The sequence below is a fragment of the Haemorhous mexicanus genome, chromosome 10 (assembly GCF_027477595.1).
Source record: "Haemorhous mexicanus isolate bHaeMex1 chromosome 10, bHaeMex1.pri, whole genome shotgun sequence".
NCBI lineage: Eukaryota > Metazoa > Chordata > Aves > Passeriformes > Fringillidae > Haemorhous > Haemorhous mexicanus.
Genome location: NC_082350.1, coordinates 20,657,728 through 20,729,816, shown reverse-complemented (window position 1 = coordinate 20,729,816; position 72,089 = coordinate 20,657,728). Strand labels below are relative to the sequence as shown.

General features: G+C 39.9%; 1 long non-coding RNA gene across 1 annotated transcript; it reads left to right on the top strand.

Moving 5' to 3' along the window:
- The first annotated feature begins 64,320 nt into the window (after nucleotides 1–64,320).
- LOC132331869 (uncharacterized) lies at nucleotides 64,321–71,485 on the top strand. Its single transcript, XR_009487694.1, has 3 exons — nucleotides 64,321–65,165; nucleotides 67,101–67,154; nucleotides 67,740–71,485. It is a non-coding gene; the product is annotated as an uncharacterized LOC132331869 (long non-coding RNA).
- The last annotated feature ends 604 nt before the right edge of the window (nucleotides 71,486–72,089 follow it).

Here is a 72,089-nt window from a genome sequence, read left to right as displayed (position 1 = left end):
CACATATCTACTGGATATCTACTGGAATTACCAGGATGAAAGATTTATTCATACCTCTTTTTCTTTGCTGTTTTCTATATTTTCTACTGTCAGGCTTGTGAGTGTGCTCCTGCTGAGGGGGACAGGTGATTGCTTTCAAACATTTCCAGTGCAGTTGGTTGGTGGCTGCATCTAGCACAAGCCTCTCTTGTCAACTACATTATTTTATTGGCAATGAGGATCTCTTTTTGGTTTGTGCTGTGTGCTGTCTTATGGTTTGTTGGTTTGGGGTGTTTTTTGAGGAAAAGAACTTACAAAGACTGCAAAGGTTCTGGTTTGCTTTAAGGTCCAGCTCTGCCTGCATCTTTATGTTCTTCTGGGGAATGGTGGACTCCCATGCCATATCATCAAACAAATATCCCTTTCCCCTGGGCTTTCTGAAGTACCTGGTGCCTTGGAGCATCCAGATACATTTAAGATACTTCACTATCTGATGCCTGAGGTCAATAAGTTTGGATGTTGTCAAAGTAGAATCATTAAAATAGGACTTCTATTAGCATGGAAGTATAAGTAGGATTAGCAACAAGATGTGATTCAAATGTTATGGACACTACAGTTTTGAATTGCAAGAAGCAAAGCACATTCTTTTTTTTTTCTTATTTTTTTTTTCAGATTATGTGCTGCAGGATATAAAAGGACAAGCAGTTTATCTCACAGGGCCATGAGCTGCCTTCAGTTTGCACTTGCAGCTTACATTGGTGGGAGTCCCAGTGTATTCTGAGGACTCAGGCCAAACAAATATCTTAAGGGGAAGTGTTCAAATATGAGCCATCCAATTTGTTTGCTGTTCTAAACTGAAAACTATCAGACTTAAAATGGCTAAATTCAGCATGCACATGGATCTCTCAGCCCTCACCACCATCACAGGGAAGAATTTCTACAAAATATCTAATCTATACCTGCCCTCTGTCACTTTGAAGCCATTTCCCTTTGTCCTGTCACTAATGTCCCTTGCAAAACTCCTCTCTGGCTCTCTTGTATCCCCCTTTGGGTATTGGAAGGTGCTAAAAGCTTCTCCCAGAGCCTTCTCCTCTCCAGGTGAACAAATCCTGCTCTCCCAGCCTGTCTCCACAGCAGAGGTGTCCCAGCCCTCAGAGCAGCTGATGTTTCTGTGTTCATTTACATTTTACCACTGTAGAATGTTTTCAGATTTTTATTCCTGCCTGAGAAGGATGATGTTGCCTTAGCTCCTCGTCAGGCACTGATTAACACTGTGCACTGGTATTTTTTTTCAGTCTGACTGGGCTTTCCAAAGGTGGTAAGAGAGACAAAATTTCCAAGAAAACATCACTCCTTTCTTCTTTCAAGAAAACAAGGTGAGTCCTTTCTCACTGATCCCACGAGATGAAAATTTATCTGTTACAAATTTGGAGAAGCGTAGAAATATCAGAAACATCATTGTTACTCCATAATTGTTTGTTTCAGTGCTCTGTGTTGGTGGGGGTCACCAGTTCACAGCCAGGGAAGTCCAGCTGTGATTCAGAGCAGTTTCCTCAGCTCAGCACTGGGGCTGTTTCACCTTCAGGCTGCTGTGCTGTATCAGTGGTGATGCCTCATGTGCAAATTTGCTGCTTTGTAATGCAGAGCCTGCACCTCCTGTGTCCTGCCTTGAAGGCTGCACTCAGTTTTCTGGAAGGTGAAGCATTATTTTCCCCATCTCTCCTGGGATGTACGGAGAGCCTACTGAATTCTGTAAAGACCTGGTATTTAGTTTGCTTACCAGTCTCCAGCTATTATCAGATACCAAAGGAAATACATAATGTAGCACACAGAAAAGAAATGATGGTTCAGCATTATGTAAAAATCGCTGCTGTTCCACTTATTTGAGGTGTTCTTTGAATGCCAGAAAAGTCTTTTGGCATCTTCAGTAAGTCTTATGTTTCCTGGTGCTGTCAGGAATCACAGGTGCCAGATTCTAGGGTCACAGGTCTGACTTGAGAATGGGCAATTTCAGACCCAGAGGAGGCTAGAAATGTTTGGGTTATATAGGAGCAGAAAATACTCTTTTTTTTTTTGTTGTTTTTCCTTTTCACATCTCACCAAAGAAATAGTGACCAAATTCTCATGGAAATTCATATCTCAGGCTCAGGCAGTGGCCAGGTTTTATCACTTCACAGCTCACAGTGCTCCAGCTGATGACAATGAGCCACAGCAGTTTTAATGTTCTTGTAGTGACTTCTATCTGAAAAGCAAGAAGCAGCTCTTGTTAATCTGGCTGGAAATTTTCTGAAGGCCTTTGCCACTATTCAAAGAGGAGGTTCATTGAAACTGAAGCATGTGGAAAAAACCCACTGACCCTCTGACAAATTTCTCGTGTTAGCTAGGTTTTAGGGTCCTTGAAGCTATTACATTCCCTACCATGTACTCCCCAGCTCTCTGGTTTCCTAGTGCCACTGGTGCTTGCTGGGGGAACAGTTGTTGCACTGGTGGGGAAAGAGGGACTGAACTCTTTAAAAAATCTTTTCTGCAGTTCATGAAAGTAAAAAGTAGTTCATAACCTGCCTTCACCTTGACACCCCCAAAATTTTGCAACACATTTATTCTAAATATGAAATTTTCCATATGGGGGGTTATTCTGGCTCAACTTTAACTTTCTGCACTAATTACAAAGCCACTCTGTCGACTTCCTATAGACTTTTTACTTTATAAGCATTTTTCAGGGCAATTAAACTGTGTAAGTATTTCAGCTGGTCCTGTACATAGTCTTATTTACAATGTAATTAGGACCACTGCAAGAAGAGTGCAAGCAATTAATGATTTAATCCTAGTGAAGAATGCTTTGAGTTTCAGGTTTGGCTTTTTGTGCTTTTAATCCTTCTACACCTCCCTCTCTAAGAATGATGGTAAAGAAATACACAACATGTTTAAGATTATCTCAAGGAGAGAATTCCAGTGTGGGGAGCATAATTGCTTTTTATTTGCATGGGCTGCAGGTGAAATATATTTTTTTCTCGACACTGAACAGTGTCACCTTGTCTTTCAACAGGTACTTGGGATTCCTGGGCTCCTCTTCTGACTTAGACATTGATTCACTGTCTGGCCTTAGGTAATCTATTATCACACTTTCAAATTTATGTGCAGGTAGTTACATTCAGATACTAAAATAAGGGACTTAAGGACTGTGAAAAGCAAGGAATTTATGGAGTTATGTAACAACAGAACACAACCCCTGTTCTGCAAAAGTTAAGGATATTTAATTTTATACTAATTAGTGCTGTTCACTTAAACATTTGCATAACAGTTCATAGGTTGGGGGATTTGGTATCTGATTTAAAGCATCAGATTTTGAATGTTATGTCACTTTGCCTTCATGTGAAATATTTCCTTTTAAGCCATGTCTCTGATTCCACAATTATCTTTTTTTTTCCATATTAGCCCAATAACCAGCAATTACAATGTCAGTTGAGTGTGTGTGAGTAGAGAAAAGCTGATTACTTAATGAAATGATGCTATGACAGCTGTTTGTAAGAAAAAGGAAACAAGGGCTTATGAAAGGTTCTTCAATGAAAAATGCACAAACATTTAGGTTGCACTTACTTCTCTTTAATGAAGAACCTTTTGGGAAAAAAGGATGCCTGTAGTAATTACCTTTTTCCACAGCTCCCTTGCTTGGACACTAACAAAAAACAATAAGTGAGATGTCAAAAATTCTCCTGCTAAGAAAAAACCCAGTGCATGCATTTCTGACACTTCCGTAGCAGGGAAGGAGAATTAGAATATGCATACATTTATATCCATATAGGTGGCTTGCAAGTGATTTTAGTTTTATCCTGAAGGTAAATAAGTGCTGGAGACCAAAGGTGCTGGTGTAGACAGGCAGGATAAGTTTGTGAAGCAAGTCCTTCTGGGATGGAAATAATGATCATTCCTGTGTGAACAACTTCCAGCCATTCCACCTGTGATGTACCCATTAGAGTACAAGCACCTCAGACTGCAAATTACATACATGCCCTCCTGTACTTGACATCCCCTTTGCTCCCTTGGTTCATTTTCAAGAATAGCTCAGACTTTTCCCAGCCTCAGTAAAAAATTAATTTATACCTTAAAATGATTAGAAATTTTTTTTCTTAAAAAATACATGACTAGATTTAATACTGTGTTTTGTGAGATAGGTTAAATGCAGTTTCCTGGTTTCCTGCATATTTAAAATTATGATCCTTTCTTTTAAATTGCTTATGATGTTAAATAAGCAAATCAAGACCTACTTCAACTCTAATTAAAGCTCAGTGGAAATGCAGAAGGGTAATGGACACAGAACAGGCAATGAGCTGGAAGTTAAAAAAGCGGTGTTTTGCAGAAAATGTTTATGACAGATTTTTATTTCCAGAAGGCAGGCACAATTCTTTCTACTGCGTCAGTTATCAAGAATTTTAATAATTAGATGCAGAATAATTAACCATTAAATGAAGAAAGTTGTATTTTTGTTCCTTGGTAAGGGGTTTCAATATTTTTTTACTGCAAGAAAGAGTTGTATCTATTTTTAAAATTACTCTAGTAGACCTTATTTACATTCATGAGCATGAGTAAATTTTACATCCCTCAATATTACATTTTTGCTGTTTTGTATGATCTTAATTCCAGCTCCTGTCATAGAAATCCTTTTCTGTTGGATTCAAACTTATGTCTTTGTGCATTTGGCCAGGCCAGCCTGGCTGGAATCCACCTGGCTTCATTTGGCTTGTGCCATTCCCAACAGCTGGGTGTCAGGCCCCTCTAGCTTTTCCTAATGTGCTTTTCTGGCAGTTCTGGATGGTTCTGAATCCTGGGCTTGATGCTTCTTGTGCCCTTGGATTATTACCCATGCATCTTTCTCTCTATTTCCTTCTTTTCTTTTTTTTCCTCTTTTTTACCCCTTTTGTCCTAACTTTTTCACTGGCTGTATGATTACAGTAAAAACATGGTGAAACACAGCAGGATGGATTTGCTGCTGGTGTGGATTCAAAAAGTTCTGTTATTTGTGAATTTGGCTTATGCAGAAACAAAGGAAACAAACAAAAACCTGGCTTATTGTCTGTATGTAACATGCAGAGTGTTTTTTGGTGAATTTAAATAATAGGAAGAAGCAGGTAAGATTTCAGATGCAGTTTGGTTTCTAAGGATTCTTTCCAGATAGGTTTTCCAACAAATTAGGCCAAATTGTCTCTATGCTGCTGGAAATTGTAGGTGTTGGTGGTGGGGTAGTTTTTTTGTTTGTTTGTTTGTTTGTTTGTTTTTGCTTTTGTGTCATTTTTTGTTGGGTTTTTTGGTTGTTTTGGGGGTGGTGGTTTTTTTTTTAAATCAGATATGCTTTTCTCATTTCAGGATACATGAAGTATATAGTGCAGTGAATGACAGGAATATTTCTGCAAGGCATTTGTATGACTACACATAAAGCAAGAATCTTTTAGCACTCCCTTCTCATCAGTATGGATTCAAAGAAAATGGTTATATTTTATTGGAGAGTGGGACAAATAATGACAAAATCTACCCATTTGTTAAGGACATAAAGCAGGATATTCTTGGGGAAAAAAAACATCCACAGCTCTTAAACATTACATGATTAACAAGTAAAAGAAAGATTTGTTAATAAATAAAATTTATAGGTTCAAGTTAATGCAAAGCTCATTCTTTAAATAATTTGATGAGTCTTATTTAACCCAGTTTTAGTAACTGCATTCCTTGTCAAACCAGTCAAGGAGGATCTGACAGTTATTAATATTGTGAAAGTTGTGTTCAGACAAACAGGAGGAATTAATGTGAAGTTGATATGCAATTCTGATTGACTTCCTTTTGCTGAAGTTTGTTCACCAGGAATTTTGCTGTAATTCAGGCCCAATGCTTTCAGTTTGTCTTGTGTTGCAGCAAAGTTGTATTCAGCAGATGGAAGGGCTCTGATGAATGCAGCACTTAGTTTTTCTGCTACCCAATAAAACTGCAAGGACAGTGTGAATCTGGGAGCTCTCATAATCTGTGAGAAGTCAGGAGAAATTGTATTACAGTAATTGACTTCAGTAGGATGGAGACTTCCTCTAACAATTCCACGGGGCTTTCAGTAGTTTTGCAGTCTATTTTAAGGCATGTGCACACTGGTGGAAGTAGTGCTTCTAATCAAAATGAGCTATATTTTATTCAGACCTTGGAGACCAAGTAGGTAGAGCTAATTGGCTTATAACTGACCTGCTTAAAGGATGTCAAAATTGGCTGTTGGCTGTTCCTTTATAACATTAGTTTGATTGACTAAGAGTCTGGCAGCAAGATATGAAATATTATGAACCCAATTCATTAAAATTGTCCCCATTTTAGATCATTACATATTTTCAGAACAAATGGAACATACTTGCAGTATAAAAGAAATATGGATCTGTAAATTACTAACCTGTCAGCCACCTCCTTCTCCTTCTGTTCCCCTCCCCAGAATAAAAAACTCCAGCTGATCACAGGAAAATAAGGAGAGAGCAGAGGGGCATACATTTTTGTCGTGATACTATGCAAAATAAGTGTCTTTAAAAGAATAAAGATGAACATTCTGGGCTTGACTTGTTTCCAAATTATTTGGTTGCCTGTCATGCAAGGACTCAGTTCCAGAGCAGTGTGCATGCAGAGCTGTCATTAGAATTCTGCCTCCCTCTCATTGAGGAAGTTTTTGTTCCTTTGGATAATAGTTTTATTTCACCTTTTTTAAACCACTGACTTTTACTCTGCTAGGCTCCCAGCTGCTGTTCCTCAGGTGACTGATCTCACCCCAGTAGGACTCAGTTCTGAATGTGGCATGAGCAGGGGAGGGTGAGATGAAAGGTGCATGTGCTGTTTGCAGGCTGAAGAAGCTGCACTCCAGCCTGTGGGAGGATGGGGAATTGGGAAGTTAGTGTCTTATATGGACATTTTTGTTCATTTGTATTTCATACCAGCTCTTAAACCCCTCTATCAGCATAAAGGGAGGACCTAGAGGGTTATTTTAGTTGTGAAGATTAGTGCTGAAACTTGGTGCTGGGGTGTTACCCCACCTGCTGACCCCTGGGGGTTGCACTCTTGCCAAGTGTTGTTCCTCTGAATGTGGGAGGAGGTGGGGTTCTGCTCATCACTCATTTTCAGGTGGTGATTATGCTGGAAATCATCTCATGGAAGTTTGCTTTGGGCCACATTCCAGCTGCTGCATTTTCCAATGTCCTTGGCTTTCCCCTCTCCTCAGGCCCTTGGCTCCATCCTTTCCCAGCAGGCTTGCTCAGCTCTGTTGAAAAGCAGCCACAGCCCCTGTGTGCTCCTGCTTTGTTTGGGCACTGCTGTGTTACACCCTGCTCCATAGGGGTGTGCTTTGGTGTGTACACAGGTGATATCATGCCCTTTACATTCACCAGTTCCCATGAAGGGTAATTTAGAGCACATCTAGCTCTAAATTGGGGTTGTCTAGCAAGTGGTGCAGAGCAGGCTGTGCCCTCTGCCAGGTGTTCCACATGTGACTTCTGCCACAGAGCTCTGGCTGCAGGACCTGCAACCCCCCAGCTGTGACAGAGACACTGCAGCAGAAGGGATGATCTGCTTTCCACTGGGAGAAACCTTCCATGGCACGGCCTGGGTGCCTTTCCAGAGGCAGGGCACTGCCTGTGCTGAGGTTTCCAAAGGCAATCTGTGCTCTCCCTGCATCATGCCCCCTGCATCATCAGGGAAGCTGCAGCCATGCTGGACATGAGCAGGGTGTGTGCTACGGTGCCTTCAGGAGGGGAAGGTGCAGCAATCTGTCCTTCAGCCAAAGGCTTCTGGATTTTTCCTGCAGAATTATGGTGCAGCCAGAGCTAAAATTGCATTAGGCCATGTCTGTTTGCTGCCTACATCTCTTACACACAACACGTACGAATGATGGTGCTGCTATTCCATGGGAATGTGAGTTCTGCATCTTATCCAAGCTTTGGAGGTGTTCATTAATATAGATTGTTGTTTGTTCATTTTGGCAAAGCTCAGAAAATCCTACAGGGGCCAAAAGCAACTGAAATCCTCATTACCTCTAACAGCAAATGATGCATTCATCATCTTTAAGCCAAAAAACACTGTTCCTTTTTCTTTCTTTATACACAAAATAGCCTTTTCAGGTTCTGAACTTGAGAACAGGAGGCTCAACACAACGAGAACCAGTCTTCTGAAAGAGGCAACATGCTAGGGAGGATTTGCCTTTTATGCTTTTGCTTTACTGTCTTTTGCTAATGTTACATTGCAATTCCAAACATCACAAGTTTCAGGGATCTTGCTTGATGTTCATCTCTGTGTTCCTTAGCAAACACTTTGAAGGTTGGTAGATTGAGATATCATTCTTTCCTTGCAACATGCCTCTTCTACAGCAGTTACCCTGGCATGAAGTAAAATCTCAGTCATGCTCCACTCCCATCCTCCACATTTCAAATCTCTCTTGGTGCCTAGGTGGCACAGGTAGAAGTCTGGCACCCACTGCCAGAGCTTTTTAAATATAGTGAGGAAAAAATGACACAACTGAAATAATGATGTCTCTTGACATTACCTGTGGTAATGTCCAAAGTCTTGTTGCTTGTGCTCCATTTTCTGAGTTGAAAGGTTTTCCTAATTGTTTTCTATGGTGATTGGGTAAATTTTAAAACAAAGCCATGGCAGCCAGCATGAAGCAGGGAGAAATGATCTCCTGTTCTTTAAAGGAGAAATGATCTCCTGTTCTTTAAAGGAGAAATGATCTCCTGTTCTTCTTCACAGTACAGCTGGGACTTGCTTTTTCTTTGGCTTTGGCTTGGAGGTAAACTTTGCCCTGAGCATTGCAGCCAGGCTCTGGGGGACAAGGGGAGAGGCTTTGATAGAAGGTGCTGAGCAGACATTTCAGACTGCACATCCTGGTGCCTAAATTAGCTGTAATTATGAAAGCAACATGGTTCACTAGAGCAACATATGATTCGGAGGAATATTCCCAGCTCTGTCTAGTACATTCTTTAACAAAGCTGAACCATACTGTCTCCCTGTATTTCATCCAGCCCTTCCAGTGCTTTGTTCTCCTGCTGAAAATTTAGAATTTTTTTGCCATCTAGTCCAGTAAATGCTCCCTTTTTTCCATTGTTAACAGGGGGACACTACTGGATAGGTGATAGAAAGGGCAGTGACTTGTCTGCAGTGCTCCTTCTGTCCATCTAAAGTACTGGTGTACAACTGCTTCCCTCCATGTCAAATTTATGTTGTTTTCCATGATTCACACAGACTGAGGACCAAAAATCAGATAAATTCATCTGTTTGAATTTTATCATTCCTTGAACCATTCTTACTGGTTTGAGACCTTGATATTAATAATTATTTCACAATATTTCTCTTGTCTAATCCCTGTCTACCTCTTTCCCTTTCAAATTTTGCTGAAAGCTAATTTAGTTTTTTTTCTTACCACCTTTTCTCCAGCACTCTGTACCTTAACTGGATTGTCTTCTTTTCATCTGTCTTATGTATTTATGGTTGGAATATGTCCTTTGCTGCACATTAAATCCTTTGGTGCTCCCAAGCCAGCCTTGGCTGTGTGAATTTGATGGGAGTTGTGTGGTGGTTGGTGTCGTAAGTTATCTTAGCCTGATTTTTCAAGTGTCTGCTGTTGGACTGGTTTATAATTTTCCTGATGTGGTGGAGGAGAAGGGTGCCCCAAAGGCTGCCCCTAAGAGCAGGGATTTCCTTCTCTGGAGGCTGTGGCTCACCTGGTGAGGGCTGCACTGCCTCCCTCCAGGTCTGCATTTCGGTGGCAGGGTGGGGCAGTTGTAGTGGGAGCCACTGTCAGGGAAAGGTTTATGTCCCCTGAGCATCTCCAGGGTGCAGGGAAGGACAGGAATGAAACTAGAAGCATATTTTAGAGCTGTGAGTAGTCTAACCCTTCTACAGACTAAGGAGAGGTTATGATCAGTGAGGACTGTGATCCTGACAGTGCCTGTACAGCTGCTCTCGGTGCAGGCTGTGAGCAGCATTGCTTTCCTGCTCCTGTGGAGTGACTGCCCCTCCTCAGGAGGAGCTGAGGTTCCTCTGCACTCATGGAAATTGTTCCTACTTGCAAACTATGGAGGAAGATAAGAACTGAAATTTGAAATTTTATTAATCATCAGGTAATCAAACCTAAATTGGAAAATCCAGAAGTGTAGTCAGGCGTGGCAAGAATCTAATTACACATCTTCTCACAGCTTAGAATAAAATCCCCACAGGATAATTGAACCTTTTTTCTTTACCTGTATGTGTTCTTAAATTCAACTAAACTGGCAACACATCAAAACAAGTCCTTTCAGGTGTTCTGCTGGAGTCCTTGACTGTCCCTTGTAAAACACACCACACTGCTGGGGCACCAGTAATTACCAATGTGCTCTGTGACTCCTCGTGCACATCTTGAAGGTAATCCAGGAGACTTCTGTGTGATAATGAGGAACAGTATCTCAGCTTCAGCCAGCCCATTGTCAGAATGACATCTGTCTCTAGTAACTGGTGGTGAGATGATGTGAGGCACTGTACAGCTTTCTTCTCACTGTTTTCAGGTGTAACGAATACCTACAGCTCCCAGATTTATGGGGCAGCAGTGATCAGATAATTTACGACAAAAAGTGCTTTCCTTTCACCTATGTTTTCCTTCAGTGTCCTCTAACAGTACCATGAGAGACTGTGGTTACAGTAATACAGTATTTTTAAGCTTTTAAAATGCTTTATCCTTAGTTGAGATATGGGACACAGTACTGGTTTATCACATTACATTATTACTGGGCAGTTTAGGTCTGAATATGGAGCTGATAAAATATTGGACCAAAACACATTTGCAATTTGGGGGATTCCAATGCAGATACAGAGCTAATGTGAAAACTGGTTGGCTACTGTGTGCCTTTTTCTGGGGTGCAAATGATGGAATGAGACCTCAGGTTTTTGGGGAAGAAAGCATTTTTTATCTGAGATACCTTTCATGGATGTGCTATGATTGCATAAAGCAATTGTTGTTCAGTGGGAACTCCTGGTTGCCATCAGTTTTAGTGAAAAGTGTGCAGGGTGTCCCTGAAAAGTGCTCTGGAGTGGGAGCCCAGGGTCTGCCCCTCACCCTGCCATGGACCTGCACTGTGAGCACACACAAAATGCTTCTGCTCCCGGTGATCCAGGGTCACCCCTGCTCAATGAAGAGCACCCACCATCCCAGGGGAGTGTTTTGGGACCTCTCATGGTATCACAGGTTGTCAAATGGTCACCAGAGATCTGATCTTTCAGACAATGTTGAATTTTTCCTTACTCTCTATTTCAGTGGCGTTTTAAAACCTGTTTTCATTGTTTTTCCAACCATACTTTACACTGCTGTTCCTTTTTCATGTGCTTTCTTTTATCCTCTTACCTGACAGGAGGGATGTGTGGGAGACAGTTTTATCTAGCACCCAGTACTCTTGTCTATTGAACTAAGCAACCAAGAGAGGAAATAAATAGGCATTAAAGAGATTCTTAGAATTTTCTAAAGACAATATATTGGTGAGAGGTTAGTTTTGTGATTTCTGGTTTTGTACAGCATATACTTTGGTCCTTCTGTGCCCATTCTCCCTTTTCCCTCAGCCTTCTGCATGCCTCCCCTAAAAGCAAAATTATTTTCAGAGCTGTTAGGGCAGCACAAGCTGTCCTTTGTGAATACATGGTGCTAGTTACTCAGTCCCTACATGAAGAATTTGGGGTTTTCCCCTTTGCTCTCAGTGCCCTCATTTGGGTGAGGTTTGGGTACTTAGGTCCTGCTGCAGCCTATGGGATATTTTGTTTGCTCAGGATTTTGTTGTTTGGTTGTGTTTTCTCTTCCTTCTTGCTCTACTGGAAGTTGTCCTCACTTTAGTGAGCAATCCTGGCACCTGGAAGAGGCACTGCCTCTGCCCTCTCTGCTGATCCCAGACCCACTGGGGCAATGCCAGTACTGAGTGGTTCATCTTTGTCAGGCTGAAAGGCTGCTTGGTTTAAGTGCAAATTTCTTCCTGAGCAACCTGACCTCAGCTTTCCTGGAGCCATAATATCAACTTTGGCAAGTAAATGTGTATAACTTTGAATAAATCAAAGCACTTGTAAGCCAAAAAATCCCCAGGGATTCACGATTTTTTTTCTTTTTTCTCTTTTTTTAAGTCAGCTTGTTCTTTTTACTCTCCACTGAAATTATCTGGAAATTCTCAAGGTAATTACATTCAGCAGAAGTGGGGACACGAAGAGGACACCTGCACTGCTTTTTCTGCTTTTCCTTTCAGGATGGGGACTTGTCTCTTCTCATGTCAATGAGCCAAACTCTACTTTAGACAAAGTGAAACCCCAAGGTCAACTGAATGTGAATTTTTGGTGTCAGACATCAGGCACAGCACTGCAAAGGCTGATTTCTAAAATTCATATGGCATTATGAGAATATTTCACTGAAGTGTTCAGTCTGTGTGTTGTGGACACAGAGGTTTTGATACCCTCAAAAGACAGATGCCCTTCTAAAATAATCTGGTGTGGCAACCTGCTCAGCGTGAGCCACTAGAATTTGATAAATGTTCCTTTTATCAACCAACATAATTTTTAATTGAGCTAGAAAAGAGGATTTTTCAAGGCATCAAATGATGAAGCCCAATTGTATGCTCAATTTAATAGTCAATTATCCACACAAAATATGTGTTCTTTACATTTAAACATAAAAGATGGATGTTTATAAAATCTGAGTATTGTTGTGCCTTTGCCTGAAGAACTCTTTAGGATCAGGAACCCACCCACTTCTCACTTTTATTTTATATATGAAACTGCAGAAGAAATTTTCTTAATATTCCAATTTGTCAGAAAAATTTGTGCAGCCCAGGTATGGTGCTACAGGAATTGCATCTGTATCTTGAAGTATGGAATCTTTCTTTGTGTTTCCATTACTACAGCATGCTTATATTTCCATTTTCATCTCTCAAGGACAATCCATTTTACAGGCACTCCAGCAGCTTGAAGTATTTTGAAGAAAAGAATGGTTATAAAATTTCTGGTGGAAAGTTCTAATGCAGTTATTATTCCTTCACTACTGAAGCCAAAAGACCATTTTAGAAGGATTTAAAAAGAGTAGTATGTTATTTCACTGGCTAGATGTAGAATAGTGCTGTGGATAAATCATCACTCCACTGTTGGGTTTGGCTTGGCAGGACCAGGGCTTGGCAGCCTGGGGTGCAATAATTTTTTCAGGAGAAGGTGGCAGGGAGTAGAGCACCCACAAATCTCCTGTCCTGACACAGCAGAGGCAAAAGCAGGCAGAGTTAGGGGACATCCTCTCGTTCCATTTTTCCTTTTTTAAGGATCTGTCCCACTAATTTCAGGGTCAGATTAAGATGGATGTGTGAATTTGCTACAATGCAGTGCCTACAATGAGAATATTCAGCTTTTTTTTTAATTCTGTTAACCATTTATTGAGAATTCATCTCATTTGATAATTATTGTGAGTTGAATACACCAATAGGGATATTTTATTCCAATACAGGTCTTATCTCTGCTTAGCTTTGGCTCACCTTTAAAATATCTATAATTAGATTTGGAAAGAGAGTCTTTCATTCTTAAACTTATTGAAAAAAATGACATTTTGCTGTACTTCATAGAATAGTAAGACCAATTAAATTCTTCAAGATAATGGTGTTCTGAACTTGCATCTATTTTTGGAACATTAATTATATTCTGCAATGCTTCCTGTGAAAAATCAGAGACAGATACAAGCATTAGTATGTGTTAATTAAATCTGAGTTAATATTTTTGGTCAGGGCTCTGCAGTACATACATAGATGTGTTTGCTGGTTAATATTTTTTGTATTTTCATCCTAGTTGTATTTTCCTATTAATTAAATGGCACATATTGTTTTTGTACAAGCCTAGAAAGGCTTGATTCAAACAGGTCAAAGTTCATTTCTGACCAGGTTATCCAAGACCAAACTCTGCTTTACACAGAGCAGGAAAAATATTTAGTGGCAACAAAGACAGCCTCTCTTTCAGAAATGTAAACTGAAGGTCTTGTTGGTTGTTTGTCTGCAATTTTTCATGAAGCTTTGCTGGTTTGTTTGGGTTTTGTTTTCAGCCAAATCTCTAAAACTCTCAGTTTTCATCCCAAACTAAATACACTGTTAGATTGGCCTTTTTTATCCTAAATGCTGCTGAAATTCTAGGTCTTCATTTCTTTTTGTAAACTTAATTCACCAGTAGGTTTCCTTTTGCAGCACTTGCACCAAGGAAGTCGAGGGGGTTTTATATTTGTGCTCTTCATTTCCATTTTTATAAGGACATCATGGAAACTATAGTGTCAGCTGGGAAGCTGAGCATATAGATGAGACTGTGGGCATGAAATATTCATGCTACATCTCCCTGAAAGCCTTGCATTGATGTAGAAGGGCTTGTTTTCTTTCCCTTTCCCTCATCCCCCATTATTTTACACTGAAAAATTGGCATCATCTCCAAAAAAAAATCTGGGTCAGGAAGAGGCAGGACATGTGAGTCTTTCTGTTCTTCTGCAGGGCATCGCTTCCAGCAGATATGGGAGGAGAAACTCCTGCAAATCTCTTTTTTTAGTCTCATGCCCCTGCCCTGTGTTTCAGGAGGAGGCAGCTCAATGGTACTTGTTGCCCTTCACCTGCTCATTTAATCTCCTCTATGTTTTCAGACTGAATTTTTTTTTTAAATTTGTCTTGAAGTGATTTGTTGCAAAAAATTACAGTTCTGTGTGCTTCTGTGATATTCAGCCATTTCTGTCTGAAATTCTCATGAAAATTTTAACTTTTTGCAAACTGTTGTGATAGGTAATATTGAATTTTTTTTCAGAGATAAATTTATTAACATTTAAAAGAGTAAATCGGCCTTGAAAGCAAGGATATTCCATTTAGAAATTATAATAATGGAAATATGTGTCTTTCTTCATTCTCCTGATATTCTTTAATAATCAGTGTTCTTGGTGACATTGTGAATGTGTGCTAGAAGATATTTTTTTCCACTGGAAATGAATTAGTCAAAATTTTTTTACCAGGTTTATTTGTTTCTTAATGGATTCTTGTGAGCATATTCTGGAATTATAAGCCTAATGTGCTTATTTGAGAAAATGACTGGAAATATTCAGATTTCCATTATTTGTGAAAAATCTCACTGTTCTCAGAGAATCCAAGTAATATGTTGCCTGAAAGAACTCCAGATCTAACTACTGTAGGCAACTAAACTTTTTAAACTATTCTTCCAAATAAGCCAGCCAGGTTTTCTTTCACTAGTACTGTGCAAAACAAAAATAATGAACAAATATAATTATACTAATATATAAATATAATTATAATTATACTCATATTATATATTATATTAATACATCATATATAAGAATGTGTTGTATAATTAAGAAACAATAGTAATAATTAATTTTAATAATATAATTGTCAAATTATATAATAATTAAATTGTTATTATAATAATTAATATATATAATTATATAAAGTTATAATTATATTTACTAACACATGTTATTTATATTATATAAATATATATCTACTAATTATATATACTAATATGCAAATATAGTTGTAATTGCATCTATTTAATTTACAACAGTGAAGTCATTGGGTAAAAAGGAGATTCCATTATGGGCATTTTGGCTGAATTTGAAAATGAGCTTGGGTTTTCTTGTGACTTATTTGTCCTTTTTCCTCTTGTGTTTGTTAGATGCTGTCAGTCATTATTTATGAATATATGGAAGTGTGCCACTGAGTTACACAGCCTCTTAGTGGAATCAGTCCAGAATTTTCCATTACCTGTTCTTCACTGGAAAACTTGGGACTTAAAATTGGTTATGTCTGATTCCTAAGAAGCAAACACACCCTAAGATGAAGAGAAGCAATTTTTTTCATGTTTAAAAGCTGTTCCATGGGAGTTTCAGACAGAGTGCAGCTGCTTTCCTTGCCTTCCTGAGCTGGGGAATGTTTTCCATGCTGCATTTCTGGATTTCCTGGATTGAAGTTGCTCCCACTGCCAGGGGCTGCCCAAACACCCAGCGTGGTAAGGCAGGGGCCCAGGGAGTCCTGTAAAGATGAGCAGTGACATTGGTGCACTGTGCATTGTGGGCTGTGCAAAAAATTCTGCTTTTCTGGTATTTGCTGATGGCTCAAGATTTATAAAAGAGATAAAATTTATAAAAGAGATCAGCTCTCTACAGTGCCTACTATAATATTCCTGTTCTGTGCAAGCCTTTCTGACATCTGTCTGTTTGCAAGAAGAGAATATCTCTGAAGCTGTTGGTTATTTCTGCTGATATTCATATTTTGAAAGTCTGCCTTATTCTTGTAATGAAAGACCTATGCTAGTTTTCTCATGCTGTGGTCCTAAAGCTAATTTGGTAGAGCTTACAAGCTGCTTGAACCATATTGAGTCTTGCCTCATTTTTCACAGTCACATTTGAAATGATCTGTCAAATAATCAAATATTGCTCACATTAGACCTTAGAGGAAAATAATCTGCACAAAGTGTGCAGTTACTGATTGCCATCCCCTCACCTCCAAATAATAAATAATTTACAGCTATCACGTGTTCCTTCTGCAGTTGAGTATAGAGGCAAAAAAAGAAACTATCTTCATTTCATCATTAGCTTAATCAAGGCAGTGTATCAGTAACCTGCAGTGAAACTGATTGCTGAGGAGCAGGAGGAGTTGATGGCTGAGTAACAAATGAGTTTTTCAACATTAGGACTTTTGAATTTTAGTCAATTGTAGCTAAAGTTCCTGAAAACTCTTCTTTTCTATTAGAAGTTATAGCATTTTGAAAAGACTGCATGAGAGAACAATTTAAAAAATACTCAAACACCATAATTTCCCTGTTCCTTTTCCTTGCTTTTTTCCAGTGTGAAACAAGATTTCTTGAGCCTTGCAGGAAAGGGTAGCCTTCAAATCCAGCATCTTTGACTGGCAAGGGGCTGCAGACCCTAAAGGCCTTTTCTTGGCTGCCCAGCATGGAGGCAGCAATTCCAGAGTGCTGCTTTTTGTAACAAAATCTCTGGGTCTGCAGCTTTTCACCATGGAGCTGAGACCCAAAATTCAATCTCTGAGTAAAGCCAAAGCTTCTGGGTTGAAGGTGAAGCAGGAGAGCATGAGCCAGGGAACCAGACCCAGAGTCCCAGACAGCAAAACCACAGGGATGGTCTCCCAAGCAGCCAGGTGATTATGGCTGTTCTTGCATAATTCAAAGAACAAATTCACATAAACAAAATTTGAATTATAATGAAGGGTTATATTGTTTTTTGTTTGGGAGTTGTATGGCTGTTTGTAGTTCAGAGGCACAAAAGATGGGATAGCAGAATTTCTTCATGGGTCTATAAAAATGTATTCACTATCCAAGCAACTTCAGAATAATGGGTTTTATCTGAATTTTGCCCTTAAATACTTTGCTCCTGAATGATGAAAATAGTGGGCAACTGCACTCTTCTCTTGGAATTACCCCCTTTCTCTTTCTTGTATGATAATCTATTTTCCCATCTTCTCCAGACACCCTGTGGCCATTTTTGTTCTTCTCTCTATCTCCAGGCTTATTTTTTTAATATTTTTTTCCTTTCTAGAGTTTTAAAGCCCTCAGGTTAAAAAAGATGAAGAAGGCAGATCTGAAATGCTCAAGAGAGTTCACAGCCTGTAAAAAGAGCAGTGAAAATCAGAATTGGGGAAAAAATTACGGAAAAGCACAATGCACAGGACCTAGAGGTTTAAAGAAGGCTTAAAAAGAGACTTTCAAAAACAAATTTTCCCTTTGAGAAATATTCCATCAAAATGGATCAGCTTCTTTTATCTCCTGTGTCTTCTGTGAGTTATGTTTTAATACTGAAATAGTCCCTTGAGCATATATAAACTCAAAATGAACAGGGAACTAACTAGAGATGCAGGATTCTATTTTGTTCTTTCGATGCTCTGGTTATTTTTTCCTTACTGGGATGGATAGGCTGGATTTTTCTAGTTTAGGGATACAGGTAATTCTGGAGTAATGGGTGTCAGCTTTTATTTTCCATGACAGAGCTAATTCCTTGCAAATTTTTTGATGCTTTTAGGCTTTTCTCAGCATCAAGCCCCAACCATTTGCCTCATGTTTTATAATGCCAATAGTATAATAACAGCACATCAAGATATTAACAGTATCATAGTGTCAAAATAGCTAAAGCATTTTGGGGGACAAGCTGCTAAGAATGACAATGACAGTCTCTAAAATTATGAAATAAAGTTACAGAAATGTGAAATATATTGACTAAAGATAAGCATATTTTCAGTGGCGTGAGAGACAGACCAGTCAGGAGTAAGTTTTGGGCTGCTTTACTTTTCCTAAGATCCCACTAGGCCAGATTCTGACCTAGATCAGATAAATATCAAATCAGAATAGAGCGGTAGAAATGAAGCAGGTTATAGCCATGGAAAGAGAGATAAGAATCAAAGATGTTGATGGCAGTGCTGCTGCAACTGAAACAACTCATTTCAGGCTAAATAAAACATTATACCTTCATGCTCCTCTCTGTTTCATGGAATGCTCCAATTATGAGTTTGAACATCCCCAGGTAGGTTTCAGTGCAGAAATTTGTTTGGAAAAGGGTCCACTGAGGATTCTGTGCTAAGTTATCTAACAAAGAATAAAGTGAGTCAGTGTCTCACATGGATTACTGCCTTGCTGAACCTGCTGCTGTGTTTGGTGAGGTGTGAACAAAGACTGCCTTGATATAGATAATCTTGTTTAACAGTGTTAAAACACTGAGAAAGGATTGCAGCTGGTGGAGAGACTGAGGGGGGCTGCTGGTGTGAGGAGGCATGTGGGCACTTTTAATTATAGGAGTAGGGATGCCATACCTGTGAGGGAAGGCTTTAGCTTGAGAATTCAATCTGAGAGTTTCTGGCCTTTACAAATGTTCTCAGTACTTTTGTGTTCACAGAAGTGATTTATGATTTTTTTTATTGCTGGTTGGAATACAGATAATGTAAAGGCCCTGCAGATACGTAGAAGCTTAGAATCAGGGATTTATTGTTGGGTGTCCAAATAATGTCTGGATGGACCTTGAATTCAGAGCTGGACCTGCAAATAAGCCCAGGTAAGACTGTATTTATATATAAATTGAAAAAACAGCGCCATTCTAAAACAAGAAAATATCTCTTATTTTCTCCTTTACTTAGGAAGACTGTAAAATAAAGGCAGTGGTGAAATGCCATGGTTGAAAAAATGCTGAGGAGATGACTGAATGACCTGATAAATCCCCTTTTCCTGGTTGTTGGATTGAAGTTCCCTAAACACAATCTCGTTTGATGGGGTAGGAAGCACTGGATCCCTCAGAGTGTAGGAAATGGGCAATCACAATTATTTATCGGGTCAAACACTTGATTTGCATTCAGATAGGGGTGAAAGAAACCCCATTGCTTTGTCTGCCTGACTTATTGCAGGCTGAAGTTTTTATTGATGAAGGTTTTAAAGCTCTCATCCACCTGAGCAGCCAGGGTGTGCTGGTGAGGGCAGTTCTGGTGCTCTCCTGCCCCCTTCCCCTGCCAGGCTGGGTACCACACACCCCTCTGGCTGCACCTCTCACCACATCCATGGTCTCAGAGTGGCCATGGAGATTCTGTAAGAACAAGTAGAAATTCTGGGCAGAGAACAGAGAACAGGATCTCCTCACAGATTTATTTTTTCGGAGAAGTAGCTCGCACTCTCACGCTGCCTTTGGATTCCTGCAAACAGTTTCCTCAGAATCTCTTCACCAAAATGATGTCTGTGTACTTTAATATTTCCAAAAGGAGACATTAGTGCACAAGGCAGTCAGAGGAGATGGGAAGGCAGATTTCCCTGGAGTGTAAATGAAAACTCAGGGCTGGGAGATGACTTTTGCTGTAGTGAGAGTTATTTTCCCACCCTTTAAGCACACCAGCCCTGGAGCTGACACAGCCTCACTTGTGGCAGTGAAGATCAGCTCTGTAAATTAAGCAAAGGATCCCTGAAAGTCACGTATGCAGACAATCCTCCCAATATTGCATTCAGGTGTGAGAGTTTAAAGCCCCGCTGCTCAGGAAGGTAGAATCAAAATGCTTTTCTGCAAAATTACATTGATTCTCCATGCTACATTCTGATGAACTTCAATAATTTTTTTTCCCCTCAAGTGATTGCTGATTAATCTAAAAAACTGTGAAATTAAGTTGTTTGAACCAGGAATTAAAAATTTCCAGCAATTAAAAACAAAGAAACAAACCAAAACAGCCACCAGCATTAGAAATTGATTAATCATGACAACAACTGAGATGCTGAAATTAGTTGTCCTTGTTCCAAAGGGTTTGTAACTAGTATGATGTTTCTGAAGCTATTAAATGATAGTTAAGCTGTGTTATTATTTGTAAAGCAGCTACTTTTGTATCCTGAGCCCACTGAGTAAATGTTTTGCACAGCAGGAGACTGTAACATAGCAAGCCTAATCATTGTCATTTTACTGTACAAGAGGTAATTTTAGAAAATGATGCCTTAAATTATAAGATTCAAACAAAGTCAGGGCTCTCCAGCTGGGAACTTTTTTATTTTCTGTCATTGGAAAGTGTCTTTCTTCTAAATACCAAACCTTGGGCAGATTCACTACTACTTGTCTAAATATAGTAAATGAAATTTAAAATGTTGCATATTTAGTAATCTTTCTCTTAGTTAATGTAAGTACAATGAGTTGTCCATAGAGAGGGCACTGGGCACACAATGGATCTGATTTCCTCCTGAGTTCCTCTGGCTTGGCTCCAGAACAGCTGCGCTGCAATCGATAACGCAGCGCTGCTGTGGATTTCAATAATGTGGGAAAGAATTAGATGAGAGGAATCCAACATTTGGATTAAGGGTGTGCTAGTACTTACATACTTCTAGCAGTCTGGACTTTAATCAGTACCCCCAGATTTGCAGATGAAATCTATTCTACTTCTGCTACACAGCTTTTGGAGGGTTGCAGTGTACTACATGCATTTCAGAAGCTTTTAGAGTGTGACCTACCACAACCTCCTCATTTTCCTGTGCAGTGTTTTGCAGTGTGTGCTCTTATAAAGAATATATTCTGGTTTTGTGCAGTTTTCTGCAGTACCATCACTTCATTTTTTCCTAAATGAATTGCAGAAACTTTTCATTTAGTGCCTAGTTCATTCATATAATTTAAATTTTTTTTTCCCCTTTTTTATACTGACTTTGACTTTCACCCTGATCAAAATGTCACTTCTGTCTGGATCAGTTTTTCTATCTGGTTGTATTTCCAGGTTACAAAAAATTTGTTCAAAATACACGCCTAGCTCTGAGGTTCCAGTATTTGCCCTTCTGTTGGCATTTTTCCCTCTCTGTAGTCGATGCCAATGCATTGCTAATTTTGATGTGATAGCATTTTACACTCGCATTTCCGATTGCAATGCAAAGTGCAAGGCAGCAAGAATTAGGCCTGCGATGCACTGGGAGTCTCATGACAGTCAGGAGCTGATGAAATTTAAATTCCACCCCATCTCCTCAGCTCACTTTGCACAGGGCATTCCTTCCAAATGCTGTTGGTGTGGGACAGGTCTGTATTATTCCCCAGGGCAGCATCTCCCAGCATCACCTGGTGAACCTGACATGGAACCCAAGGAGTCACATGAGGAACACAGACAAATAATTTAGCCTGCTAATAAACTGCAAGATTTCCCCTTTATATTTATTTATTTATTAATTTTTATTTTTCCCTTCTTGGCTTGCACTTGGTTATCAGAGTTGGAGGTGACCACTGCTCTAACCAGCAGGTGTGCCTGAGTGTGCCTGTTGCCATCAGCTCCCCAGCCATGGATCACTGAGGACTGACAGCCCTGGCAAGGGACAGCTTTGGGAAAGGGCTGCATGCAGAACAGTGCAGCTCTGCTCAGGGAACAGTGGGGCACAGAGGCAGGAGGGATCAAACAACTACTGGAGCTGCTAGAGGGGAGAGTTTAATGACAAGTTACTGTGACATTTATGACCGGATCGATTATGAAGACTGGAAAAATCTATGGTATATTTCCAGGGTATTACTGTAGAGCCATCTGATACAGGGGTTGCCATGGCAAGTACAGATTTTCTATTAACCAGGAAGGTGAATAGCCTCATAAAACCCATGGAAGTTGTTAGTGGATAAATTGCATATGGGAAGCACCTCTATTGATCCCTATGGAAATTTAATATTTTCAAACAAAGCTGTAAAGTCTTTTCCTTGGTTATTTTTAAAAAACAGTCTGGGGGACTGTCAAAACCAAATGCACCTTTTCTGGTATTCCCCATGTCTTGAATGACAGCCTAGACAGATTGGAAAATCAGCACTCAGCTAAAAATACTAGTGTGGAGGCAGCAGGGTAAGAAAGTAGCTTACTGAATATTGTTAAATAGGTCTGGCTCTACAGCTTTGATACTTGGTAAGGTTAAGGTCTTCATCATCACAACCTGATAAGTAAAACAAATATACATGCACTGTTTAATGCTTGATTATATAATTTGTGACAAACATTTCAGGAGACCAGTAAGAACAGGAAAGAGCATTACTGTTAATGCAAATTGGATAAACTGAGCAAAGAAAATCTCATCAAGGATCTATATTTCACTCCATCCCCCAGTGCTGTATGCACACAGAAACGAGTTCCCTTGCTTATGTATTTTAACCACACAGAAACAATCCAAGGGTAGAAGGAACAGGTTGTCCCGAGAATTTTTGGCTGCCCCATCCCTGGGGGTGTCCATGGCCGGGTTGGACAGGGCTTGGAGCAACCTGGGATCATGGAAAGTGTCCTGCCCATGGCAGGGAAATGGAAGAAGATAATCTTTTAAGGTCTTTAAGGATTCTGTGATTCTGTTCTTCTGTGGGTGGGTAAAATCTGAGGTGTCTTTCTTAGGCCCAGACATGCAGACACAAAACTTGCTGTGAGGTGCTGGTTGTAGCAGAATGGCAGGAACACTCCTGTGCTTTTGCCATCTTCTGTATAACATAGTGCTGTTTGCTTTTACAGCAATTTTGGTGTGCAGCAGAACAGTGCAGTTGTTACTAGCAGTAGAACAATGAAGTTGTTACTAAATACTTTGCTTTCACTGTTTCTCACAGAGTATAAATTGATCAGTAATTGTCAAGCTCGGGAAAGTCTAGATGAACACAGAAAATTTATTTATATTTCACTAGGCAACTGTCTTGTTTGGTGGCAAGCATTTGTGCAAAGGATCAGGTCAGATGCTGACAGTCCAGCAGGAAATGTGTTGCAGCTGTGGATGCATTCACTGATGTGATAGAGTATATTCTTTACATAAAGGAAGGCAAAATTATCAGTTGTGTCCCACTGTTCCCATTTCTCATTCATGCCAGAGGATGTCTGCTTTGACTTCTCCTTCCCTGTCTCTGGTCCTGGCAGCTGTGCCTCGCTGCCCACTCCATGTGTGACTGCTCAGGCAGGATACCAGCTCAGAAACAAGGCTGGCTGTGGTGCCCATGCAGCTTCAGTGAGCTCTGCCTGTCCAGCAGGATGAACCCAAGCACTTGGAGTCACAGCTCTCCCTTATCTGCACCAGGTAATTTCTTGTTCACTGCACCAGCTGTATTTTTGTTAGCAATCCTCTTCAGTCCTACACATCCTTATTAACAATTTATTTTGCCCATATGCTAAGTATCTGCTCTAATAATTAACAACATTGTGTATCCATTTAGTATCATATCTTTTTAAATACAGTATGTTCCTATTTCCTAGTCCACATATCTTCCCCCGAGCAATACCACAGGTGCTTCCTTTAGACCTCTGCTTTCCTTTGAACTACAGTGGTTCAGCTCATTAGCCTGTCTCCCTTCTTATCAGTCACACTTGCTTCTCATTACTCTGGTTGCAGAGCTACCATAATTAGATTTTATATTTTTAGGCATTCATAACACTGCTTTAGTGTGCGCTGTGCTATCAGAAGCATTTTAGACAAACCATAAGACCAAACTAATTAAAATGTTCCACAGAGACTTTTTAAAGGAGAGTTGCTGTTGCTGCTGACTTGGTAAATTCAGGCACACACAGCTGTGGGGCAGGGGGGCTGACAGGGGAGGTCACTCAGATCTCCTGCCTGTGCAGCTCACAGGACCTCACCCCATGGCTTTTGCTTCCAAGCCATTATCTCTGATGTCTCTTAGGAGAAGATAAGCTACATTTGGATTTAAACACTTGGGGTTTTTTCCCCCAAGCTTGCCTTTTCACTTCCATAAGTTCTCCCCTCTTGCCAAAGGCAGTGCAGAGATCTTGAGCACCCAACTTTGTTCAGGTAACCCAAATACTTCTCAGAAACTGCAAACAGGGTGTCCCCACCTTATTCACAGATTGTGGTCATTGTATTCTCTATTATTTTGTAGTCTCCTGCAAGGGATTTTCTCAACAGAGGTAGAATCTCTGTGTTTATTTCCTTTCCTGAACAGCTGCATTTCCCTCCTCCTATGAGCTGCAGGTCTCTTGCTCTTCTGGAATGGCTTAGCTGGGCTGAGACTGTTTCCACTTTTATACAGGAGCATCTGTAGATGGATGGGCCTTGGTGACAGTAAGGGAAATGGGTCTGGAAGGCACCTATAAGGCTGTGCATACCTGTAAGAATCATAATAATAGTTCATGGAATTATTGCTGCTTCTGTTTTAAAATGGGGATTTTTGCAGGGGCATTTGCCACATACTCAGCAGTATCTCTGGAGATGTAACTTATTCTGTAGTCTCTATATGGAATAGGATATTTTTAGATGGGAGCAATTTTGTACACAGGAAGCTTTAAGTTTACCTCCTTTACTGAAATATTTTCTGTGTTGAAGAGAATCTGAGCTATTGAATTTCACTGGCTCCTAAAATAACATGCACAGATGTATTTATATTTATTTTGTAACCTAATTTGTATAATTCTGTTGTAAATATTCCATCTGAAACAAGAAAAATGACCTGGTGTTGTAGTAGGCTGCTCATTTCCCTGGAAACCCAGCTTCTAACATGAAGCTTACTTGGAAATTAGTTACAACAGGTGTAATCACTCTCCATCCTTCATCTCATTTATTCAGTCTCTGCTAGAAGTAGAAATCTTTACTTTGGGGAGGCAGAAAACTGTATTCTACCAACATAATCACATTCTTTTGTCATTCAGACACTTATTTTAGAATTAGCCAAAAAAGTTAAAGGTCTATTTTACAATAATAACAACTCAATTACTGAAATCTCTAAAGGGAGTAAGTAGCAGTAAATATGAAACAAGTATATTAGAATTGAAAAATAACTAGTGCAGTGCAAATTTACATAAATAACTATTGCTCTTTCAGAATCCAAAGCAGTTTATTTCTTTGCTTCTTCAATAGAGTGCTTGCTTCTGGGTTTTCATTATTATTATTATTATTATCATCATTATAATTTTCCTTTTCATTTTCATTATTATCAATATTATTACTATTCTATTAATTGTGGAAAGTATTGGCTTTTGAAAACCTTCTTCAAATTTCTTACATCTGCATATATCATGTTTTACACTAGAGTTTTCAAGGCCATTTGTACAAGGGAGTTGGAGGCCACAGATTCAGTAAGGGACACTGGATTTGTTCTGTTTATTGGAACAGGATCTCCAGACTCAAGGGCTTTGGGATATCACACCTTGATATATGTAAATAGATACACAAACTACAGGATTGTTTCCATCTGGTGAAGTACTCTGCATCCTTGAGCAATATTTGTTTTATGCTTCTCCAGGTGTGTTGTGCCAGTGGGCTCTGACAGTTCAGCCTGTTTGTCCTGTAAATTTGAACTGGGAGAAGCCCCAAGCCCTGCAGGGTTGGGCAGGGTCCCCTGTTCCCATAGGGCTCACCCCTTCCTGGGCCCTTTCCTGGGCTCTCAGGCAAGTTGCATTTGCTTCTTTGTCTCATTGTCCTCCCTTCATATAAAGTGAAGGTCTCTTTTTTTTTACAATCAGATGGTTTGCTTTGTCTAGCAGAAGTAAGAGCTTGCATTGTTATTTCTGCCTTAATAGCTCAGCAGAGGTTTCAGTCTATTTAAAGATTCTTGTAATGATTTTAGTGGTTTTTATGTGTATACAGCAGGGATTTATTGATGTATGAAAGCCAATATTAAGTGTCAAAGACATGAAATAAGAAATGTGCCCATGTATGCAGGCTTTGTGTGTAAACCTACAAGCCATAATCAGTTGTTAATGATGTTGATTTTTCTTTTTCTTTCGTGCCATAAGAAGTGTTTCAGAGAGGCTTTGGAGCCTCACTGGATCCAGCTGTGCCTTGTGCACTCATTGTTCATGGGCTGGTGATGACAGGAGCTATCAATACAACACCCCAAGAGTTTGGGTCAGGGTCTGTGTGCTGGTTCTGGCTCTTCAGCTGAATTCCCCTCAGTTGCTTTCTGTTTTTTACTGTCTTTCTACCTGTATAAGTTGTTAGTTCTTTGTTTATACTGAGAGCATTGTCTTTTCTAAAGCACTTTTCTCTAAAAATATTCTGCTTCTTTAAGCTTCATAGTCCCAGGTCCTCACTGGAGACCAGCTTCTGTCCTGCTGAGACAGGAGGGAGCAGGGGGCATTCATCCTAGAGGAGATGTGATCTAGTACAGGCAGGAAAAGTACAATAAGAAAGGCAAATCAGGGTTGTATAAAGAAGCAATGCAGTAATTATGGCAAACTTGATAGTTGGCATTATCAGCATAGGCTGGAGTGTCTTTTGTGAGCCTTTTTGTTTATCTCTGCAGCACTGGCCCAGCAGTTTGCTCGAGTGTGGTGTGAGTTTCTTTGCCCACAGGAGAAGAGGAGGTGTTAAAACAACATGGCTTCTGCAAGGCTGTAATTTGGATATCAGAGCAGAAAATGGAGCTGCAGCTGGCATGTCCAGGATGTTCAGGACAATTAAGAAATGTGGCTCTTCATTTACATCCTTGCTGCACTGTTAGACAGCCAGGAAAAGCAATTCTGCATTTCTGTATCTGGATTTTGAAAGAGGAGATGGGAATGAAAGCTGTTGTCCCTCTGAGAAGAACATTTCCTGTTTGGTAAAGTGCAGCCATCCTTTCTGATGCAAGGAAAAAATTATTGGTGAATAGCAAATAAACCTTAACAAGAAATATCCATTGAAGGGTAAGAGGAAATAGAGAGCTGAAGGGTTCTGGTATGAACACATACTTTTCAAGCAGATTAAAATCACTGAAAGAACATTTCACTCTTTTACTGGCAAATGGACTGTTTAACCCATGAGATGTTGAGTTCATTTTTTTCTTTCCTATGCAGGGAAAAAACAGTGGAAAATTCTTATGGCCAGGTCTGCCCTCTGACTTAACCAACCCCAGCTGAGAGGGCTCCACAGCTTATTCCATACCCACTGGTCAGGAGAAATCCAGACACTCTGTCATGGTGCCTCTGGTAAATGGGTGGAGCACACTTTACCTTGCTCTGAGGTTATTCAGAATTGAGACCTGCTCCTTTCAACACCCTTCTGGTTCTTATCCCTCCAAAAACAAGGCACAGCAGAGGTTTGTGCAGTATGGGATCTTGCACTGAGGTGCTTGCTCCCAGGCCAGCAGCCCACACCTAACCTTAGAGGTTATTCCTTCTCATACAGCAGAATATTCCCATTGAAAATCCACGGGAAATAAACAAGAAATGAGAATAATTCAATCCCACCCTGCTGCATCAACCTAGGATAACAAACAGTGTTATCAGAGTAGCAGTTCCCTTTCCCTTTCCCGAGGCAGGTAATGGCAGAGCAGTAAAGGACAGATCTGTCTCACTAATGGGCCTGTCACAGTTCTCTGAATATCAGCAGCTGGAACGTGTACCTGTGTGCTGTCTATGAATATCAGCAGCTGGAACCTGGTACCTGTGTGCTGTCTATGAATATCAGCAGCTGGAACACAGTACCTGTGTGCTGTGTATGAATATCAGCAACTGGAACCTGGTACCTGTGTGCTGTCTATGAATATCAGCAGCTGGAACACAGTACCTGTGTGCTGTGTATGAATATCAGCAACTGGAACCTGGTACCTGTGTGCTGTCTATGAATATCAGCAGCTGGAACACAGTGCCTGTGTGCTGTGTATGAATATCAGCAGCTGGAACCTGGTACCTGTGTGCTGTCTATGAATATCAGCAGCTGGAACACAGTACCTGTGTGCTGTGTATGAATATCAGCAGCTGGAACCTGATACCTGTGTGCTGTGTATGAATATCAGCAGCTGGAACCTGGTACCTGTGTGCTGTGTATGAATATCAGCAGCTGGAACCTGGTACCTGTGTGCTGTCTATGAATATCAGCAGCTGGAACACAGTACCTGTGTGCTGTCTATGAATATCAGCAGGTAGAACACAGTACCTGTGTGCTGTCTATGAATATCAGCAGCTGGAACCTGGTACCTGTGTGCTGTGTATGAATATCAGCAGCTGGAACGTGTACCTGTGTGCTGTGTATGAATATCAGCAGCTGGAACACAGTACCTGTGTGCTGTGTATGAATATCAGCAGCTGGAACCTGATACCTGTGTGCTGTGTATGAATATCAGCAGGTAGAACACAGTGCCTGTGTGCTGTGTATGAATATCAGCAGCTGGAACATGGTACCTGTGTGCTGTCTATGAATATCAGCAGCTGGAACACAGTGCCTGTGTGCTGTCTATGAATATCAGCAGCTGGAACACAGTACCTGTGTGCTGTCTATGAATATCAGCAGCTGGAACACAGTGCCTGTGTGCTGTGTATAAATGTAGGCACATCCATGTAACCATTTACTAGGACTTTACTTTCAAATTCTGGGGGGGTTTTTGCCACATTTCTTGAAGACACTTTTTGGAGTGTGCCATCATACAGAAAATCTTTTCAAGATCTCCCTCAGTTCTAGGTCAGCAGTGCTACAGAAACCCTCCTTAGGCCTAAACCATCTATAGTATATCAAATATGTGTAAGTTCTGTAGACAGAAAACACCCTATTTCCATAGTATTTTCTGAAAACATACTGAAAAGTCTCTTAAAGAATTAATTGAGCCAGAACTCACATGCAAAAAAATGTGCTTGCTTTTCTGCATTACAAGAAAGCAATTAGTGAACACTGGAGGCAACAGCTTTTGCTAATCAAAAGAGCTGAGTTTAACTTCTGTCTGCTTAAGCAATTCTGTTTTGAAAGAAAAGGGAAAACCAGACATACTACTGGACCATCAATTAAAATGAAAACATGCAATGCAATGCAATTAATTCTGTTAAAAGCAAGAATTTTTCATTCATACTGCAAATGTGTTAGGAAAATGACATGGCTAATAGTCTTTGAACACTGTTTTATGTGAATGACTTTTAAGATTCAGTCTTTCAAGTTCATGCCTGTTGGTAGTGAAATATTTTTTGTTTAAATGCTTATAGAACATTGACATCACATTTTCACCACCCTTTTCCATTTTGATTTTACTATTGATAGGGTGTTCCATCCTTGCTTTGCCATCACATGCTCTTCATGCTCCATAAGAAGAATCTGGTAAACTTTAAACAGAGGCTTGAGGGAAAGTAGGTTTTTTACAGTTATCACTGCATTTGGCTGGATAAATATTGTCCTTTTTTAATTCCTCCCTCTCTTTTTTTTTTGTTTTACTGTTGTGATTTTATAAGACATAAGGAAAATTCAAATCAACTTATTATTTTAAAACATAGTTAGTATTTTTCATGTTGCAGACAACAGGCCCTACAGCTTGTCCTGACAGTTGTATTTCCAGCCATGATAGCTCTGATTTAATCTTTAAGGGAAACATTCCTACACAGGATTTGTTATTATTCATTTATACATTAGTATTGAGGGAAAAAAACTCTCCTGGAATTTGGTGAGATCCAAACTGTATTCTTGACTCTACCACAGATTTCTTGCTTGTTCTTGGGAAGTTGTTGAGTTTGTACACCTGAGATAAGTCCTTTGATGATATAAATATTACACAGTTGGAATAGTTATTACTCTGTGGTTGTTTCTATGAGAGCAGTCAAAACCCCAAACAAGAACTTAATTGTTTCATTTCCCTCCAGTCTTTTGACAAAGCTTTTGTCTTCAGCTGAATTCAGAGAGCTTGCTTGTTTGACAGGTGCATTTTAAGGGCAGGTGAGTATTTTTCATGGCTGGTTCATCAGTAGGAGCCAACCCTTATATTGACAGGCTAATAAAAGTTGGCCTTTAATGATCATTTTAGTCTTGGGGTGAAGGGATGGAGTCAAAGAATTCTTTCAGTCCTGTCCTCTCCTCTGCCTATCTGTGTCTAAAATAACCTATCACAAACTCTGATCATGTTCAATGAAAGAGGAAGATACAGCAGCCAAAAACCTCCAGGTTATTTTGCTGTAGTCTCCACAAGGATAGAGTTTAGAGAGAAAAGAATGTATAATCTAATGTTTTGCCTGAGACGAGATGTCTGCTTTCCAGATTATCAAAATGTCACTGGTATATTTTTCCAGTCTGTTTTCTCTTTCTAATTAAGTTTCCTGTCTCCCTGTCATGCTCCCACCCCCCTCTACCATTTTTGTTCATCTCCCTCTCAAAGGTACCAAAGGAGCAGGCCAGTTTTCCTCCTGCTGTGAAGCTAAAAAACTCAAGATAGTGTTAAATTGACATGGGCTGTGCTGCTCTGCCAATCTCTGAAATGTCATTGCCTGGGCAGCCTGCTGGGCTCAGCTCAGCACCACGGTGCCAAGACTGCTAATAAAAAAAGAATAAAGGTTAATGAAGGAGGGAGGGGATGCAGGATGTGTTATTAGCCAAAATCAAGTTGTCTGCTTTCTATCTGTAAGGTTTGCTCAAGGCCTAAGGTTTTGATTTTTAATTCTTTGGTTTTCCCCCTTAGCAGTGTTTTTATTTAGCTCATAGGGTAAATCACAGTGGGTTCACAGGACTCCAGTATTTTGCTTTCAGCATGGTGTCCTTGGCTTCTCCAGTAGTCCTTGAAGTTATGAGTGAGTTATCCTCATCTGACTCAGTGATTGCAAGGCATAAATGAGGTCCTTTGTGGCTTTAGAGATCTCTGCTTCTAGAAGCAAGAAGCTGAGCATGCCCAGGGCCCTGCTCTGTCAGTGGAGCTGCCTCTCGTCCCTCCCAGTGTAAAGTGTTCCTGTGCCCTGGCTCTGATTGCTGTGTGTTTGTGGTGTGAGGGTCTTGTCACAGCAGGGTAATTTCCCTGGTCATGTTGGGTGGTTGCTCAGTATTTTTGCCTGTTGAGCCCCATCAGAGGGCTGTGCTGCTGTGAGCACCCTGTGTGCAGTGTAGGGGCTGACTGGAAGAGGAAGAAAAGCCAAAGGCCACTAGACACAGGTTTTCTCTCCATCTCCCAGTAGCTCCATTCCAGCTCTGACACACCAGGATGCTGCTCCCACCATCTGTTAGTGACCCTGTCCCTCCTGCCCTGGCCTTGTGAGCTGTCAGATCTGCTCTTGGTGTATTTGCTCCCACACCAGCCCTAGCTCACACACAATTCCTTCATCCCAATCCCCTCTGTGCTCCGTGATGCTCTGAGCTTGGACTGCAGCTGGTTCCTGCTTCTGCCTTGTGTCTCTGATATCACCTGACCTTTCTGCACAGAGGAAGCAGATCTGCCCTCATTCTCCACCTTCTGCATCTGCTTTTGTCACTGCAGTCACAGCTGGCTTGTTGCTACCACAAAAACTCCACCTATTAGGATTTTTGTGGGTCTGTGCATCTCAAGCCCATGAATTTGGTTTTTTAAGGTGAATTTGCAGTGTTAGGATATTGCTGGTACACCACTCCATAACTTTCAACTGCAGCTGAGATGGAGACAGGGAAGTGTCTGTCCTAGGGTGAGTTTTCATTTTTAGAATTATGAAAAACAACTTACTTTACAAAGGTAAGGATGTGTCTTACCTCTCATTCCACCTTTCTTTAGTAACCCCCTGAAAAGCAGACAGGGAGGCTGACAGAAAAATTCTCCACAGCAACAAATAACAGGTTGGAATCTGACAGCTAGAAAATATTCTTAGCTGTAAGTAATACTTATGGTAGCAGAGAAGTCTGAAAAATTCCACTTTTTAACTTGTTGAAAAGCTGGTCCAAACTTAGGTGATTGCTGTAGTTATTGCTTTTTCCCCTCTAAACTGTTTTGCAAATATTTTTTTACTGATTTTTAAAAGAAATTTTAAAAATGTCATATCACAATGGAAACAGTTTAAATCTGTATGAGACCAGGATAAAAATGTATAAATGGATGTGCATATAAATACCTCAATGCAGGTGCTCACCCATCAGTGTATCCATACAGATTCACAGATTTACCTATAGATATGCATTAGAGAGAGACCAAAAAAAAGCAGGTCTTGTTTGTCAAGCTTTATTAAACTGGAAGTCCCCAAAATTAAAAACAAGAGCTGTCACAACTGGAACAAACTAAATGGTTCCCAGCAGAATTTGCTGCTCTAGGATGTTTTCCTTTGTTATTTGAAAAATGACAGAAATTTACAGTAGTTGCTACCTGTTTATAAAATGAGTGGGAGGGAAGTGGGAGGAAAGGAGATTATTTTTTTTTAATCCTCTATTGCCATCAGTACATTAACAATGGAGAAAAGTATTTAAAGAAAAAGAAAACAATGCACCTTACCTGAAGAGTAGAGGGAATTTGCTTGTTTGTTTTTCGAGTTTTTTTAAATTAAATTCTTTAGACTTGGGCAAAATACCAAAACAAAGTTCAAATTCAGCAGTTACAGGCATTCTCCATCTCTCAGTTAAGCCAATGGAAATCCTCCCATGGACAATCCCTGTGCATTGCACAGTGCTGGAGGCAAAATACACACTGAGAGGGAAAACCTAATCTAAGTATTATGAGTAGATACACCCAAGTGTTGCATAAAATGATTTTGTAGAGTATTATGCAATGTAGTAAAAATGTATGACAGTAAAATATGACTAGGGCTACTGTATTGAAACACCATAGAAATAAAACAGTTTAGAGCAGAATAAAAGAAATAGAACCAGATACTACTGACAAGAAAGTAGAACAGTGGTAAGGAGGAAAAAAACATGATAAGCTGAGTTTTTTGTTAAAAATAATTTAATATACAGCTTTATATTTTCAGTTATAAAGGGCAGTGTTTTAGAACCTTCTTCAAAGAACTCCACCATTGAGACTAACTCAAAGGAACTTTGAGACAGAAGAGCAAAACTCCCTTGAAGGCAGGGAGCAAGAGCTCCAATTTGCTTTGGAGGAGCTGAAGGAACAAAACTCGTGCAGAGATCCCTCCCATTCCCTTAATTTTCATCGAGCTTTTTTCCCAGGCTGCTCAGAAGGTGCCTCCCTGGGGCACGTTTTGCCAGCCCCCACGATCAGCTCGAGCAGGCTGAGCTCTGGCCCTGCTCAGGGATGGGTAATTTGTCAAAGAGGGAGCGCGGCTGCTCAGGCGTGCGCTGATGAGTGAGCACACATCCCACACCCTGCGTGCCAGATCAGGCAGGTAATTGTTCTGATGGTGCTCTCAGAGACTCCGTGCAGCCTGCTCAATAGCTGCTACTCTCATTTGCATCAACACTGGGAGCTTGCTGGTGCTGGTGCTGTGTCCCAATTGCAGCTTCTCAGCTGAAAAATTAAAGGCAGGAGAAAAGAAAATTCCCTTCTCCCCCCTCAGAGGCCCATCCGTGGGGACATCAGTTCCTCCAGAGGCTGTTGTGTTTTGTCAGACCCTAAAAAGGGCCATATGCCCTGTGTCACCTATACAGAGTACATGAGGCTCATGGCTCAGAGTCGTGTTTCATCTGATTTTCATTTTTTCACTCTAACCCTTTTGAGGGAGGTGGTGAGAGGGGGAATCAAGTCTCTCTGTGTTTTGATCAGGGACAAGTTCAGTTTCAGGCATATTTGAAAAATGAAGATTCTGCTTCCCTTATTGTATCTGTTTAGAATGGCAAAGAGAAATTATGTTCCACTGATGTTCAGTGTCTCTAGCTGTAATTAAATTTCTGATGGTGAACCACTGAATTTGTACTCATAACTAAAGAAAAAGTTTGCTCATTCATCTGCCTGTTTTTCATGAACTTGACTGAATTGGCATTTAGAATAAGAGGCACCACAAGGAAAAGGCATCTCTTCTACTTATGGGAAATAAATCTTGATTTCTTTTAAATATTATTTTAATTAGACCCTTCTGGCCATATCCATCCCTGCTCTCATTCTAACCAGCAGTTTCAAAAGCTGAGTGAATGACTGTAGTCCCTTGTTTTTATGAGCTGCAGTTAAAAATCCATGAGTTTTCTTTATAGAAATGGTGTCTTTTTAAGCTATTCATGAATTGCCTTTTTTTTTCCCCCTAGGTTACAGGAACCACTGAATTAATCCAGAAATTCAGAATCCACATCCATTTCTATCATCCTTGCTGGGTTTGCTTAAGTTTAATACTTTCCTTGTCAGGAAAATACTTCCTTTTGTCTACTTTAATATGATTTTTATTTACTCTGTAGCAGCAAATACCCAGAACACCTATATTTGATTGAAACTTTACCATCTGTGATCTTCATATGTGTGGGACGTGTCTGGTAAATTGAAGTGTAACACTTTCCTGTTTTGCTGTGGCTGCAGATGGGAATTCCTTTTTGATGAGCAGTTGATTTTCCCAAGGTGCTGTAGGATCATAGCACTGCAAGGTATCCTTGGTGTCCTCCAAATGTGAGTCTTCAGTGTTCTCCAAATACATACCCCTGACTCAAGGCAGCTTTCCTTGAGATTTTTTTCCCCCTACATTTTAAAGAGAACTGGACAGATCTGACAAAAATTTTGGTGGAAATTTCCTGACATTAATCCCAGTTACAGTCCAATATCTATTACTTAACTGGCAAGAAAGTTAGATTCCTAGAAAACCTGCTGTGTCTCTTTTTTATGTGAGGCTAAAAGTCGAGAGCAAAATGGCTTTTTTTGCACATGATGTGTGTGTAGGGTGGGTGGATCTGGGTGTGCAGAGGCTGGAACCAGAATGAGGGAAAATCCCATGCACAGGCACTGGGTCTGACTGCAGGTGGGCCAGGATGGGTACAGATACCAGCTCTTCACCCAGCATTTATCCCACACTGTTTCCACTCCTCGTGCACATCAGTGGGTACTACTACCCTTAAGAATCTTGTCACTACATTAACTAAAAGCAGACCAGATCCTAGTGCCTTGTGGCAGAATTCTGTGTCTGGGATTGTCAACCTGAAGCTGGAGTTGGCTATTGTGATTTTTTTTTTTAGGCAGGATTGGCAATGATTTTGGAGAATTTAGATGAATCTTCACTTTGTTCTGCTTATCAGAAATATGGTTAACCTGATGAGATAGAGATTTATCCACCCTAACCCCTGCAGAGTTTTGCTTTATTGCCCTTGATAGCACTAAAACTGGGTGGCAATTTTGGTGAACTTTTTTACTGTGTAGGTATCTATGTACTGAGTGCTATTGCTGAAACAAAAGTAAGGAAAATGTAAGGACTTTTGAAAGAATCAAAGGAAGCATTCCAAATGTTTTCAGATTCTATTTAAAAATATATAATTAGGAAAGGGAGTATGTAGTTGTCTCCCTCCCAGCAAAGAAATTGCTCTGCAGGGGATTTATGGCAGTCATAGGGTTCAAAAGCATGAGATGAATCCTTTCAGGTACCTGTGGATATCTGTAGGAAAAAACCTCCTCAGCCTCCAGTGAGAGGAAGGTGAAAGGACCAGGGTGCTGAGATCACAGGCTGTATAATCAGCACTTTCATAATGAGACTCTTTGATGCTGCTATAGAATGAACATCTATCATATTGAATATACACATTCTTGAGGAGGGAAGGGAGTCTGAGAAGGTAAAAAGTACAAGTTTTAATTTAAAAACCACAAATTTTGCATTTTAAGAGAGCTAGTTGATTTTCAAGTGTTCTGTGGGATTTGACATATGGTTTTATTAGGTTAGCACAATTATCCTGGAACCACTTATGGACAGCACTGACAAATGCAGCTCTTGGGAGTGTGATTATGAGAAGACACTCAATGTTTCTCAAGTGTTGTCTTTAGTAGTACTTGAGCAATTGACTTTGCACAGTAATGAGACATCATCTCCAGACTATCAAGATTTAGCCAAGTAATTATTTCTTGAGCTCTAGTTCTGTACAAATATTTAGGGGCTTTTGCAGTGCAGTCACATTTGAATTGTAAAGGATGTTCCATGTCTGTAACTGCACAGGGATGGGTTTATTTACGTGGGATTTTTCAGGCAGATGTTGGAGCACTTCAGCAGGCAGATGTGGTGTTTGTTTGGTTGAAGTGCCAAGCTGGCCAGGAGCCTTGTGGCTGCAGCAGAGCTGTTCTGAGCTCAAGGTAATTCACTCTGCCTTTCCACAGGCTTTGGGAGCTCGGGCTCTGTGCCCTGCTAATGGGGCTCAGCTCTGGAGCTCTCTTGTGCCCAGCTGGCTGGGACTGTGAGGAGGTTACACCAGACACCGAGTGGGCTTAGCCAGTGTCTCTTTCTCTTCCCCATGGCCTAATCCCAATCCCAGTGGAGTGAAAAGGTGATTCCCCATTTATTTCATTGGTCTTTGAATCAGAACATGGTAGAAGAAGAAATTCACCAGGACTAGGGTGTCCTGCTGCCAGGTATTTACACGACTGAGCTTAGGATGTTTGTCCTTACTGTGTCACAGTTCTCTGATGTTTTCTTCCTTGATATAATACTTTATTTTTCCCATAATTACAGCAACTAAAATTACCATTTAATTTCAAGTATTTTGCCCATGACTAGTTTTAATCTGTTTAAAGCTGCTTGCCTACCAATGGCTAATAACATCTGAATGTGCAGCCTGTTTTTACCAAATCTAAAATGGCAGAAGTTATCTCAGAGTCACTGAGTTTCTAAAACCTGTAGTAGAAGTAGTAGTAATAATAATAATAATAATAATAATAATAATAATAGGCAGCTAAGGCAGAGGTAGGAAACAGAATATGTAAACTTAGTGGTTATTTGTAAAGAAATAGGGGCAATAGGATCTTAGATTCCTGTGACTGGAGAGTCAATATAAAGATTCACATTAAAAAAAGAGAACTGATGAGGATTTATTCAACATGGAGTAAGCCAAAAGCAGAGACTCTTAATTTTGCTTTACATAGTCCCTTAATTTGTACATTATCAAGATTTGAGACTGACTTTTGCAGGACATTAATATGGAATAGGGTGCAACTTGGGCTGTTTGCCTTATTTAATACATTTCTAAAATATTTCAGTACAAATTCTTCTGATAACTTTAGCAGCTATTTGGTTTGGATAATGGAAAGTGTGTTAGGCAGTGAACAGTCAAAAAAAATTATGTCCAAACTTCTAGAAGGTTCACCTTGTATTATTCTCTCCATCTTGTTTAATGGCTGGAGCTGATGGGACTAAACAGGATCATTTTGCTTTAAGCATTTAATTTTGAAAATTTTGTCAAGAGGAAAGCAAAGCATAATTGAGATCATAACAAATTTTGTCAAGAGGAAAGCAAAGCATAATTGAAATCATAACAACCAGGATCAAGGAGCTCTGACCTGACATTCAGGCAGAGCTGGAGTTGGAAATCCCCAGCAGACACCCCTGGTCCAGCAGCACAAGGCTGCAGCTCATCACCCCAACCCATGGTGAGCTCCAGTTACCTCAGCCTAACTCAAAAAGCCCTGGAAGGGATACCCCAGTGCTAACCACAGGAGTCACCCACTGCTCTGAATCAAGAGCACTGTGACACACTCTTGCCTGGAGTTAATGTTTATGGCTGGTTTTATAAGCTGCTGGAAAGCAGGAGGTATTGCTACACCCTGAAATATAATGGTGCCTCTGACTGCTGGTATTATAAACTGCAGACCCTCCTCCCAACCTTTTGGATTAAGTAATAAAAGAAAATGATTAAGAGTGAAATCCCATCATTTATCTTTTGTTGAATAAAACACTTTTTTTTTTCCCATCCCAGCTTGCTAACAGCGACAGCCATGAAAATGAATGATTTGGCTTCACCCAAAATGATGGATAATCCTGCTGGAAGAGCATGACAATGATGGACAGACATCTTCTGAAGGAGAAGGTAATAGAAAAGACTGACACTTTGATAGGCACCATGATGAACAAGGCCTGGGGGGCAGTGAGTTAATAGGTTAATAGAAGTGTTCCAGCTCTCCCAGCCCCTTCTATCTCTGTGCTCCTTTCAGAGCTCCTTGAGCAGCAACAAAACCATTGTGAGCACTGGCAGGAGAGATGCATTTTGTAGTTCACCAATGTGCTTTTTTGTGTATTCCTTAATGCTGTGGTGAAATTGGAATTAAACTGCTTCCTTAAGTGAGGTGTAGGGAGAGCCCACCCTGCTCAAGCCTCATTAGAGCTTTGCTTTCACCTCTTCCACCTCCCAGATTCTGCTTGCAGGTAACACAATGTCCTGAGGGTATTGCACATGTTGGATTTAGTCACCTGGGAAATGGATTGTTGGAGCCCTGCTGAAGTTGATGGTGGGCCACATTCTGACATCAGCTAAACCAGAATTTAGCCCAAGTAGTTTTATTGACATCAACAAAAAATATGCCTGGTTTCTTGGTCAGCTACAAACAGAAATATTTGAATGTCAGGAAAATAAAGAAGTAAGATTTATTCAAATTATTTTAAATTTCTTATAGCTTTCCTATTTATTTCCATTTTTTCTCTCATAAAACTGTAAATTTTTTCTGATAACACAAAACAATATTTATCAATGTGTATTTCATTACTTATTGTAGGTATTTATTTCTTTTCCTTATTAATATCTGTTTAAAGAGGTTAGGACTTTGCAAACTCCAGCACTTTGGCTAGCAGTTAAGCTAACATACACTCTACAAGCTTTTTTATGACATTATGGAATATTTTGCTTTGAGTTAAGAGTTTCTTACTCAGTTTTTGCAACCAACTACAAGAACAGGTCTTGCCATGAGTGGCTTGTACAATTTACAGTTAAATTATCAATATGAGTCAGACTAGCATGAGGAGAGTATCATAAGTGAGTAATGAGGTAAATAAACAGAAGAAATATAGTGTCAATAAGCAAGCTTTACAACTAAAGGAATTTAAGCCAATATATTTCAGGGCAAAAGAATGTGAGGCACAGTTGGCAAAGTCTCTCTGAGACTATAATGAAGAGTCATAATGAAATACTTGTCTCTGTTACTACTAAGAAATAATACATGGCTCACTCTGTGGGCTGGTGGAGGACAGATCAGCTCCCTGACATGCTGCATTAACTGGGACATACAAAATCCTTCTCTGTATTTATCTTTTCCCCTGCTTATTTATTTTTAATGCTCCTGGACATGGATTGTCAACATGTCTGCCTGCAGACACCACATTTCTGTAGAACCTTAAAAGGATTCATGTAATCCAAATAAGCTTGGGGGGTATATTTGGTAAGCACATGACAAATGCCTTTATTGATAGACTTGTAGTCTGGCTTCAGGACACAGCTGGTATAAAATATTCAGTACATGTTGAAAAGAGCCTTTTAATTAGTATATCTAAACTTTTTATTTGACTGCAAAGATGTTTACCTCATCTACCAGTTTTTGTGCTGACTTTCCTAATGAAGTGTTTTCATTAGGTGTATCTATTAATTGCTCTTCATTCACAGGAGCATTTCTGCTTCTGTAGGATTGAACAGCGGGGTTATGCTGTTATTTAAAACAATGCAGAGTTACTACATCAAGTGTAACCCCAGATTTAGTGCAGCCCAAGCTGGTTTACATCACTCTCAGGTATTACTTGGCTTTCTAGTACACGACTGCAGGCTGCTAAGCAGGAGCACTGTGAGGCAATTTCACATGATGGAACAAGATCCTTCAGAATTACAAATCCCATTACCCTGCTGGCCTCTGCCCTGACCCCCCTACACCAAGCCACAGGTTATAGGAATGTTAAAACTAGGTCAAAACAATGTCAGAACAGAATAATTCACAGCACAAAGTGTGTCCTGGTGCAGAGTGTGAGGGCACACTACAGACCAGGAAGGGTGGCTAAATTGATCTCTGTCCTTTTGAAAGCTATTCTGGTCCCAGACAATGAGGATGAAGCACACAGCAGATCATGAGGTTCAATCTGTTTTATTTCTTCTCATGGGATACTGCATATTTTTTACTCTGTGATTTTCATGAATTAATCAGTAGTGCCTGTGGATGGTACCACAATTAAAAGCCACTGCTTCAGAGAGTTTACACAAATAGCACACAATAAACAGAGCACACAACAAAGTGCCAGGTACAGTGCCAGGTGATTAGAAAAAAAGGTGATCCAGAACTGAACCTCATGGGTGTCATCCTTGCCTCATTTCCTGTCTAGCAATGAGCACCTTAAATCTATCATTTCTAGAACCTAAAAATGTTCATTTCAAGGGGCTATGCAAGCTTGTGTTATGTTATATTAACTAATGAAAAAGAAAAGACAAGACATCCATCTTTCTGGAGCAAGTCACTCCATGCTTTTGTACCTTGGCCTTCCCATCTGCAGAATCTAAAGAATGACTCTGGGTTTCCTTTGTAAAATGCCTGAAAGATGCAGAGAAGGAGGAGGATGCCACACTTCTGCAGTGTCAGCACGGATGCCCTGGTACACAGGTCACTGCTGTGGTACAAAGGAAATGAAAAATTTGATTTCAGCTCGCTGCCCTTTCAGCATGTGCTGTGACAGTCCTGGCAGGGCCATCACAGTCCCTGTCTCACTGGCCAAGGAGGGAAATGGAGGGGCTGAACCAGCTCTGGGATTTACTGCTGGCAGAAACATGGAGCTTAGGTGTTCTTCTGGCTCCATGCAGATCTTCAGGGCTGTGGTGAATTACATGGACACTTCAGTTTCAGACTTATTCAGAGCTTTTGCTTTTTGTGCTATTTTCAGCCTAATAGGTTCATGACTGAGCCTTGTATCTATAAAGACAATTCAAGTAATAATAGTAATGAGCTGTAGATGTCTGTGTTTTAACAGCATGCTGGCTGCACAACCCGTTGGTACTTGAAAACAGAAATGATTTTGAAATAAAACCCACTACACCTTTATTCTAGCTCAATTCCCAGATCACAGATTGTCCATCTCTTTCATTTTTAGTGTGCCCTCAATGTCAATTACCTTTTTAGTTCACTGTTTTTCCCCCAGAAAAACAGAGTTGACATTAAGCTGTGTTCTAAAAGAACAGGCTGCTCTGAATGTTAAATTAATACATATCTATGCATGCACATATATCTATTTTCACTGCAAGGCACATATTTCAAATGTATCAAAAGATTTTGTCATTTACGTATGAAAATTAATTCATAAATCTTTTTTGTATTTACAGCAGCCCTGGCAGAGTTTATCAAAAATGAGCTGCCTTACAGAACTATCAATGGATTAATAAAAAGAATCTGATCTAATATTCATGACACAGGAGACAAATGTAAACGGTCAGGCAACTTCATCTTTTTATTCTTGGAGAAATGTTGTTTTTTTCATAACTTTTCCTTGTAGGTTTTGTTTTCTCATTTCATAACTGCTTTAACAAAAGAACTGTGCCATCAATTTTGCTAGATTGCATTATTCATGTGGAGGTAATACACACCAAGTTCAATGCACAAAGGAAAGAAATACAAAAGAACATTCTATATTATTATTCATATAAACCCAAGAAAACTTCCAAAATCGTGCTGTCCTATTATATTTATGACCCAATAATATTCTTCAGCTGTGTAGGTCTTAATGTCCAAACATGTCTTGCTGCCCTGTTGCTCAGAGGAAATCTTGGTATCTATTTGTTTATCCTGATTACCTTTACAACTTGATTTTGTCTGAGACCCAGGCAGCCAAGAACTAATTTGGGGAAGGATCATTCTTCCACTCAGGTCTGTGACCTGAGCTGCTGATTGTAATGGCAGCTATTAGCCTGTTCCAGAGGAATGTGGGAATGAAAACTTTTGTTAGGATTGCACTCGTGCTGGACTCCCCAGACTCTTTTTGAAGGCCATTTTTGTGCTAATGGTGTTAACTTTGGGGTGATCTTGGAAGGAGCTTTCCTTAGCTTCCCCTAGAAGCAGGCCTGCCTGTTCCAAAGAGTCTGCTCAGCTTCTTGCTCTTATTTACCTGTCAGCCTGCTCATTTCCTGCTGGGACCTGGCTGAGAGGGGACCCAGCAGTGCTGGGTTAATGGCTGGGCTCAATGACCTTAAACACCTTTCCCAACCTTCCCCTTTCTTTCTCTGACCTTCCTTAATTAAATTTCTGAGAAACCTCCCAGTCTCACCTAGCTGGGTGCTTGGCAATTTATTGAAGCCTTTGTTTGACTACTGCATAATTCACAGGAAGGTGGTTCATAATTTCTGGGCCAGATTCTCTTCTGGTGGAAAAGGGTGTGGAGGTCAGGCAGGCAGCTCCCCTGCACAGCTCTCCTGCCCCAGAGTGGCCATCTCAGAGTCACTGCTGCTGTTGGACTGTGGGAGATGCAGCATTCAGCTTTTTGGTCTGCTCAGGTGGGGTTACCTTGCATTCAGAAGCAATTAGAGTCCTCAATATTGCACACATACCATTTACTTGCTTTCTAATTTAGCAGAATACTGAGGACAAATTACTTTCCAACAGAAAATGTCAATGGTTTCGTAGCAACCAGAGGTACCTGAGAGCTTTCCTTTCATGTTAAATCCCATTCTAAGAGCATCATGTTGGTGTGAGAGACTGACTGCTGCATCCAAGCAGCAGAGCCAGTCCCTGGAATCTGCTCCTTGCACATGCTGGAACCAAAATCTAAGAGGCCACCATCTTGTTCTGTCAGAAGTTGGGTGCTTTATTTTAATTAACTTCAACAATTGCTTCAACAGACAGAAGGTTGTTTTAAATGGGTTTCATCATCAGATCTTTTATTTTGTGGAATGGCTTGATTTTGTGCTCAGAAACTGTGAAATGAGAAGTTACTGCAAAAAAATCAGTCAATATTAACTACCTTCCAGCTGCTTTCCTACTGAAACCAAATGGCAACCAATGCTGCAGTCTGACCCAACACAGACTATTGGAGAGGCAAAAATAATCTGATTTTTGTTTCTTATGGTTGTCAAATGCATTGTGCCCTGTGGACTGTTTTTGCCATGAACTGAGCAAAGATTATCTGCATGGGTTTTAAACTGGGATTCTCCTGGGGAAAAGCCAGCTCCTGCTTGAGCAGCCTTGCCCTGGGGCTGTGCAGTGGTGCAGAAGGCAGGGAAAGCAGAAAGAGATGGGAAACCATTGCACTGTGAGATGGTGACAGGTGATTCCTTTTGTTCCCACAGTACCTGGGATGCACAATGACACGAGGTTATATCTGCCTCAGCTATTGCCTCAAGAGAAACATTAATTTTCAGTGATTTCTCCAGTTTTATAGTTCACTCTCCAACTGCTGTATGCAGGTTGCTTGGCCTCATTAAGCCCAACACTATGAGAGTTTGTATTTTTCTCCCCAGAAAAAGGAATGCATTTGGAGACTTGTCCCTGAGCAGGTGCAGAAGTTCATCTCAGCACCCAAATGCTCTGCAAATGTGCAAGCAGCAAAAACATTGGAGCTTGCAAATGCTTTGTATTGGTGGCATTCATACTTTTTTCTCAGCTCTTAATACAAATTAACTGTTCAATTCAGGTTTTATTGACTGGCTGTTACAGTACTAAGGAAGTTTGGGGTCAATTTAATGGAAAAAAAAAAGGGGACTGACTTCTGGCTTTGCTTCTTTGGTCAAAAATGAGTTATGGTCTCAATAAATCAGAACGTAAAGTAAGAAATTTGTCTTTGTTGGGCTTTGTATGTGGAAAGAAATGAGCTTCAGCTGATGTGGGATTTGGTAAAATTAAATATGCCTGCCGGGAAAAGCTGTTATTGGATATTATAAGAAAAGATTGATTTCAAAAAGCTCAGACTGTTGAATGAACAATCACTGAAATCAGTATTTTTATACAGCAAAGGCATAAGAATTCCAATGAAACAGTGAGTCACAGTTTCTTCATAGAAACAGGATTCCAAAGTACCTTGAGAAGAACGAGACAGGTGCCCCAGGGTTGGCACAGTGATGAGCTTTCCTCTCTCTGTACCCCTGAAGAAATGAACAAGCTAAATGTGCACATTGCTCAGCATGGCTCCACCTTCTGTTGCCTTTTCAGCCACCTTTTTCAGGGCTTTGTTTGTGAACATGATTTTATTATCCTAAATGAAAAGCATATTTCATACCATATCTGGACTCTTCCTAAAACTTTAGTTTCCTTACCTCCAGCTTTGCACAGCTTATAAGAGATAATTGGGCTGCACTTGTGCAGACCTGTGCACTTGGAGGTGCAGAAAATTATTTTCCCCAAAGAAAGCACCTCACAGCAGACTGGCTGTGTTGTCATGTTGTTTGAACTTTGATTGTGTTCTGAATAATCCTGAAGTGATCCCTAATCATTGTTTTGTTTAGTCTAAGTCAGATTTGGGGAGATACTCATTTGCTTTCACGTAATTGTGTTGTTGGCCATGTGAGGGATAAAACCAAGCATTTTAGTCTCTGACTGGCAGCTGTGCTTAGCTAGAAGTGCAGTTATGGGTTATAAAAGTAGACAAAGGATCTTTTAAAAGTGTTTTATATGTTGTGTTTGTATGTCACACATCACTTCATTTTTTATAAGCTCAGAATTATACTTGTGGACTGTGACTCATAATCCATAAGAAATGTATAGAGATAGTTAAGATTTCTAACAGAAATGAAGCATGACCCTTGCAGAACTAAAGCTGATTCTTGTAAGAATAATAAATCCATGGAAATCATAGAAACACAGATCATTGCACAGATAGAGACCAATATAACAAACCAATAAGCATAAGGATGCCCAAGGAGAAAAGTGATTATGAAAAATAACAAAGAACTTATGCTAGTCCAAATATGTAAGAAAGAGAACAAAAGAAAGTAAGTATGAAAATTGACTGGAATATTGGTACTTTGGCAGAAAAAATAATTCCCTCAGGCAGCTGTCCATCTGGTGCCCAGTTTGTGTCACACAAACCAAGGTCATCTTAACAAATGTGTAACATATTCATGCCTAACAAGATTTGTAACCTGCATTGTTTGTTAGGTTTCTGTGATGTTGATTTAATTGACTGTATTCCATTAAAATTAGGCTGTGATTTCATAAGCTTCAGAATTTGTTCTGCTTCTACGAATTCCCCACCTTCCCTCTCAGTAATTTTGTATTTTAACCACTTATGGCAGGAAAAGCTGAAGTGTTCATGTTCCTAAAGAGTCTCAATGGCAATTGATGGTCAGCACTGTGACCATTCAAAGTCTGCATTAGGCTGTTGGGGAGCAGGGTATTTCTTTGGTCATCCCTTCAGCTCTTGGGATATTAGAAAAATGCCATTTTTACCATAATATCAAATCCAAAACCAAGGCTCTATTATAACCATAATACGTTCAACTGAGTTATCTTTCTCCTCCTCTCTTTCTAGATCATTCCAAGATATGATTTGTTGAGAATGTATGCATGCTTTTCAGGTAAGGAGAAAATGTTTTTTTCCAGTACTATGGAAAAAAAATTGTAATGTGTGGGTTGCTTATCCAGCTTGCTCTGCAGGTTGGTCTATTGGGCTCTAAATCTGACCTATTACTTTTGCTTCCTTCATTACCTTGGCTTGCATTTAATGCCTCATCTCTTTTCCCTCATGATTTCAATGGCAAAATTTGTTCAGTTTTCATTATGGTAAAAATTCCTTTAAGGTTATGGATAAAAACAGAATTTAAAGTGGTGTGGTGATATTAAAGTCTCTAACTGTTACAGATGAATAGCAGATTATTGGGAATGTTCCTGCTATCTATGCTGCAGGAAGAAAAAAAAAAAAAAGGATATGTACAAAGTAGAGGTACAAGAAGGTTTTGGAGGGCAGAGAAAATGTTTTCCAGTGGGAGATTTCTGTTGAGCTTATAAAGAAAGAAAGTTAAGCCAGTGTAAACACCTTTTTGTGAAGAAAACATGAACTACTACAGGATTCTTTAATCTACCAAAAAAACATATAGCAAGAACCAGCAGATGGGAGCTAAAGCAAAGCAATTTCAAATTAGAAATAAAGCACTTGCTGTTTTCTCTCTGTTTCACAGAGGTGGTAATTAAACTTTGGGGCAGGCTAAGTTGCAGTAGAAAATGGTAGGTGTCATTTCTGGGGACTTTCAAATACAGTCCATATACTTTTTATACTTTCTGAAAGTTATTTTTTTCCTGAACAAAAGTAATGGGGGGCTCAATATCAGAGGTAATTGGATGGAATATAAGTATCTGAAACAAAAACTCAGTGTAGATGAACTAATCTCTTCTCTTGGCCTTAAATGTATGAAAATATAGATTACATTACTTCAATGTGTTTGTTTCCTACACCTAATTGGTTTTCTTTCAAGGCTCGAAAATTTTTAGTCAGTGCAGCTTGCATCACTAACCTTTAAGAATTCAAAACAATGCTCTTTACTGCTTGCTGAATTGTCACATACTGTATGTCTCTAAATCCATCTGAATGTGCAATTTTCAGCTCCTGATTAGCACCAGGAGCCCAGTCAAGGATGACAGAACAGCATCCAATTCTGTTGATCTCTACTGCAATTACAACAGTCAGAACTGCATAAGGGCCATCCTACAGCTTAAATCTTTTCAGGAAAACTGCTTGAAAACCTTGTATATCACAGGGGTTATTGATGGGAATGGGGTGACTGACAGGAAATTTTAAAAACCCCAAACCTCTCTGAGATGAATTACAGCACAATACATAACCCACAGAGAATGGACTGACTTCAGTGTCAGTTTCTGTGGACAAATTCCCCACAAGTCACTGGGTAGAAAGTGCCACCAGACACTTGCAATAGTTCCAATCCCAGAGCAAGTGCTTTCTTGTTTCCAAGGACACAGTGATTGAAATGTTCCTTATTCTCCCTGAGCAAGTCAGAATTGCTCTGAGTTGGATGTGTGACAGTGAGTGCTCAGACAAATTGGTGGGGTGGGGTTAAGCCATAAACTGTGTCCAAAATGCCCTATCAAGGAACTCAGAGGATTGTTTTCTGAGGAGTATCAGCTACTGTTGCAGTGCTGATTTAATACAAAAATGTGTGCACCTGCTCTGCCCTAATCCCCATTCTTCCTTCTTATTCCTTGGTGTGTTTTCCTCCATCAGCTCTTCCTACCAGAATGTGATTCCACTCTTTCAAACACTTTTTGGCTTGATTCACTTTGTCTCATAGAGTATTTATCTTCCTCCTATTTCTGATTGCCACTGATGTCCTTTCTCCTAGAAGATATATTCACCTATTCACTATTTTTTCAGCTTTTATTTATATCAGGTTGGTAGAAAAATATAATAAATTGCTGTGACTCTGAGTGCTCACAGGAATAAATTGTCCAAGAGTTTTAATAAAATGATGCTGTCTTCTAAGCCAGGGTCTTTGTAAACAAAGGCATTACACCAGAATAAAACTTTTCTGTCTAAGCCCTGAGGATGCCATGCTTTGGTTACTCCAAACTTGAACATGGACAGATCATTGGCAATTGGCTTTTCCCAAACCCTGACTGTCTGTCAGGAAGTTCTGGTCAGTGCTGCTAGCAGCCCTAACTCCATGCACTTATTGCTTCTGATCCAGATTTTGTCCCAGTCAGGACAAAGTGAAGAAGAGGGAACTCCCACAGAAATGCCAGTGGTGCTTTGCTTCCCAAAACCACTTCCCTTTGAAAAGAAGAGCTGTATATTAAAAAAAAAAAAAAAAAAAAAATCTAACAATCAATCCTGACTAATCTAAACGTTCAATCCCAAACCAATCCATTTTGTGGGTGTGACCTGGCAGCTGGTGGGACTCCTGAAGTTCAGAGCAAGTGTCCTCAGGTCCCATAGTTTTATGTGTTTGAAGCAGAGGGTAGATAGCTCACCAGAGAGTGCAGCTAATGCTAATCTTTTTAAACTCTTCATTAATTTGAATCCTAACTCACACATCTTGTTGTCAGTTGAATGCATTATCTCTTTTTCCCACCACGTGTAGGTACTTCTTGGGGAAGAAATTGTCTCTATTAGCATTTCTGTCATGCAGAACAAGCATTCTGTCAGTGTTGGCAGCTCTTTTTTACTTCAGGTCTCAAATGTGAATTGAATTTTATATAAATTTCATGCTGTGATTTAAATTATCTCCCTTGAAGAATGACTACCTGTAACACTCCTTTTAGTGGAGAGTCCTCAAAGAATCCCAACTATGGGACTTGGTAGTGGAGTTAAAAATCAAGAAGCAGGTTTTAGGTGAAAGAACATTTTATCCAAAGCATTTGTCACAGTAATTTCAGCTGTTTCCATCATAAGGAGGAGGGCTAGCTATGATTTTTTAGAGTTCCAGGTATTTCTGATGTTCTACATTACTAAATATCAGCTCCCAGGTGTGAAACTTGGCACTAAGTTGTTAAATCCTTCTGCTTTTGAAAGCTGCTTCAAAATATCCTTCAAATGGAAGGAAGGATAATTTTGGAAATCCAATCAGCAACACATGAGGTGTGCTGACTGTATTTTTTATATCTCACATGCCTGTAGAAGACATGGGAGAAGCCCAGGAGAATCTTACATGGATTGTTAGTGCTGCCCAGGATTTCCCTCACAGAGAATTGGTGGCCTCACCCTTTAATGGTTTTGTTCCCTGAAATCCCTCTTTTGAAAACTAACAAAGGCCAAAACTTCTGTCTCCTCCTTCCTGTGGAGGAGGGAAACTGGAAAAGCAATCACAGGTGAGTGCACTAGGAAATGATACATGGGAGCATTTTGCAAAATGTTTTTTAAAAAGCTTTTATCACGTTAACTGGTCCAGCACCCTGCACAGAGCCACAATCATGTTCCCTGTTAAAGAGAATTGACTTAATTCATTTTCATGCTGTGACCTGCAACAGTTTAATTTACCTGAGAGCATTCTTCCTGTCAATACAGGCTGGATGGAAACATGATAACTTCAGGTTATGTTAAGTGTCTGATTTGTGATGCAGTTTACCTCTGCAACGACTGCACTGTTCAAATTAATTAATACCAGATCATTATCTTTAGATGGCAGGCAGATGTTGAGGTTATGGTGTTTGTGAACCCTAAGCCTGTCTTTTTTTTCTGTACAGATAACCAGCAGTTGCTATATAAATTGGAGAGCCAAGGTCTAGGCCTTCTGGCAGTCAATTGGTTTTGTAATTATCTTAGTAATAGTTCTCAATTATTATTCAGTAAAGGTCATCTTCTCTCTGCTAATGGGTCACGGCACCCCCTGGGGATCCAGAGATGGGCCAGTCCTCCTTTTCATCATGTAAATGACTTGCCATCTGTGTGCCACCCAGGTTCATCCAAGGCAGCTCTGAAAACACTGATTATTAATATCAAAGCTGCAGATTCTGGCAGGATTGTAGAATTGGTTTAAAATATTTTTAAAGATGGGCTGTGCTTCCTGAAATTTTCAACGCTCTATTAAATGCCGTGGACAGCTTAGTGGCAATTGTCTTCAAGTAATGCAATGATTAAAAATGCAAACTTTTATTTTAACTAGTGGCATTTTTACTTAACAAACCCTGATACCCTTTTTCCAGCCCATGCCTGTCTTCGTTTTTGTGCCATTGTATTTACTTCTGCTATGTGATTGCCTGGGGGAAGTTAAATTACCAACCATAGTTATTACACTTGCACAAAACTTCTTTATTCCCTTCTCTAGATCATGTTTACATTGCAGGCTGTGCTGAAAGTGAATAAAATGAAAAAGTCATCATTTGTTTCTACTCTATTGTAATAGCCATGCTGTAATTGGTGCTGTTTCATATAAAATTACCATATAAATTGTGCCATCCAAAGCTGCAACAGAAAGAGCAAGAGTATTTACAATAAATGGCAAATCCCTGTTAATTATTGATAGCCTAATAAACACACCATTATAACTCAGTCTTATTATTCATTATTAATAATAACTCTTATTTACTATTCATTGTGCAAGGATCAATTATGATTAACTGTTTTAAAAATGAATGGTCCACATGGATGTTTCTATTTCCAGGGCCTTTTCCATTGAGAGAAAAGCTTTCTGTATGGAAATGCTCTGTCCAAGAGGCCAGAACATGGCTGCACCCAAACAGCTTTACAGGCACCAGAGTCCTGATCCTGGTGTCTCTGAAAAGCTGCTGTGAGCTCTGCCTGAGGCAGTTAATGATTTTGTTTCTTTGGAGGTCATTACTTGGCCCAAAGGTGGTTGACTTTTGACCTAGGATGTTCTTGGCCATCTGGGCACACAGCAGTTTACCTTTAGTAGTAATGAAGCTTTGCTTCATTAAAGTAAAGAAGTAAAGCTTTACTTTACTGCTTAGTAATGTCAGGGATCTCTTTTTAAAATAAACTCTGCCAAAAATTCTTTGAGGCAGGAGCAGAAATCCTGATGGTTTCAAAGCTTAATTTTGCTGGGGAAGGAGGCTGAATTCCAGGCATTAGAGTGACAATGTGTCCTTGTGTGGATCTGCAGAGTGACCATCAGGTGTTGTGTGAATGAAGATTCCTCCAGAAATGATCCATTTATTGAGCCTTTGGCCTTATACTGCTTTTTATGTAGATGCAACCAGCCCAGTCTTTCTGGACTGCATTGCCAGGGTGGAGACTTTTGCCTTCTGGTGTTGGTAGTGTCACTGCTGGCTGTAGGAAGGACAGGACTAGAAGTATTCACAGCCAACACTACTCCCTTTTCCTACCAGGCTTTTGATTTTCTGACATCTCTTCCAAGCATAACTCAACTGGCAATTGTCACTAAGAACTAGCACTAGAGAATATTGATTTCTTACAATGCAGGCCAAATGCTTTCCTTCTTTGTTTCAGTTTTTATGCTTCTGACCAGACTTTGGCTGATATTTTGCTTTGTCACTCATTTTAGGTTTTTGGTGCACAGGTAACTCCACTGTATCTCCTGTTAGATGTTAAATGCTGCAGATTCCATCTGAGAAGCTCTCAGACAAGAAGTCACTGCCCAGCAGTGCTCCTGGGGTGTGCCCTAAGTATGCCAGACAGGGAAGTGCCTTGAAGTTTTCCCAGGACTTGGATGTGGGGCAGGAGGAGGATCACTGCATGCCAAGGTGAGGCTCTCCTTCAGATCTGACTGGATTCACACTGATTTATCAGAGGGGGTTTAAAGTGCACTGTCTGCAGGCAGCATTCTTGAGTTATCCAGAGTTTCTTGGCACAGAAGAGTTTCTGCATATGCAGTTTTTGTTTGACAAGGGTTCTCCACTGTCTTTCCCCAACTGCCCACTTCAGAATCCAAAATATCTGTAAAATACTCTGTATTTTTCCATGATGTGCCAGTTCTCACCAGCTGTGATTTTCCAATAGAGTGATGCACTATAAGGCAGCCAACTGACTTGTAAAAGGATATGAGTTTGTGTGCCAAGGAGAGTTTAGCATAATGTTTCAACTACAAATATAAAACACAGTTTCAGAGAAGGAAGAGAAGAAATTCAAAACGTATATAAATATGGTAAGTATAAATATTTTTTATTTTGTTTCAAATAATGTCTTACTCTGCTGTGTGTATGGCATCTGAGACACACTGAACATTTTTAGCACATAAGAAATAATTCACTTAGTTTATGGACACAAAGCAGTGTATAAACCATGTAGCTCAATAAACAGTTTGTTTCCAATTCTTTTATGCATTACTCTCTGACATATCTGGAATTATTCCAGAAATTCATATCGAGGCAAGTCCTGCCAGCAGAATGAAGCTACAACAGAAGCCTTGTGGCACCTTTACCAGCAGAGCAGGAGGAGTGTGCTTGAACAGCACGCCTGTGCCTCGTGCTCACACCTCTCCTCAAGCTGAGCAAGGCCACACCAAAGTGTCACTGCTCAACCACTGCTCCCACTGCCCAGGGGAGGGGTCTCACAGGCTGGGCTGCACAAGTCACACCTTCCTGTTGAGGTGTTGACACACCTTAAATAAGAGCAGGATTTGCTCTCTCTTTAACTGGTCAGTGGCCCTTTGCACGCTGTTCTTAGGCAGCTCTCCCAGCTCCTCGGGAGGTAATTAAATATTGATCTTGCCCCTTTTGCAGATGAAAATGCTCACACTGTGTTTCAAGAAAGGATCACTTTTTCATGGTGTCATGGCTCAACCCCAGCCAGCAATTCAGTTTCACAGATCTGCTGCTCCCCAGTGGGACTGAGGAGAGAACCAGAAAAGTGTCAGACAGAAAACACGTGGGTTGAGACAAAGACACTTCAGCAGGGAAAATAATAGCACACAGTGCAAAGAAAGCATGGAATTCATTGTCCACTTCCCATGCCCAGGCAGGTGTGCAGCCATCCCCAGGAAAGCCAGGCTCCATCACCCCTGAGGGTGGCTTGGGGAGCCAAACCATCCCTCTGCACGTGCCCCCTGCTGCTTCTCCCCCAGCTGAGCATCCCCCCATCAGGGATGGGGCACCCTTGGGTCTCTTGGGGTCTGCTGTCCCAGCTGTGCCCTCTCCCAAACCCCTGTGCCCCCAGCCCCCTTGCTGCTGGAGGGGGTGAGGGGCAGAAAAGGCCCTGACAGTGTAAGTTCTGCTCAGCCATAACTAAAACATCCCTGTGCTATCAACACTTTCCAAAACACAGCCCCGTGTTAGCTCTGTGAGGAAAATTAGCTCCATCCCAGGCAAAAGCAGTACACAGTCTGTTACTCTAGCTGATATAATTTTCTAATTAAGGTATAATTAATGTATAATGCAGTAGAAATACTAGGTAGGACTGAAATTGTGACCATCTACTGTTATTGAAAATGTTCTATGAACCCCATTATGCCATTGTAAAATTATTCTCTAAATGTCAGTGATGTGAGGAACACAAACAAGAAGTTGCTGTTATTAGAGATGCTTTTATTATGCAGCCTAACTGAGAGCAATATTGTGTTTAAGAATAAGCAGGGAAGTAAAATATGAGGGATTTTGATCACAGAGAAATCAGTTTTACCATGTGCTGTAAATATTACTGAGGCAGCAGCATGCCTTCTTTTCAGAAGCCAGAAAAGGAACAAAATGAAGGGAGGAATATCATGAATCGTAATTTGCTGCAAATGCAAGCTATTCAATGTATTTAGTCTTCTGTTTTTAATTTTTTTTCTTTGTTTTGTTTTGTTTTTAAGTAAGGTAAGATAGATATTTTGATCATTTTGCTGGAACCTCTAAACATGGAAATACAGCACCAATGAGACTTGAAAGCTCCATCAAATGCCTGCTGAAACGTGTCTGTTGCTGGCACAACTGCAAGAGCTTTTGCTATTTTTTCAACCAACATTTGCAGCATTTCCCACCTAGTGCAGAAAATGGTGGCTGCTTGCATAAACATATATTTAAGGCTTAAAAGAGCCAACTTTGAAGTTAGTCCAAGTGTTGGTGTTTGCAGGGGAATGAGTGTGTCAGGAGAGAAGCTGCCTGTTCATCAGCTCTCTGTGGCAAACCTGCCTTTGAACTGAGACAAGAGTTAAATTCTCACTCCCCTTGCAGCTGGAATCCAGCTCTGGTGCAATGCACTCCTGCACCATCCTCCACCTTGCCTTTTGTCTATGGTATAATTATCAGATTCATTATAATAACTCTTGCATATAATATTGTACTTACCCGGGGGCAGCCTGGGAGATTTTACATTTGCAAGCCCCATTTTGTTCTTCTGTAATAAAACTCTACACTGAACATAGGGTGGCACCAGGCAAACATCAAAATGTCTAAAATTTAGTAGATAAAGGATGAAGACTATGATACACTCTTGCAGAGAAGACTGGTAGATTGAAGACAACTAAATTAATTAAGCCAAATACATAATTATTTGGCAATTTAATGACTAGATATTCAATGAATATTTTCTTCCTTATCAGAATAAACAATAATTAAATTAGTCTTCATAACAGGGGAATGAGACATAGATTTGTTTTTTTTTTAATTTTTTTTAATTCTACATTCCCTCTTAAGGTTTTCATATAAGCTGATTTTGATAACCTGGGAATACAGAACTGTGCAATCTTTGGGAAAATAGCAGCACCAAGGAAGTTATATTTTAGTTTTATACAACCAAGATATGTTCAATAACCAGGTCAGCTTTCCTAGGAGAAAAGAAAGCAAATAAACCCAGCCTCCCACCTGAATCTAATTTGATGCAGATGAATGAAACGTCAGCAGACTTTTGGCCCTAAGTGAAAAGGGGAACAATGAAAGGCAGTTTTTTTTGTTGGGAGATAATTTTTTGTTGTTTTACACTTCTAAGATTTGAAGCCTGCCTGAAAAAAAATGGAACTCAAATATAGGTCTTTGCTTTTAAAATTTTGTTTTTCATTTATGTGAACACAGGAAGCTTGGGAATATCTCATTTTATTGCTTTTGTGATCATAGAAAAGAAAAATCTGTAACTTTATGTGCTGTATTCCTGTGCCATATACGAGATTAACAGCAGCAGAAGATCATTATCCAGGCTAAATATTAACCCATTCTCAGCGCAGTCCTTTGGGCCTGTCTCACTGGGGACTCCCCTATAAGGTATAGCATTCATTTGGGTCTAAACCTCTGGTTTTAATGGTGTTGTCTTCCTGAACCATGGGCTGTAGAGTGCTGAATATCAGACCTTGTTCAGTACACCCTGATGTGAAATATTTCCCTCTCTGGTAGCTGTGCTACATAATAAGTGTTCAAAAAACACATGGATGAGGTGCTTAGGCAAATGATTCAGTGGTGGATCTGGTCCTGTAAGGTTGATAACTGGACTTGATGACCTTAGAGGACTTTTCTAAGCTTAATGATTCTTACCTGGAACCTGCACATGCCCCTTCCCAGGAAACTGAGTACAAAACTTGTGCTTTTCCAGCCCCTGTGTCTCTACTTGTCCCTCTCTCCTCAGCTGAAGTGGCTTTCCCTGGGTGAGCTGTAAGGGAGTGTGGTCCCCAGTGCTGCTGCCCTCTGGATGGCTGCTCTGCTCCACCTCAGAGCAAGGACAGCCACCCCTGTGGGTCCCACATTTTGGGGGAAGCCAGGGAGGTCACAGAGAATGTGGAGTTAGAGGCAGGTGAGAGCTGAGGGGAGCTGCAATGGCAAGAACTCTGCTGGAGGGGGGCCAGGAGCTGGAGGGAGTGGAGAAGCATGGGAGGATATTTTACTCTGACAGCCCAGTTACTGCATACACAGGAGGTATCACAACACTGGGTATGTTTTCTAATCTCCATAGTGGGAAGGAATCAAACTAATCCCCGTTCAGTGCTGGCAGTGTGGAAGTGCCTCCAGCAGCAGTGCAAGGCACTGAGGATGGAAACAGCAAAAAGCCTTCAAATGCTTATCTAGCCCTGAAATGAGCTCATCCACTGCCCCAAGCCTTTCTAGGAAGGCAGGTACACCCAGCACTTGGCACGTTGGATGCCATGGCTGGCTGCACTCGCTGGGGGAGCTTCAAAACACTGACAAATGGCCTGGGGGGTCCTTAACCAAGAGCAAGGATGATAGCAGAGCTAATGTACACTCCCCAACACTCTGCACTGTATTTTGGGGTTTTTAGTGGTGTAGCCAAAGTGTAAAAATGGATGCAGGGCTTTTAAAGCTTCACAATAAAGAGAAAACATTGTTTGAAGCCATGGAAGCTGCAAATCCACTGGCACAGCAGCTAATGCAGTCTGCCTCTCCAGCAGTGCCCTCAAGTACCTTTAGATATTCATATATAAAATGTAAGTACATAACCTGCTGTAAAAAGCTACAGCAGTGCCCTTGGCAAGCTTCCCTGGCCTGTGGAGGGTAATTACATGTGGAACACAAACACAGCTCCAAAATTGACCTCAGTAGATGTCCAGCTTTTTCTCACACAAATGCTGTGGGATCTATCCATGTTAATAAGAGTATTTGTTGTATCTTGATGGAGAATTTTGACTTTGTAACCTGATCAGAGTTCACTAGGCAAAAAAGAAAAAGAGAAAAAAAAATGAAGATACTTTTCCCACCAGTTCCAAGAAGGATTTAGATCCATACACAGCCCTGCCAACCTCCAATTCCAGACTGCTGTTGGAGGTGAGTAAACCAGAAGGATCAGTTTGTTCTGGATGGAAATGTGTCTACAGCAAAGGCCAGCTTGGAAATACAGCTTTGTGTTTCAGCCAAAAATCAGACAGAGATGGTCCCAGCTGAAATGTTGCATCAGGCCCTGGTTACAGCAAACCACACAACTGCTTAGGAAGGCATGACTTCAAATCTGCTCTTTTCAGGTAAAAGTGTGAATGCTCCTGTGTCATTCTCATGAGTGCCATGGTTCCCACAAGTGCCATATATAAAAAGGAAAAAAAAAAACAAAACCTTCAGCATTTTTAATGTGCTTTCAAACTGTCTTGAGATAATTTTGTGATTGGGGGTTTTTAGGCATTTACCTATGCTTTTAATGGAATTATGAGGTTTTTGCTGTTAGATCACCTAACAGCAAAAAACATGCCTGTCCACATCAAATGATCTTTATCATGGCTAATACTAAGCTAGTCAGAAATGTTTATTAGAAATGGCTTGTGCTAGAATGATGAGTTCCCACTTTTGTTTTTTTTCTGGAAATATAGAAGTTCTGATAAAAAATTTAAAGCAGCTAGATTGATGCTGTCCAGGAGGACTTTAATAAGGAGTTTATAAAAGAAAATTATTGAGAAGAGGAAAAACAGATCCAACAAATAAATAATCAACTCAGGTCTGGAGGAATGAGATTCAAGTAGCATTTCTGCAGACAGAGTTTTGGCACATAGGCAGAGAAAGAAAATACAATTATAAATTACAAAAATTACTGGCTAAAAAATGAGCAATTTGATACAGATTTACTGTTTAAGAATTGAGGTGCAATATTTGTAGTTAAACATTTATATAAATGAAAGCTGTGTGCATATTTCTGTACGAATGATGAAGGTGACCCTGATTTAGTTCATTAAAAAAAAAAAAAAGAAACATTTAAATATGCAAATGATAGTTGAGCTAAGTTTAGGGAGGGTTATCATAAATGTCTGTTATCTTTGAACATGAACATATGCTCACTATGCTAATTCTGTAGGATCCTTAGATCAAATGCTGGCATATTTCAGTGTTTTGCGTTGCTTTAAATTTTGACTTCAGATTTTTTCATCATTTTCTTTATTTTAAGGTTGTATTAAGGGTTTCTTTGTTCCAGTCACCAAATGCCAAATTAAGAAGGACCATCTGAAGGAAGAAATTTTCCTGTGCTCCTCTTTATCCTTGAGAAGTTGCATCTTGCTGGACACTGCACTGAAAACAGTCCAGAAGAATATGAGATGAGAAACTGACCACTCCATAAATCATAAAGAAATTTAATACCTTCTAAAGGATAAACTTTATTGAACTTTTCCTTAAAAATACATGCCACTGAAATTGCTAAGATCAGAGCCCCACATTTTTAAACAGACTGGTGACTCAAGGTTGCTGGTGTCTGTATGTACTCGAAGTTTTAAGAGATTATTTGTCACAAAAGAAAACCATGATTTCATGTATGGAAACGAATTCATCAGTTCCTGATTGTCCAAGGAACTTTCCTGCAGGTTTCTCCCTGAAACCTTACAGTAACAGACTTTTTGATAGGAAGGGATGAAGTTTGACTGCTGTTTTATAAATCTCATTACCATTTTTAGGTTTTGTTCTTAAAGCTGAAGATGACAGCAGTTTATATTTTCATTTCAAACATGACCCACAAAACATTTTCTTATTAATTTAGGCTCTTGCATCTCTGTTTTGTGCCCCCCAAGAGCTCTTTCATTCGGGTGTAAATATGTCCCTAAAATAATGAAAGTGCCATTACCACCCTTTTATCCATTTAGGTGCCCAGGAAGGGAAATACAAAGGCATTGAGCTAAAAGCATCTTTTTAGTATAAAGAGATACCATTAACACAAGGATCTCTGCAGATCATTAGTCTGGTTCTTCTCTAATGTCCTCTCCCTTGAATTTTGTTTGCCAGAATACAGTGTGAGATAAATGGCAGGCACATCTGGGAAGAGGCACTGGAAGTTTTCACTCAGTGCTCTCCTCTCTCCCTTGGCACTGGGCTGATCCACAGAGTGAGAATTCACTAAATCCTTTTCTCAAAGCTGTCTGTGTCCTGGGTGGCTGAATCCCAGCAGAGGAGAACAGGTCACTTAGTATTAAGTGATATTGTAAAACTGCTGCCTTGTGTCTGAAGAATAAAAACCACAGGAGGTTCTACATGTTGTAGCATGAATCCTGAAATTCTTTATTTTTTACAGAGCAGACAGCTGGGGGTTTTTTGCCTCATCCACACTCTGTTCCCACATGGCTCTTGGAATGTTCCACAATACCTCCAATGACACATTGTGGGAACTGGTAAAAAACCTGGAACAATGTTGTGAAAAGATATCAAAATGTTTCTTTTAAGAAAAAATGTTCTGACTCTTCATAATTTCTCAGATGATGGAATTTTGACCTTTTGGAAGAAAAGTTCTAAAATATTTGCTCTCTGAATGAAGTGACAAATAGGGATTTTATGTGTGTAAGTATCCATTGCTTTCCTAAGTAAACTGTCCTGCTGGCTGCCTGTCTGTGATAAACTCCTTTGAATTTGAGTTTTTTAGCATTATCTTCTAGGCATTGCATGAAATTAAACAATATTCTACCCTTTACACCAACCATAAAAATGAACATTAGTCTGAAAATTTTACAAGAGGAGTTTGCAAAATCAGCCAGGCTACTGGGTATTGTATTAAAGCATTTACAATGATTTTTATATCAGAGACAATGGCTATCAGGAGTAATGGTGAAGTGTGGGGCACTTGTGGGGCAGTCTTGTCACCAACCATGTGAAAACAAAAAAAAAAACCAAATAAGCTTTAGCATCTCCAATTAAAAAACTCAACTTTGGTGTTTTGTTGTCCTCTAAAACAATTTGGCAAAGCCTCTGTAGCACAGGTTTGGGTTTTTCAGTCAACTAAGAGCCAGCCAATGTTCTCTGACTCAGGCTGTACTCCAGTCTTGGGTGCTTTAAGGATGTAAAGAGAGCAGAGGGAAATTTGAGGGAAATGACTTGGCATTTTTCCATTATTGCTAATAGGATCAGAAAAGTGATGAATTGCCACTGGAGGTTTGGATATCTCCTAATAAAGAAGACAATCTGCAAGCAATACTTGCAACCAGCTGTTGCTGTTTGTGGTGCAAGCCTGTTTGGCTGGCAGAGCTGTTTGATTCCCAGCACTCAGACCCTTCACTACCTTTTTCCAGGCTGAGCCACCCAGGTTTGCCATCCTGCCTGGATCCAGCAGCTGCTTTGCAGGAGTCAGAAGCTGCAGGAGCCACAAAGTTGGGATGGATGTCCATTTTTAATAAGAAGGAAAAAAAACAAAGCAGGAAGGAGGATTGTCACAGGTTTTTAGTCTCAAATGATTTTAAACTGATCAAGCTGTTTGGATAAGTGACACCTGTCCAGGTGATTGTCCCCAAGCTGAGGGGCAGTCTGTTATTTTATTGTCTCTGAATAGAGTGTGTACAACTTTGCCCCTTTACTCATGATGTAACACTTTTATAATAATATCTAAACACTTCTATAATGATGAAATAATGTGGCTGCATGTCCAAAATTTTTAAAGTTTCTCACAAAACCAGAATTTAATGAGATCTTAATGATTTTCATTTTCATATTTTGTTCCTTGATAAAAGATATGATGAGAAGGAGGAGATTTATACCTTTTTACTGTCTGTGAGAAAGAAGTAAACTAATGTACATATACTTGGACAAAACCTTTTGAATCTTTCTTGGTTAAACTAACAAAATCTAGCATGGTAAATCCCTGACATTTATGAAAATAGGCATAGTATATTGAATTTTCTTGACCCAATGCCACTGTGGAACATGTTTCAAAATGTTCAAAGCATTTCCTTAGAAAACTTTTTAAGACATTCCAAGTTTTATTTTACTTTTAAGCTAACTAGGTAACAGTGTTTGAAGAGAAAAGTATCCTATGAAATGAATTATTTTGAGGTTTTAATAATAAAGATAGGTTATTTCATATATTACCTTACAGCAGTGTGAGATTGGGAAATTTCCTTCCATTTATTCCTTATTTTTAAAAAGTGATGTGAATGTGCTGATGAACAAGTCAGAGAATTAGTTCTAATACCAGAGTGTGTTATTACTCAGTGGAAGTGCCAAGAAAATAGGTTTCCCCACAAAAAACAAAACTAAACAGTAAACAAAGGGCATTTAAAAACGTTTGTCTGTGGACAATCAGCTGGTTTTGGTGTTTAAACTGCACTGAGAGTCCTTGTCCAAATAAAAAAGGGTGAATGTTTAGACATCACCTAAGCTATTGAAATAAATTGGAAATACCCTTTAAAGACAGAAGAGTTGGCACTTTATGTTAATAACACTCCCTTAACACCAGGGAGTGTGTCCTGATATGAATCCATCCTTTGATAAAGACAGAACACAAAAATTCAGAAAGCAACTCAGATTAACAGAATAATTTCAAGACATTTATAGCCCATTTTCACTGCCACATTGTGCCAGAAGAGCAAAGCAGCAGAAGTGATATATAGATCATTGATTTTTATCCCTTTCAGAGCAGCCCTTCTTAGTATTTTTAATGAAACATTAAATGATTCTAATGTAAACTGTAACAGAATGGCACACTTTTATACTTTCTTAATTGGATGCTAATATCCATGTCAGTATTTGCATGAAAAATGGTGTACTAAGCCAAAATATCAAGGTTTTTAAAACTCATAATCATTCTTCTGCTGATACCATCTGTCAGCCTAATCTTCACCTCCCAGAATTCAGCCAAGAGGGTGTCTTCAGGGGAAGGAAAAGAAAAAAAAATTACAGTTATGAAAGTACAGTAAATTGAGTCTAAACCATGGGCCTGAAATCCCATTGGATTATATTGGGATTGTTACTAATTGTCAAAGTTGGAAAACAATTGGGAATTGCTGTTGGGGCACTGTCAGTCATCCTCACTGAAGGAGCTGTGGGAACCTCTGGGGAAAGGATGGAGAGGGGATGGAGAGGAGGTGGAGAAGGAAGGGATGGAGATGGGATGGAGAAGGAAGGGATGGAAATGGTTTGAAGAGCAGTGCAGATGCATGGCTGGCACTGCAAATCTCTGAGGAGGGGTCACAGAGCTGTCTCTGAGAGCCCCTGGAGCAGCTGGAATTCCCTCTCCAGCAGGGAAAGTCTGTGTCCCCTCTGCACTGAGTGGAGGGGATGTGAAGGAGTCTGAGCTCTGTGTGCTCCTGCTTCATTCTTCAGAAGGGCTTAGATTGGAGGGGAACCTTAAAGATCACCTCATTCCCAGGTCCTGCCATGGGCAGGGGTCTCACCCACTAAATCAGGTTGCTCAGAGCCCCACCCAGCCTGGCCTTGATTCTCCTCTGAGCTTGTCCTTTTTACAGCCCCCTGCACATGCATAACCTGCACAGGGCTGTTGTTGAGGACAAGTCACCTTGTGCTTGTCATTTCTGAGACACTCATCTGGAATAAAGGAGCACCCATGGCCCTCTCCAGCTCCTAACAGGGAAGAAAATATCAGAGAGGATCAGAGCTATAGCATCAGACAAGTAAGTTTTTTTTTTTCATCAATACAATTTTCATAATGTCCAAAATAAAATGAAGCATGTGGTTAGCTGAACAGGGTGGGCAAGTTGGCATAAGGAGAAATACTGTTGGGTTCTGACTTGCAAAGTGGTCTTTTTTTTTTTTCCCAGGAGCTAGTTTGTGTTTGATAAATCTTAGTACAGAACAGCTTGCAAATTTGAGGTTTCATAAGGTTTTTGTAGGTATGTGCATACAGAAGTACACATACATCTGTATTTATTGATTTATATAAAAGACATTGTACTTTCATTGTACTTTTTACTTTGTACTGTACATTTAACTGGCCCCCCACATTTCATATGAATTTTCTGAATTATTTGTCCTATGTTTGCTTATCTGTGATTCCAGAATGAATTCAAGTGATCCTACTGAGCAAATTTCCCAGAATCAGAGTCCTCAGATTGGCATTCTGGGACATTAATAGCAGACAACTCTTTCAGAATACTTTAAAAATGGGATCCTTTTTTTATTTTCTCTTTCTTCCTCCCCACCCTTCATTCAGTAAGCGAGTGCAGATTACCAGAGGGAAGAGAGGGTTTCATATATTTCCTTGTAAGTTGTTTTGAACCTCAAGTAGTTTATCCTATTTCCATTTATTAATACAAGGCAGAGTCTGAAGTACACAGAGGCACAACACATATTCATTCAGCAGTGGCAGGTGAACCAGGCTTTTTAAAGAGTATTAGACTCTGTTCAGTCAGTGACATTCTCCAGGTCTTTCTTTGGTCCATTGTGGGGAATCTGAATGAGGAATTAAACTCCCCTATCAGATAATAATCAGTCATTCTGATGAGAGAGAATTTCCATAATTTATCTGCCAAGGTGAAATTCCACACAGGGCAGAGGAGCAGCCAGTGGCAGGGAACTTCAGCTGGCATGAGTCTATTGAAGCCTCAAACTACACAAAGGCCCCAAGTTGCTCTTTCCAAAGAGACTTTTTTACTGCAAGACATGGAATCACCTCCCTTCTGGAGAAGTTAATTGTGGTTACACCAAAGGCCAAATTAATTTCATCATCAGCTTACAAATCAAAGTTGGGTCAATAAGGACCTATGTACTCCTTCAAATAATAAAATCCCTTAGAAGGGGAGGAATTATTTGCCCTCCCTTTGAAGTATTTCTCTTGGGAAATGAAATGGAGAAGGGCAGAAAATGACACCACCATCTATTTTATAAATTCTAAGTGTCTTTTCACATTCATGAGCCCTTAAGCCAGAGCTTCTTGGCTTTTCATGTTCTTTCAAAGGTGATTTGAAACTGGTTTTTGTGAGCATGCTCATCTTACTTTTGGGTTTCACCTACATATTTCTCTAGAAGTCCACTTTAACTCAGAACCTGGCAAGTATTTTAGCACTTATTTATTGAAACATGTGCATGAGCCTCAAAACCACCAGACAGTTGCAGCACAAACATCTGTCTTTTCAAAAGATAACACCCTGTCAAAATGCCCCAGAGCAAAATCTCTTGCCTTGGTTTGAAGTAGAAGCAGCAGCAGCAGCTCCAGTAGTTAGAGAGCAAGTATTTTTGGAAAGATGACAGCTGGGTTGTCAGACATTAATGCTGAATTACACAATGCTTGTATGCTACAGCAGAGATGTAATAAGCAATTATTCTTACATTATCATATATAGGGCTGCCAAAGTGCTGTCTGAGAGGCAAGATAAAGGACTCGAGGTCTGCACTGGTTCCATTGATGCTGGGGGGTTTCCATCAAATGGAGTTAAGTCTCTTTTCAGTCTTGTCATCTAAGGTAGTATCAGCTTAAACATCTGTCATGGCAAAGAGATATCAACAAATGGCATCTCCAAGGCAGAATTATCCCTGGCATGAGAGAAGCAGGCAAGCTAGTTACTGTAACTGCTGCTGATCAGAATTTAGCTTCTTCATCAGCAGATTTAGTACAGAGAGTAAAATCATATTTACTTAATCTTCAGCGTTGGAACTCTCCACAAATTTCATTGTATCTCACATATGTCATTTTTACACAGCACTGTTAAAAGGATCACTGCAGTCTTCAAAGAAAGTAAGAGGTCTCTGGGTAGTATTTATTTAGATCTTTTCTCATCTGGAAAGAGAAAATAAAAGAACTCCAGTCAGGGAGAAGGATGAGCAAACATATTGAGTAGCTCCTTTGTCAAAGACAAGAGCCAAGCAAGCCTAGGGCTGGAAAACAAATGACTGGGGGTGATATGGCACAGGTCTGTGCAAATATAAATAAAGAAATTAAGAGAAAAGAATTGCTCACTGTTTCTCAAAATAGAAGAGAAAAAGGACAGCAAATGGGCTGTTGGGGTTATATGTTCCAAACAATCACAAGGTCATTTTCCAAAACCCAGTTAAATGATCAGTTTAGTTAAACTAGTTAGTTAAACAACTAGTCAAATTCATGGCTATGAGCCAGAAATATATTTGAGGTTAAAATTCCAGCAGCAGAATTGATGGAAGGAAAAAACTCCATTGAGGACTTAGTAGATGTAATTTCTGCCTCAGTTGCAAAGTCTTACCCTTGTAATTTCTCCCTTGGTATGCACTGCTGGAGAGGGGCTGATGGCTCAAACCAGACCTGATGTGGATCTTCTCATGCTCTAAATCACAAGGCTGGAAATTTAACTCCTTCCAATTGTCAGGAACCCTCTGAGCTCAGGTGACCCATGCAGATTTATCCTGAGAGCCTCTATGTATTTGTAACTATCAGAAAAAAGGAAGGACTTTAGGAAAACAAAGAATATGACCAAAAAAGTTTTTAAAAAAGTTATAAAAAGTCTTTTCATTACCTTAAGATGGCAACTGTTAGAAATTTTATTTGAAATAATTGTGTGGTTTTCCAAGAAGCGTCATTCAACAGCTGCTCCATCCCAGTTCCTGGCAAAGCTGGTAAGGACAGTTTTCCAGACATGACTTTGCTAAACCAAGGCAGGGTGTTATTTTCAGTCAGAGTCCTCAGAAATGATTTTTAGCCTCATCTCACCCTTCTAGTTTCTTAGAGTTCAGCTCAGATTAAGCAGTAACTCATCCAGAGAGAACATGAAAATAGTGGAATCCAACACAATTAAATAAATTCACAGTCAAGTCATGTTAAGAAATCTGAGTGTGTTTTCCCTTCCACTTGGGACCATGCAACACCCAACTGCTGTTTCTGGGAAGAATGACAGGTTTCAAGCACAATGACAACTAAGCAAAGCATTACTTAGACTGTCAGCTGAAGCAGATGTGGCTATGCCATCTGAAGTCAGCTTTATGTGGCATTAATAGATTCAGTATGTATGTCACTGAGAATCACTAAATATTGTTTCTCATATTAAACAGGATCTGCTTCCCCTTTCATTTTGGAGAGACCAAAACCTGTGAGATTCTGCTCCACATTCACTTTTCCAAGCTGAGAGAAAACTGAATTCAGCTGTGGAATTCTGATTGTGGATTCCTGATACCTCTGTTCCAGCACACCTGTTTTCCAGCTGGGCTCTGGCTTCATCCTTCCTCTGACTGACCCACAGCTGGGCTTGTAGCTGCCCAAGGACAGGCAGCAGTGCCAAATACACATTTAAGGGAGCCTCTAATGAATCCCCACTGAAATTCCATCAGCTGTGCAAAGTACATTGATTAAATGCTACTTGCCACACAGGTAAATGTTTTCTGGGGTGTGCATTTGTTGGTAAGAAAAATTGACTAGCAGGGTACCTGAATTTCATTCATGGCATCTATTCATAGCACATAGACACATTCTGCAATTGTAGTCCCTATTAAGAAAAATCAACAAAAGGCTACAGCATTAGCTGAGCTTCTCCAGCAATTTCCTCTCACAAATTAGGCATGCCTTACTTTTCCTTTTATTGTGCAAGGAAGTATTATTTGTGTAATGTTCCACTGTGCTTTAAATAGTTTTCCAGAGCATTTCTCAGATGAATTAAGAATAAAGTTACCTGCTATTGAACTACTGTTATTCCTTTGTTGCCTCAGATTCTCAGTTTCAGATGTGCCAGGGTTAAAAAAAGTCCTCCCTAACTCTCACAAAGCCCTCCAGGGAGTCCCTGTCACATTTAATCTTTCCCTGTCTCCCTGTTTCTCAGGGTGTCTTCTGAATAACAGCAGTTTTGTCTATTTTATTTGCTCTTTCTCTTACACACACCCAGCTGAAGAAAAGTAATCGAAACTATGGCATCTCACCTTGCAGTATCTGTGTAGTTTGAACCAAGGTGTGTCTAGAGATCAAATTTCTGCTTATCAAGTGCATAAATGTGATCCAAGGCCTGGAGACACCAGTGAACTCTGCAGGAGTTCACTTGCTGAGCAGGTGTTCATGGCCCACCACAGGAAGAGAGATTTGGGGTAGAAATAGCTTTTCACCTCTACACACTGAGTAGCTTTTTGCTGCAATTTGCACCTCTGGACCTCCCAGTAATACCCAGGTTGCTCTGAGTGAGTCTGGCAGCCCGGGCTGAGCACAACAGTGAGCCATCACACAGCTCTGTGTCTCCTGCCTGGCTTTTGCTGTGAAACACAAACTGGTGATGCTGCAGGAGCTCTGTGTCTTGCTACCCTTGAGCTCCAGTGGCTGCATCTCTTTCCATGCCGTGGTACACACACTTCTGACTCACCAGCAGAAAATTCTTCCCATTTCCTTCACAACTGACCATTTACTTTCAGTTATGCAATTTTATTTTTTTTTTAAGTAGAAGCTTGATTTTCTTTTCATGTTAATTTCTACAAATAAAACAATCACCAGTATTAAGCAAATTCCTATAGGAATGAAGCAGAAATGGGCCAGTCAGGCCTCATCAGAAAAGATAGTTTTTTGTTGAGATAAACCACCCTATTTCCCAGAAACTGAAGTCTCACGGAAATCATCCCTGCATCTGGATCAGGTCTGAGCCAGGATTCACTAAGCATCTAGACTGCCTTCCACAAAGGGGGAATCTCTGCATCAACAATTGTCTATTTTGAGGGTTTTTTTATAAAACTGCTATGATGGATGGGACAATTTTGGATCTTGAACATTGTTAAAGAATTCTATTCCCTAAACATCTCCAGTGCTGAGCTGCTCTTGTTTCTAAAAGTGTGTGCTTACATCCTCTCCTTGCTTTTCTATTGACAGAGACATTTGAAACCTTAAAGATGATTTTTTTAAACAGAATAATTGCATGTTAGGCTTCTGAAAATCTCTTCTAGGAATTTATGCTCTAAGTTCATTCTCAAAACCTCAGTCTAATTAAGCTACAGTGATATTGGGATATTAAAACATTAATTCTGTGATTTTTACTACTCCCATTTTCTTTCAGAACCTCACAAATTATCATTTTGTTATCATGGTCTGGTGGAAACCTATTCTTGGTGTGAATGGTGAGACAGGTGTTTGTCATTTTGAAGACTCTGGTAAAGGTATTTTAAGGCAGTACTGAGCAGCATAAATTCAGTGTTCTCTAATAACCTACGTGAAATGTTCAAGAATATTTTCCATGCAATTATGAAAAAAGGCTAGGGAAATTATAGACATTCTCAGGGCTGGATTACATGTTTATATTTTATCACAGAGCAGTTAATTTCTGGCTATTTCTTGCAGGACCTAACCCCAGTTGCTGTCTCTTTCCAGAGGCAGGACAAATGGCACAGACAGGTAAGCTCCAGTGGCACCAGTGTCCCAAGCAGGTCTTTGGATGTTTGTCCCAAGGCCTTGGATCCCTTCGTGGTGGGAGGTCAGTGGCTCCAGAGGGGGTGGGAAAAAAAGAATCACAGTGAAACACCAGCCAGAAATGGGTACTTCAGGGATGGAAATGCTCTCATGCTCCACCTCTGACTGCTGCACTTTACATTTTCTGCAGTATATTTTCTTCTGCTTTGGCCCAGCTCGTTTTGTGTTCTGCTGTATCCAGTGAGACAGGTTGGAGTGCTTCCCTCACAAAATCATATTGAAGCAGCCACACAACCTTGCTGTCAAATACATTTGGTTAATTTTCCCCTCATTTGATCTCTCCTATTTACACAATGTTTCACAGTTCTTTGTATTCCTGTTCTAAGTATTTCCTCTGCAGACCTGGCCTTAAAATATCTGCTGGCTGCTTTCCCTGCCTTATGTTTTAGCCAAGCTGTATCTAAATTACCTTAAATTCCTTTTTTATCTCATGTAAATGCTTACAATTCTTTGGCTAGGTTTTTAGTGGGGTGTGTTAATGCTGTGCTTTGCCACTCCTCTCCCCACCAGGGCCCTCTCTCCCATCAGCAGTGGACTTGTGGCACTGAGATGTCCAAGGGCAGCTGCTGGATCACACCCTGAGGATTGCTGCTGAGCTTCTGTTGTGGAAGAGCTGGCATAGACAGGAAGAAAAGCTGCTTTTAAGGTATGCTAAGATAAAAGAGAGCAGCAGCAGCTCTGTGAGAAACTCCAGGGTTGCTCTTGCTGCCCTAGGATAGTTGACTGTACACATATTTTGTCTGGATGGCCATTTTTATTTTAGGGATTCTTTAGAATGGGCCTCTTTTTTATAAGAGATAATTTCTTGTTAAAGTTGGCCTTTGATCTCCAAGTGGAAGTTTGGGCACAAGTACAATTTAAAATATTTCTTAACAGCAGAAATTATAATAGTAGCTGTGTTGCCTTTTTGAAAGTAAGTTTTGTCTCTGCTAGTGAATGTCTGCAATTTGTGCTATTGTTCCTCAGATGAAAGTGTGGGGTTTTTTTACAATGAAGAATTCTCCTATCATAGAATTGGAGAGCTCTGTGGGTAAATAAACCTCCTTTAATCTCCTTAGCCTTTCACTTGGATCATTTATCTGCTATAGATCTAATAATTGAGATGAAACCCACACAATATTTTATTCTTTAAACTGACAATGTGGGCAACATAACACAGCTGGCATTTTTCTCTCTTTCACATTCATTTTGGGACATGTGTGGTGGCCAAATGACACTGCCACAGCCCACTGTCCTGATGTCACTAAGGGCAATGAGGCCGTGACCTGGCTATCTTTGTCCAGCTGTTAATTTTTAGAAGCTTTGGGAAGATTTATCTTCTATGGGGGGCTATGAATTTTCATTTCCATTAAAATTTATTCAAACAAAATGAACACAAGTCCCTTTTAAACACAGAAGTTTTGGGTTTGTGGTTTGTTGTTTTTTTTTTAAACTGCATAACTGCAGCTGTTTTTTGCCTGAGAACCCGAGTCAGCACATGGTGTGAAATATTGTTACATGCATTTCAGAAAGTCAAAAGCCCAAATATTGTTGCTGTGCAGGAGAAGTGATGGGGTTCTTGAGAATATGAGTGGTGAGCAGTTACTCAGACTAATAACAGGATGTCTGCAGTCCACTAAAGAGCATTGGCAATCACTCAGACACCTGAGCACTGCACAGGGAGGACATCCACAGCAGCAAATGTTCAGATATACTGCTGAAAATACATAACATTTCTGTGAATAAATGAAGCCCAGAGTCATGCTTGGTATACTCAGGATCTAACTAACAAAGCAGATTAAATGTGAGTGGGAGATGCATGACTTGAGATCTAATCAGTGGAAACACACACAACAAAATGAAGGGGAAACTGGTGGAGTGTGTAAAAAGAGGGATTGGGAAGTGGGTTTTGAGCTCTGAGCATGTTGCTGGGCTCTCTCTGTGCAGTGTGGCACTCACTGCTCTGCCTCAGCAAAGGGGGTGGGTGGAAACTCAGGATTGAAACCCTGTGCCTGGACACACTGAATGAGCCCCTTTGGCCTTTTGTAATCAGGATTTGTTCCAGGGGCTGCAGAAGGGAGAAAAGGGTCCAAACCCACATTCCTCAATTAGCCCTGGTGCAATTAAGTGGCCTTTCTGCATTTGCAGTTCCCTGTGTCTCAATAGATAGTAGTTAATAGTTTTAATTAGCTGCAACCAGATAATTAAATCTGATGGGCATCTTGATAGGAACAACTTGTCATGGCACAAGGCTTCATAAAGTTGACAGTGGCTCTCTAGGCAGCAACTGCTTTTGATGGAAGATCTCCAAACTGCTTAAGGTGTGTTTGAAATATTAAAATAGAAATGGTTGCTTTGTTTCCTGGCTGGCTCCAGCTTGAGCATTAGGTCACATCAAAGTCAAAGTGTATTTTTAATGATCAGTGCTAGCTGGGGTGCTGGGCCTTGAGGGATGATCTGGGAAAAGGGAGATCAGGACTAAATTGGCTTCTCTTTAGAGTGCTGGGAAGAGAAAGGCAAGCAGGAATGACCTAATAGTGTTCCATAGTCACTTTACAGACTATCTCCATCAGAAATAAAACCAAAATTTCTACATTGAAAGAATCTAAACAGATAACCCAGCCTCCATGCCGGTATTGTTATAAAAAATAATAAGAAATATAACTATAAAAAAAATCTGTGTAAAAACTAATATTATTCATAATGTCTGGTTGTACTTCAGATCATTATTGTATTGTATCCAAGTTTGAGGTTATTATCCTTAATTGACCATGATTTCTTTCATCCAACAGCTTGGCAAATGACACAATGGCAAGTTTTGGATAATTAAATAAATATTTATAAATTAATACCCAGTATTTCTCCATTCCATCATTCCAAAAGACCTTTAACAAACACATTTTCAAAGGAATTATAACTTTCTTTGTGTTATGAGTAATGCAATATTAAACATATACCTAAACTCTTGAATTGTGGCTTTATCTTTGTTGTTAGTGATCAAATACTTATTGCATTGATTATTCAAACAATTAGACATTTTATCAGTTTCCTTGAAAGGCTCAGAAGTAAAGAACCAAACCCCTTGAAGGGCTGTCCAATATTTATTTTACTGTCAGCAGAAGGATCATTGGGCAGGAGGATACTGCAACAGGGGGAAAAAAGCATTTGTTGCAGGAAGTCTCAGACTTTCAAAGTGAGTGCTCTACAACCTTTGCTGTGCTGCTTCTTGCAAAAAAAAAAAAAAAAAAAAAAACCCAAACCAAAACCTGAAAACTGGAGGCCAGGCCCACACCTGAGGATACCTATCACAACTGCAGGAGCATTAAAGGAAGCAAAGCCATCCCTTACCCAGCTGAAGGCTCTGCTCAAACATCCATTCTGCTTTGACTTAAGTGGTGTTTAAAGACAATAACATGAGGAAAATCTGCATTTCACCCTTGCAGAAGAGATGATGCAACGCTCCTATTTTTATGCACGAAAATAGAATTTAAGATCATATATAATTAGAACTGGAGATGTAAATTCCTCAGGGTTTTTTAATGAACATCAAATAGTGGCACCAATGAAATCCCGATGTTTTTAAGGTTATAATTTACCAGTGGCATGAAATGAAAAATTAGTATTTAGATCTTTGTTATGCTTAATCATTTCAAGCTTTCTGACTGCTGTGAGGATGTCGTGGAACATTAGAATAAAATCAGCTCGATGCTCATGCATAATGTGCAAGAAGTTTTTTGTTTTCTATAATTTCTACTCTTTCATACTAATTGTCATCAGCAGAGGATGCAGGCTGCAGTTGTCTTGCTAAATATAAATATAGCTACAGTATTTTTTGTTCAATTTATTCATTTATCTCACCCTGGGTGTATGCAGCATGTAAAATGTATCTCAAGAAAGATAAAGAGAGTATTTCAGTGTGTGTGCACTGTAGAAATGAGAGGTGTAGAATGTATGAGTGCTTTTTATTTTTATTGAGAAACAAAATGTAAGAGTGATTGCCATCCCTTTCTGCCACAGATTTTGGTTATGGCTCCATGCTCCAGATGCTTATGGAAGAATTGAGAAATATATTCTCCAAAAATTCAGACGTGGTAATATTAAATGACTTAAATATTAATTATTTTACAATTTCAATCATTTAAAGTATTATCTAGGAAAAAAGAGTTCACCATAAATGCTTTATAACAAAACAAAATCCTGTTATACCTATATATCACTGTAAGTAAAATTTTATGTACATAAGCTAATAATGAGATTAAATGTTTAATTTCACTATCCTGAACTACCCCATTGCAATGAATAATAAAAAGAGTTGCAAACACAATGTGGGGTTTTTTTTTAACTTAAGTGTTTGAGGTGCTTTTATGAACATCTGAACAGTTAAGTAATTTCTGAAGAAAAATACGTACTTATCCAAAATCAAGGCTTTTCTTTTTCCTTCACACTGGATCAGAAATAGAAAGATTGCAGTTGTTACAGAGTAGTCAAGGAGTAAAAGGATGACTGGGGCATTAAAAACAGGCAAGTGTTTTCATTTTCATTTTGGTTTTTCTACCCTTCAAACTAAGACATGACTTCACTGTTTGCTTTCCTTCAAGAATGAGTCACTGCAAGACTTTACAGAGAAGCTCGCAGTAGTGAATATGAGCAAGAAATAGAGATGCAGAAATATTCTGCTTGAAACAGACAATTAAACATGTAACTGTTGAAATGGGGAGATGTGAGTTAGCAGAATCCTAAGCAGAAATTCTATATATTCTTGTATTACTTCACACAAGATGTAACCTTTATAGTTCTCCAAGTGTTTAGAAAGCTGGATGTATAGTTCTGGAACAGACCTTGTCCTAGAAAAACTGCTGAGCACAGCTTTTATATTGTAGT